The sequence below is a fragment of the Anomaloglossus baeobatrachus genome, chromosome 5 (assembly GCF_048569485.1).
Source record: "Anomaloglossus baeobatrachus isolate aAnoBae1 chromosome 5, aAnoBae1.hap1, whole genome shotgun sequence".
Taxonomy (NCBI): Eukaryota; Metazoa; Chordata; class Amphibia; order Anura; family Aromobatidae; genus Anomaloglossus; species Anomaloglossus baeobatrachus.
This window is the reverse complement of record NC_134357.1, coordinates 78706606-78778694: the sequence shown is the minus strand read 5'-3', so window position 1 is coordinate 78778694 and position 72089 is coordinate 78706606. Positions and strand designations below refer to the sequence as shown.

General features: G+C 45.6%; 2 protein-coding genes across 2 annotated transcripts; both read left to right on the top strand.

Moving 5' to 3' along the window:
• Window positions 1-42426: 42426 nt before the first annotated feature.
• LOC142313324 (calcium homeostasis modulator protein 3-like) lies at window positions 42427-50600 on the top strand. Its single transcript, XM_075352324.1, has 3 exons — window positions 42427-42704; window positions 45874-46129; window positions 50250-50600. Exons 1-3 carry the CDS (start codon window positions 42427-42429, stop codon window positions 50598-50600), a joined length of 885 nt encoding a protein of 294 aa, XP_075208439.1.
• Window positions 50601-60310: 9710 nt separating this feature from the next.
• Window positions 60311-66879, top strand: LOC142313323 (calcium homeostasis modulator protein 3-like). The gene is made up of 3 exons (XM_075352323.1): window positions 60311-60597; window positions 65357-65612; window positions 66442-66879. The coding sequence occupies exons 1-3, from the start codon at window positions 60311-60313 to the stop codon at window positions 66877-66879; spliced, it is 981 nt and encodes a 326-aa protein (XP_075208438.1).
• The last annotated feature ends 5210 nt before the right edge of the window (window positions 66880-72089 follow it).

Here is a 72089-nt window from a genome sequence, read left to right as displayed (position 1 = left end):
AAGTGGGTGGAGCCTAGCGGGGCCATGTGGCACTGAGGACGTCAATGCCGGGGACTGCATGGCTGGAGCAGGGGAGTGTGAGTGTATGTGTGTGTGTGTACATGCCGAGTGCAGGAGGGGGCGGAGCCCAGCGGGGAAGTGTCGGCTCCCTGCACACGTAACCAGGGTAAATATCGGGTTATCAAGCAAAGCGCTTTGCTTGGATACCCGATATTTATCTTGGTTACCAGCTTACCGCAGGCTGCCAGCGATGGCTCCCTGCACACTGTAGCTGTAAAAAGCCCTGCTTTTGGTGATCGAACCGTTCTCGAACGTAACTCGAACTGTCGAGCTTTTAGCAAAAAGCTTGAGTTCGAGTTCGATCTCGAGCACCCCAAAAATCACTCGAACATGAAATTGGCGAACCTCGAACCTCGAACATCGCTCAACTCTACTCATGACCTTGACATGTTGTTCCCCTGGGTTTGAACAAGGCAGGTTTCAATTAAACGACTGAAAGCAAAGATTGGGAGTGTTGAGAAATTTATGCACAAAGGAAATTAGGAAATATTCTAACTTTGTATTATAATAGGTTTTATTTAATGAATTTGTCATATTCCATTATCTAGATTCAAAATAAATCAATATAAACCAGTAAACTTATTATTTGAAAAAAAATCCCCCAAAATTGTGGATTTGGTATCATGATACAGTGGCATACAGTATGTTCCTTTAGGTTCCCATGATGATAAATGCATACAGTGTGTTGCATGTTTTTTCACCAGGTCTAAACTCCTAAGCTCAGTGTTCCCAGCAGCTGCCCTCTTGTATTGGTATAAGTGTAGAACTGGTTCTGAGAATGCAACAGCGCAGTAAAGGCGACTCAGTGATGACTCTCAGCAGGTATTTATTTTTACAGAAGCAAAGAGTTTGCTATGATAAGAGTACTCTCTTATCACGGCTAACTCTTTGCTTCTGTAAAAATAAATACCTGTTGAGAGTCATCACTGAGTCGCTTTTATTGCGCTGTTGCATAAACAGAAACAGCATAAACAACAAGAGACAGATCAATACATAGTCAATAATATACAAAGTGTAAATGCAATATTTTATATACAGTTATTAAAGACTCTAAATAATTAAAGATTCCAACTGGTCACTACCCTCTTGTAAATGGATAAGTCCAATTCTAATTAGTAACTTTCCTTAATTAGTACTGTACACTGTGTGCAGAATTATTAGGCAAATGAGTATTTTGATCACATGATACTTTTTATACACGTTGTCCTACTCCAAACTGTATAGGCTTGAGAGACAAATACCAATTAAGTAAATCAGGTGATGTGCATCTCTGTAATGAGGAGGGGTGTGGTGTAATGACATCAACACCCTATATAAGGTGTGCTTAATTATTAGGCAATTTCCTTTCCTTTGGCAAAATGGGTCAGAAGAAAGATTTGATGGACTCTGAAAAGTGCAAAATTGTGAGATGTCTTGCAGAGGGATGCAGCAGTCTTGAAATTGCCAAACATTTGAAGCGTGATCACCGAACAATCAAGCGTTTCATGGCAAATGAAAGCTACCTGGAGACCCCAGTCCGGGTCGAGTAGTACTCTTGTCCCTATTTGCAGGTGCCGCGGCTCTGCAATGGGGCCCAGTGCTGTCCAGGCCCCGGATCCTATCTGGCACTGTGCTTTCGACCCCTGTGTGGCCAGGGAAGCTTGAAACCTCCCCATCCTGGCACATTCTGGAAAACCACCTTGGAGAATGATTTTAACTAGGGTCCTGCACCCTGCGTGTGGCGCCGGTTCCGAGGGAGCAATGAAGCTCTCCCCTCGGCAACCGCATGAACTCCTGCTGGAGAACTGCTAACTGTTGTGTTGGCTCCTAACTCCCCCTAAGTGGCTGCTCCTGCCACGGGTCCCTGTCACTAGTGGGTAGCTGCCCCCCATGTTTGGAGACTGCCTTAGTACCCTACCCTAGCCCGGTCCCCATTGGGGAGGGCAACCTAGTTGTGTATTTGAGTGTGTAAGTGGTGAAACCAGTACCGAACTCCTCCGGATCTAGGTTAAGCACTACACCTTAAATGAGGTGCAGTACTCTATTGCGACTGAAGCTACAGGGGCGCCACACCTGCATGGTGCAACCAGCAGATAGCAACAATGGCTTGCAGATACTGTAGGATCTTGCATGCTTGTATCTTATATCTGCCATTGTCTTACACAGGCTCAGTTCCCTTTTAAATAGGACTGTTAACTAGATTAAAAGAGCATCGAAAGCAATATGCTAATGACCCTTGGCTCAGGCTCTGCTGCAAGTGAGAGCTGAGTGTCATGCAACTGCGATCCAATCTTGCGATTGGATCACAGTTACGTAGAAGAAGCAGAGAGCACTTTCTCCCTCTTCTCTGTTGCCTGTCTCTGCGTACATCGCCCTGCACTAAGATGACATGCGAGTGCAGTGCGATATTTCATACGCTCCCATAGACTTGTATGGGTTTGTGTGATACGAGACCAAACGCAGCATGCTGCGATTCTTTTCCCATGCCTATATGACATGAGAAAAGAATCGTAGATGGACACTGCCCCATAGAAGCCTTTCTTCCAGGCTGTATTGCAGTCCCTCCTTCTAAATTTTGGAAGCCCTTGCTTAATAATGGGAAAAAAAATTGTATTCTGAGGCCCTCCACAGCGTGTCCTCAAGGATGTGTTGGAGTCCCTCCTTCAATTTTTTTACAGCCCTTGGATACACTTCCCTATTCTAGGAGTCTTACTTCTTAAGAATGGAAAACAAATGTATTCTGAGGACCTCCTCTATGTGTCTTCCAGGGTGTCTCTGTCTCTTCTGATTTTTGGCAGCCCTTGCACTTAGTGCATAGGCATTAGCGGTCTAGGAGTCCCACTACCTAACAATTTTAACAGAATGTGTATGAGGCCCTCCTTTATATGTAATATAGTGTGTATTGGAATCCCTCTTCGTTCTAATTTTTGGCATCTCTTACATTGTCCACATAGACTTTGTGAGGTTAAGAGTGCCTCCATCATAAATTATATAAGATGTGTCTGACCATGTCACACAAATCACATGCAGGGATAAGGTAGTAAAATGTTAACATTACATTTATCAGTGACTAGTGGCAGGTATAGTTTTGTTTCCCCCTCTACTAATGTGGCGCACCTGAGGCTCTGGTCACCAAAGGGTACTGCAACTGAGTTAAGGAGCAGTATCTATCTGGGGTAAGTGACTGGTGGTTTGCCGGTGCTCACACCAGACTTGTTTCACATGCAGTTAGGTGCCTTCCCCACAGGGGGGTGGACTGGGAGAGTTTTATTTATTCCCTTGTACAAAAACCCCTTTTAAGTGACCCCCAGGGTCACGGAACCGGGCAACGGCCACCCAGTGAACATTCCCCTTAATATACAGTTGGGGCCGAGTACCCCAAAGCCCTGGAGTTCATCAGCTTTTTGGTGTCACGAACAGGATTGGACTAGACCCGGTAACACTTGGTGACGTGCGCCTTATGGACTGTGTTTTGTGATTGAACTTGAGACTGCCCGCCATTTTGTGGGAAAATTAGCTGCGCCACACAGAGATTGGTGGTGAAAAGGGCGCAAAGTAAGATCCCGCCCCCTGGGAGTCACCAAGCAATGTGAAAACGAGACTACTGCAGGGAACCCAGAACCCTGCTGTAGAATGTTTCCGAAAGCAGAAGGAGAATGTCTGCCCCAGGGGATCGCGCAGACAAACCAGGCTTCCCCAGGCTATGGACCACGGATATGCTGGATGCGGAGGTCTAGCGGCTGTGCTGGGCACTGAGAGTGCAGCAGCTTCAGCAGATTGAGGAGTGGAGAGCGGGATGATGGAGATGGTAGCGGCTATGCGGGTTCATAAGAACCAGGCGCCACTTGCAGAACTGCGGAGGGAGGATGTGATGCCAGAATCCTCCCTGATCTCACCGAACCATCTGCAAGCTTCCTTCCTTCACCAGGCCGCCCCACAACCTGACCAGTCCATGACAGACCAGGCCGCGAAGGACCAGGCCGCATCACCGCCAGACCCAGCCAGAGCAGACCAGGCCGCAGCCCTCCAGCACTTCCAGTTGACAAGAAAAATTAAAATCATGTATGCTGCATAAGGGTTTTTGTTTTGCAGGTTGCAATTGGACTTGAATACCAGAATATTGAAATGTTGATATTGCCTCCCGAAAGGGAAATGTTTCCAGTTGTTGAGCATAAGAAAACTTTTCCGGTATGCACTGAGTTCTTGTATTTGCAGCCCGAGAACGCTGCCATTTGCTGACGGGATATGTGGCACCCCTAAGTCCACAGGATACTGCAACTGAGTAAAGGAGCAGTAGCTATCTGGGGTAAGTGACAGGTGGTTTGCCGGTGCTCACACCAGAAACGTTTTACATGCAGTTAGGAGCCTTCCCCACAGGGGGGGTGGACTGGGGTGGACAGGGAAAGTTAGCCATCTGGTAGTATGGGACTTCCCGGTCACCTTGACAACCACTGTGGGGCGGGTGCCACATGAGTGCTGGTGGGACGACACACAGCTTATCTTTCTGTTGTGGAGCCTGGGGCTTGTGAGCAGGAGCTCGGCCCAGGTTCCTTCTGCTGGTTGCTGGACAGCGAGGACAAACAGAACATTTACACTGACATCAGTAACCACCTGGATCTTGCACGGGATAACCAGAGACTTACCAGCAGTGAACCAGTACGCTCTCGGGCAATCTCCTAACCAGTGAGTAAAACACCTGAACTGGAGCTCTTGCCTCGTTTCCATTATTTACCGGCTACGCTGGCCTGCGCTCCGGCGACTACAGCAACTATCATAATCCCCTGGGGCCTAACTCTACTTGCAGAGAGCCATCACTCCTAAGCTCCGCATGCCGCAAGTGGCGTCACGAAAAACATTTTATTTTATTTATTCCCTTCTACAAAAACTCCTTTTAAGCGACCCCCAGGGTCACGGAATCGGGCAACAGCCACCCAGTGAACTTTCCCCGTAATGTACAGCCATGGACTGAGTACCCCAAAGCCCTGGGGTGCTTCACTATGTCATCTACTTTAGTCAAAGTTGAAGGGGAAATATGGGGAGAGATGGCCCAGCTATTAAGGCTATGTTCACATGTTGCATTTTTGTTGTGTTTATTTTGCAGCATTTTTTATGAGTTTTATGCTGATTAAAAGCTGATTTTTACAGTACCAGCAAAAGTTAGATGTAAAGCAGGGTGCAGGGGTCAGATTACTCACTGCGGTAGTCGTGGTGCTGGATTAGGTGGAATAAGCAGACACTCACACAGATCGTAAACCAAAGTCTCTAGGTACCGCAGTCCCTGCGGGGGGAGCTCGTCCAGGTCCCTTTCCCACCAGTGTCACTTGGTAAGTGCGGAGCCCTGCCTCCGTGCACAAATTGATTGACTGTTGTGGCCCCTCGGCTTGAAGCTTTCGGGGCCCCATTACCCGTATGTATGGCAGCTGTGCTCTTGATGGCTAGCACTTGGGATTTTAGTGGGTTGTGTGCTTTGGAGAACCCTATCCTCTACGTTGTGCTGATACGTTCAATCTCTGAGCGCTTGGGGAAAGTTCATAAAGAGACTATCCTCCACAGGTTAATTATCAGGTTGCGTGAAGCTAGACCCCGATCTAGGGTCCTGTACCCCGCCATGCTCAGTATCGGTAAGGTAATTGGGCTTTCTGGTGCCAGCAGTTCTCCCAAACTGCGTCCGTCACACCCCTGTCCAGTGTTCCTGACACTGGTCCCCGACTCTTGTGGCCCCGGACCACCATCTGCGACCCAACCTGTCACCTCCCTGGGAGCTACAACCCCCTAGCTCCTCACTCTTTGAGGGCTAACTCTGTTCTCTCTTGTCTCCCCTCCAACCAGTCTGCCTGACCCCTAGGTGGGCGGCCGTGCTCCAACTTGACCAACCCACTGGTGTGTCTGTACAGGTCATGGCGTGAGGTGTGGTTGGCATTTGTAGTGCGGATGTTAGTGACACCATTGTTGGGAACCTGGAACCATGGGGGGTAGGCCCTTAGGCCCTGCACCCTGGGTAACAGGATGCAGTTCCCTGTAGCACCCTGATGTATTCAGGGACTCTACATCTCAGTCCGTGAAAGTGGCGTAATATTGTGACAACATTGTTCTCAGCACCAACCAGGTGTCAGAGATTCGTCTAGGCATCTTCACCTTCACCAAGAGGTTCCCATTCCCTTTGAGTGCTGTTTCCATCCATTTCAGCAATTTTCCGGAAAACTGCTCAAGGTTCACATTGATTTCCATTATACTGATTACTGGAATCAAGCCTGTCCAAGCACCTGACCTGCTCGATTCGAGTATCGTACTCTTGAGCAGTTTAGATTTTCAATCATTTTTATTGTATTTTAAATTTGAACAAATAAAACAGAATTCATTTCATTAATAAATTTTTTTGACTACATTATGAATAAGTATACTTACATTAACCATTTAGTATATATAGGGGGTAAGGAAGGCGGGGTTAGGGAGGATAAATTAGGGAAGAACAACTTTATTGGGGCAAACCTGGGAAAGATCAAGGAAAAAAGGTGGGAAGGGTAAGTAGTAAAAGGGAGAATTAACCTTAAGTAACGAAGGAGGGGAAAAAATAAATTATAAGAGTAAAGAAAAGAAGGAAAGGAGAAAAGATAGAAAAAGAGAGAAAGGGTTGGGTAGTGAGGAACAGAGGTTTTTGTATCTTTGGAGTAGAGTCTCTTTGAGAAAATCTATAAATTTATAAGACTGTCAGAGAGTAGTAGAAGTCAACCTATATATTTGGGATTCAATAGTCATCCAGTATCTATTAAATTGTCTAACCATACTCCCCATCTTTTATGGTAAGAGCCGAATGAGTTATTAAATATAGCATGTTTCCTTTCAAATTTGTGATGTAGTATCAGCTTGTTGTTAATTTCCATTATATTTGGTATATTGTCACTATTCCAATTTGCTGCAATGGAATTTTTTATTATGAGGAGAATATGTATAATAATTGGAGTATGACAAGGGTTAATGGATTCTAGGTCCAATGAGAGTAGAGCCATTTGAGGTGTTATTTTAATTTTAGAATGAGTAATTTTATTTATCAAATTAGTAGCTTCTGTCCAAATGTTTCGTATTTTTGGGCATTCCCAGAATATGTGTATGAGTGTGCCTTTATTTTTACATCCTCTCCAGCAAAGGGGGGATATTTTATTATTAATTTTATTAAGTCTTGCCGGCGTGTAATACCAGCGAGTCAGTAGCTTATAAAACGATTCGTAAGGAACAAATGTTAGAAGAATATGTCACTTTTAAAGAGAAAATCCATTTCTCCTCAGGAATTTCTATATTTAAATTCTTCTCCCATTTTACCATATAATGTAGCTTTTCAAATTTCAGATCATTATTGAAAAAATTATAAAGTTGTCTGGTGTTCCAAATGTTGTCATTTAGATTACAAAAAAGAGCACTAACTATTTCTGGGATGTGAGAATTGTTCTTTAAAAGTTTTGAGAGGGAATATCTCAAAGTTAACAGAAGTTTAAAGTCTGGGTCAAGTAGTTTATATTTAATTTTTAGGTCCAGAAATGAAACAAAGTCTGAACCATCATGTATATCCTGAATATATTTTATACCTTGTTGGGTCCATTGTTTTGGAATTTCTGTTTTTGATAAATATGCCAAAAATTGTATAGGGAAATGTTTCATTTGAGTATATTTTTGGGGTGTTTTCTTCTTTTTACAAAGGTTTTTCCATACTAATAGTGTGGATGATATAGTTGAGAAAGGAGGTAGAGGTAAATTGGGGTTTTAAATATGAAGTAGGATAAGATGGCCTAGAGAGGACTAATCATTCAAAGATAATTCCAAGTCCATCCACGATACTGAATAATTATTGATGATCCAATTACGACTTTGTTTAATTATATTTGTTTCATAATAGCCAACTAGGTTAGGTAAACTATAGCCACCTCTTTTTTTATGTTTCATTAAAACATTGTTGTTAACTCTAGGTTTCTTTTTATTCCATATAAAATTACTTAGTATACCTTGTAAATTACTTAAGTGTTTGGCCGGGATGGTTAAAGGAATCGCTCTGAAGTAATATAGAATTTTTGGTAGTATTATCATTTTTAGAGATATAATTTTACCAAGCCGTGTAATTTCATTTTTAATAATGTTGGAAGATTTCGTTTTTATTATATCTGTAAGATTTCTCATGTTTGTATCAATGAGAGTTTCCAGACTGTTAGTAATTTGTATACCCAGATATGGAAACGACTCCTTTTCCCATGTAAATTTAGTAAAGGATTGGATAGAATGTATGCTTACTTCATCTAGCAAAAAAGGACATAATTTTAGATTTTTCTATGTTAAGTTTATAGTATGAGGCTGCTGAGAATTGGTCTAAATTTTTTTGGGTTTCTTTAATGGAGATAATTGGATTTGATAATGAGAGAAGGACATCATGCGCATATAGACTAATTTTGTGTTGTTGACCAGAGGTTTGTATACCTCTCACATTGGGATTATTCCTTAAGGCTATGTGCACACGCTGCGTCTTTTTGACGCCGCGTTTTGGTGCGTTTTTGGCCGCTAAAAACGCACAAAAATGCACCCGCAGCAAAAAACCCCGGCAAAAAACGCATGCGTTTTTACCGCGATTTGGTGCGTTTCTGGCTGCGTTTTGCTGCGTTTTTGATCTCTGCGTTTTGCTGCGTTTTTCCAATGCATTGCATGGGGGGGAAACGCAGAAAAACGCAGGAAAGAATTGACATGTCCATTTTTTTTAAGCTCAAAAACGCAGCTTTGCTGGGGAAGAAAAGTCATGCAGTTTTGAGGCCAAAAACGCGCAAAAACGCCGCGAAAAACGCACTGTGTGAACTTACCCTTAAAGTTCTGCTCAATGGCTAAGACAAATAATAATGGGGATAAAGGGCAACCTTGGCGCGTTCCGTTTGGGATTTTAAAGGTGGAGGATAAATGATTATTAGAATAAATTTTTGCTGCGGAGTAAGTATAAAGGGCCATAATGGCTTCAACAGCTTGTGAATCAAAACCAAATTTTAGTAGGGTGAATTTAAGGTAAGTCCAATTGAGGCGATCAAAGGCTTTTTCTGCATCTAGTGCTAATAATATAGATGGTATTTTATGTTTCCTAATATGGGTAATCAAATTTATAATTCTTCTGGTCGCATCAGGTGCCTGTCTGCCTTCTACAAACCCCATTTGGTCATTATTTACAATTTCCGGTAATATGTTTTTTAACCTATTAGCAATCAATTTTGCATATATTTTTATGTCTGAATTAATTAATGAAATAGGTCTGTAATTATAGACAGACTCAGGATCTCCCTTAGGCGGGCTTTGCACACTACGACATCGCAGGCCGATGCTGCGATGCCGAGTGCGATAGTGCCCGCCCCCGTCGCAGCAGCGATATGTGGTGATAGCTGGCGTAGCGAAAGTTATCGCTACGCCAGCTTCACACACACACTCACCTGCCGTGCGACGTCCCTGTGGCCGGCGACCCGCCTCCTTGTTAAGGGGGCGGGTCGTGCGGCGTCACTGCGACGTCACACGGCAGGCGGCCAATCAGAGCGAAGGGGAGGAGATGAGCAGGATGTAAACATCCCGCCCACCTCCTTCCTTCCACATATCCTACGGAAGCCGCAGTGAGGCCGGTAGGAGACGTTCCTCGCTCCTGCGACTTCACACACAGCGATGTGTGCTGCCGCAGGAGCGAGGAACAACATCGGACCATTGCGTCAGCGTAATTATGGATTACGCCGACGCTGTACCGATGATACGATTACGACGCTTTTGCGCTCGTTAATCGTATCATCCAGCCTTTACACACTGCGATGTCGCCTGCGATGCCGGAAGTGCGTCATTTTCAATTTGACCCCACCGACATCGCACCTGCGATGTCGCAGTGTGCAAAGTGCCCCTTAGGCTTTGGTATGACAGAAATTGATGCCTCTAGCATCTCACTGGGAAAATTTCCCATTTTTACAGCTTTATTAAAAACTTTGACCAGGTGGGGAGAGAGAATATGAGAAAAAGATTTGTAGTATTCGTTGGTGAAGCCATCAGGTCCTGGGGATTTTTTTTATTTCAAGCCAGTAATTGTTTTGTGCGTTTCATCAACAGTGAAAGGACCATTTAATTTATCTAAGTGAATTTTTCTCTTGAGCAGTTTAGTGTTCGCTCATCACTGCTGATTTTGAATGATCCGTGAATTGGGTCAAAAGCAAACATGTCTCTGTGATTTACTTTGTGGATACATGGTCCTTGAACATGGAACATTCTATCCATGAAAAACACATAGATAAACAAACATCTAAATGAGGTCTGCGTACATTTTATAAGGGGAACGCAGTTATGCCAAAAATGTGAGATGTCAACTTATATTTTTTATTTTTCTGTTTATAAACCTTGGTGCACATAAATCTGCACAGGAGCTACAGCAAAGCTTTTAACACCTTCACGACCTATGATGTATATTTAACTCATGGGTTGTCTTCCTGCCTTTGATGCAGGCTCAAATGCTGAGCCTGCATTTTTCCCTGCACATGTTGGCTGATCTGATCATCCGTTATGTGCCTCTAACAACCAACAACCACAGGTGCATTGGTCATCCGCCTCCGGCTGTTAACTAGTTGCGTCTCTGTCACAAACCACCGGGGGGGTCACTCAGAAATCCCCCGCGCTGGCTACCAGTACGTCACAATCGGGGGGTAACAAGTGGGGGTCACCCCTCCTTTATACCTCCCGACCGACAGACAGAGCACGTGACGCGCTCTCTAGCGCCCCTCTTATAGTCAGGCCAATTATGGAATTGCCCGACCATAAGCAAGGAGGCCGCTATACTACTTATGCCGATTATTGAAGGGTCCCCGGTGAGAGTAAGGTATATATTCCCCCGACCTCCGCGGGCGGAATATATAAAATCTCCCCGAATCTCACTGGCCTCCCCACAATAATCCTTGGCACAATTCGCTGCCACCAACCGATTTACGGTAACTATTAGCCGAACACACAGACGTGGGATTCAAGATCGAGATAACAGAACAGCCCAAGATTAATTATATAATTTAATCAGCCTAAAGCACACTAGAAACTACAATATATACAATAGGGAATCTACAGAATATACATATGTCAGAGTACAGTTACAATCAAAGCATGGGTTACAAACAGGCATACACAGTTCCAGCAGTTACCTTGTTGCGTCTGGCCACAGGGGGGCGCTGTAGGCCAGGTTTCTAGGATCCTTCCCACAGATGTTTCCTACACGTGCCCCCAGCGAAAAGAACACTGGAAAATGGCCGAAGTAGGGTTATCAACCTGGGCAAATCCAGGTCCCCTCCTACCTTAGTGACCTCAGAGGGAGCACTGCTCCACCCCTGGCTGGAGTTATGGACAAAATCCACAACATGGAATATGGCCATAACTTTGCCTGGGAGCGTCGTAGGCGGACGCCAATGCTCTCATTGTGACAGTTATGAATTTAGCTACAGAACGAGGGGACTCATGACCTGTCTGCCAGTTCCCCATTGGCTGATATCACGCCTGGGGCATTTCCCAATGTCCTGCTCCCATAAAAAGGGTGTGCCGGCATCGTCCGCATGCGGAGACACCATTTTTATGGTTGCCATATTTATCGGAAATATGGCTTGCGAGATATGAACCATTTTTTACTGGAGTCGTTCTGTCTGCTAGTTCCATAGCCTTGCTAATGAGATACAACTCTTGTTACAGGGTGACGGCAGGGAGTCATCCTGTGTCCATTGTTCCCACACCACCTCATCTCCATATCACAGGAGATGGCCATGGGATTTGTTGCTAAACCAGTTGTGTGAAGGAAAGGGGGGGTGACACCAGGAGAGGGCTTCCTGACATACTTGAATATCATGATTTATCGTCATATCTCCGGATTTACCTCACACCTCCCCCCTTTTGAGGGCGCTAGGGGGCAGCACACTCCGGTGTTCCCCCGTGCGCCCGTCCGCGACCTCTCCTTGTCGGGACAGCCCGTCTGCGTTACCGTGGTCACGGCCCCTTTTGTGGCGAATGGTGAAGTTGTATTGCTGGAGCGCAAGGCTCCATCGCAACAATCGCCCATTCGTCCCAGAGACGGTGTGCAACCAGCTGAGGGGATTGTGGTCCGTCTCCACGATGAAGTGGCGCCCGTATAGATAGGGTTGCAGACGCTGCAGGGCCCACACTATGGCCAGGCACTCCTTCTCCATTGTGGAATAGGCAACTTCCCTTGGTAACAGCTTCCTGCTCAGGTACAAGACTGGGTGCTCTTGGCTCGCAGAGTCCACCTGGCTGAGCACCGCACCGAGGCCGAAGTCACTGGCGTCGGTCTGTACTACAAACGGCCGCGTGAAGTCGGCTGCCTGTAGCACGGGCGGGCTGGACAGGGCGTCCTTTAGGGCCCGGAAGGCTGTCTCGCAGTCCATTGTCCAATCGACTGCAGAGGGCAGCTTCTTCTTGGTGAGGTCCGTCAAGGGCTTTGCCAGGCTACTATAGCATGGAACAAACCTCCTATAGTACCCAGCGGTCCCCAAGAATGACATCACCTGCTTCTTGGTCCTGGGGGTGGGCCAGGATGCGATGGCTTTCACTTTCTCAGGCTCGGGCTTCAGTGTTCTCCCACCTACCCGGTGACCGAGGTACTGGACCTCGCTCATGGCCAGCTGACACTTTCCCGGCTTGATGGTCAAACCTGCCCGGTGGATCCGCCTGAGCACCTGTGCTAGATGCTCTAGGTGGTCCTCCCAGGTGGGACTGAAGACGGCAATGTCATCCAGGTACGCGGCCGCGTACCCTTCAAGTCCCTTGAGCAGGGTGTTGACCATCCGCTGGAAAGTGGCAGGGGCATTCCTCATCCCGAATGGCATCACCGTGGACTCGTACAGTCCAAATGGGGTAATAAAGGCAGAGCGTTCCCTGGCCTTGCGAGTCAGGGGGATCTGCCAATATCCCCGGCTCAGATCCATGATGGTCAGGTACTGAGCCCCGGCCAACTGATCGAGCAGGTCATCGATGCGTGGCATTGGGTACGCATCGGCGACCGTGACAGCATTGAGCCCCCTGTAGTCCACGCAGAACCGAGTGGTTCGGTCCTTCTTAGGGACGAGGACTACAGGCGAGGCCCAAGCGCTGTTGGATGCCTGGATCACCCCCAGCTTCAGCATCTCGTCAATCTCCTGGCGCATGTGTTGCTGCACCTCCAGGGAGACCCGATATGCTGAACGCCGGATCGGGGGATGATCCCCAGTGTCCACGTGATGGACAGCCAAGTCAGTCCTTCCGGGCTGGTTGGTAAACAACCCCCGGAAGGGGTGTAGGGTGGCCCACAGCTGGGACCGTTGGTCCTCCAAGAGCTGGTGGCCAACCTCCACATCCTCAATGGATCCGCCTGCCCTAACCTGGGCTAGCATATCCAAGAGGGTTTCCGCTTCTCCCTCCTCGGGCAGGTTGCACACGGGGAGCGCACATGCCTCCCGCTCATGATGTGCCTTCATCATGTTCACATGGAAGGGCTTCCGCCTTCCACGGGCAGGGTCCAGGGTGACCAGGTACGTTACAGGGTTGAGCTGCTGGTACACGAGGTATGGGCCTTCCCAGGCTGCCTGAAGCTTGTCCTGTGGTACGGGGACCAGTACCCACACCTTTTGACCCACTTGGTAGGTCCTCTCACAAGCGTTCTGGTCGTACCAACGCTTCTGATCGGCCTGGGCTTGAGCCATATTGTCGTGTACCAGTTGCGTCAAGGCCTGCATTTTGTCCCGGAAGCGCATGACATACTCGATAACCGACACTCCAGGGGTGGCCAAATCCCCTTCCCAAGCCTCTTTCACCAGAGCCAGGGGGCCCCGCACACGTCGCCCGTACAGGAGCTCAAACGGTGAGAATCCTGTTGAGGCCTGTGGAACCTCCCGGTAAGCAAATAACAGGTGTGGGAGATACCGCTCCCAGTCACGCCCATGGGAGTCGACCAACATCTTAAGCATCTGCTTTAAGGTGCCATTGAACCGCTCGCACAGGCCATTAGTCTGTGGATGGTACGGGCTGGCCACCAGATGTCGCACCTGGACTTGCTTACAGAGGGCCTCCATCAGCTGGGACATGAATTGGGTCCCCCGGTCAGTGAGCATTTCCTGGGGAAAACCCACTCGGGAGAAAATCTCCAGCAATGCGGTGGCCACCTTGTCAGCCCGAATGGACGACAAGGCCACTGCTTCTGGGTACCGGGTGGCATAGTCCACTACCGTCAGTAGGAAGCGTTTCCCGGAGCTGCTGGGGATGGCCAGCGGGCCGACCAGATCCACAGCCACCCTCCTGAAAGGCTCATCGATGATTGGCAGAGATACTAGTGGGGCTTTGGGGCGTGGCCCCGCCTTCCCCACTCTCTGACAGGTTTCACACGAACGGCAGTAGGCAGCCACATCGGCCCCCATTTTTGGCCAGTAGAAATGCTGGTTTAACCTGGCCTTGGTCTTAGCGATCCCTAGGTGTCCGGCCATCGGAATCTCATGTGCGATCCGCAACAACTCCGTCCGGAACGGATAGGGTACCACCAACTGTCGGTCCCTGGGCCACGCCTCCGGTGAACCCTGCTGGACCGTGGCCCGGTACAGCCGTCCTTGGTCCCAGACCACTCGCTCCGGGTCCGAGTCCGAGGGAGGCTGTGCCGCCTGCTCCTTAAGAGCTTTCAGGCTGTCGTCAGCTTCTAACGCTGCCTGAAACCCCTGACTAGATGTGGCCAGAATCGACGAGACTGTCACATCTTCGGTCAGTACCCCGGGACCTGTGTCCTGGCCTCCACCTGACTCGGCTGCCACTGGGTCAGAAGGGGAAGAGCTATCGGACCTCTGGGAGGCCCCTTGGCTTCCAGCACTCCCACTGCGGGTGACAGCGGCCACAGCCGCTGCGACCGTGGGTCGTGCCTGCTCCTCCTCCGTTCCTGACCAAGTTGCCGGTTCAGGCAGACCTACCTGGCTTCCTGACACCCCGGTTGTGGGGGAACCCTGCACCGAGATCTTACCTGGGAGCACTTCCGCTCCGGGACCGGCCCCAATCTCACCTGCCTGTTCCCCTCCTGCAGCAACAGAACCCCGCTGTGAAATCTCTGGGGACCCCACATTTGCTGTGGTAGCCCCCACCCCACACACTGGTCCTCCCCCTGCAGCACCCTGCTCTCTGCTTATCCCTGCAGAGGGCAACAGATCCCAGCTCACTGGCTGGTTACTTGTAGAGGCATTGTCACACCTTTCTCTGACCCCCTCCCCTGTCACAGCTGCAGCTGTGTGTGTGTCTATGGTGTCTGTGCAAGCAGAAATATCAGAGTTCACTCCCTCCTCCCTTACATCATTCATAGATAACACATTAACATTGTCCGGAGGCACGTCAGTACTGGCTGAAGGTTCAGCCCTTGGTTGGGGCCCAAACTGGGAGGTTATCTGCCCCAAATCTGTCCCAAGTAGCACGTTTGCGGGGATCCGATCAGTTACCCCCACCTCCCTCACCCCTCGCCCTGCGCCCCAGTCCACATAAATGTCAGCAACAGGCAGCGCCGGGTCAATGCCTCCAATCCCGGAGACAGCGAGGGTTTTTCCAGGGATCAAGTCTTGGGGGGACACCATCTCAGGCCGCACCAGAGTCACCTCCGAGGCGCTATCTCGCAGTCCTATGGTCACAGACCGGCCGACGGTGACAGGTTGGAAGCTGTCCAGGGACCTACCACCACCCCCACCCACACAATACACCTTGGGCGGCCCTTGGGACGGGGACGGAGCCGGGGCCTTGGGACGCTGAGGGCACATGGCCTTGAAGTGTCCAGGTAGGTTGCACTGGTGGCACCGTCTTGGTTCCGCCACGGGCCTGGAGAGGGGAGTTGAGGGGGACACCCCCTGCAGTCTAGGGGCAGGTGGGGCAGTCGCAGAATTCATCTTACCCCCTCTCCAGGTGCTGCTGGTGGCCGCTCTCCTGGCCTCAGGGGCCCGGTTGTTGGTGTAGTCATCGGCAAGGGCAGCTGTAGCCGTGGACCCCTTTGGCTTCTGGTCTCGGATGAACTGGCGGAGATCCTCAGGGCAGTTCCACAAGAGTTGCTCCGTGATGAACAAGTCCAGGATCTCCGGTCCGGTGGAAAGCTGCAGGCCTTGGGTCCAGTGGTCGGCAGCTCGGGCAAGTGCCCGCCGGTGGTCAGCCCAGGAGTCCTTTGGTCCCTTCTGTAGGCTCCGGAACTTCTTGCGGTAGGACTCTGGAGTGAGGTTGTACTGTTGGATCAGGGCCCGCTTGATGGTATCGTAGCCCTGATCTGCCTCAGCAGGCAAGTCCCCAAGGATATCCAGGGCCTTACCCCTTAAACGGGGGGTCAGGTATTTGGCCCACTGGTCCTTGTCCAGATGGTGCTGCAAGCAAGTCCGTTCAAAAGCAGTCAAGAAAGAGTCCAAGTCTCCATCCTTCTCCAGCACTGGGAAGTCCTCAACACGGACCTTTGGAAGTTTGGTGTCTCGAAGGTCACATGTGGCTGATGAGGGCCGGAGCTGAGCTAGCTGCAGCTGGTAGTCACGGTCTGCCTGTCGCTCTCGCTCTTCACGCGCTGCCTGCCGCTCTCGCTCCGCAGCCTCACGCTCTGCTTGCCGCTCTGCCCTGCGCTCTGCCAGGAGTCCCTTGTAGCCCTCCTGGTCTCCAGCCTGGAGAAGGGCCATAGCCATTTGAAGAAGGCTATCCGAGCCTCCCAGGCTCGGTGGAATGGCACGTGGTGATCTGCGGCCCGCTGCGGAGCCTGGTGATTCACTGTCCATTGCAGAGCGGAGGGCTGGCATCTGGCTCGTTGAGGACCCTTGGGTGAGCTGCTCCTCATCTTGTCCATAATTGCCAGCTTGTGCGCTGTCCTCTGCAGAACGGTTTTCTGGCGTCGAGCTCCTGGAGGGCTCGTGGACAACCTCCTCATTACTGTCCACAGCACCGTCCTCCCTCTCTTCGGCTCCTGCTTTAGTATTGGCCAGTTGCCTAGCTCTGCTCCTGGTGCCATCAGCCATTCTTGCAGACTTTTGGTCACTGACACAGAACTGACACCTGATGCCTCCACACACCTTACAGTATCTGCACTCTGACACTCTAGTGTTGAGCTAGTCTGAAGACCCCAGCAGCCACAGCTGCTGCAGGCAGTCTTTAGTGTCTGGGAGTATGGGTCTCACACTCACACACACTATTATCTCGATCCCACCGCTATGCCACCAATATGTCACAAACCACCGGGGGGGTCACTCAGAAATCCCCCGCGCTGGCTACCAGTACGTCACAATCGGGGGGTAACAAGTGGGGGTCACCCCTCCTTTATACCTCCCGACCGACAGACAGAGCACGTGACGCGCTCTCTAGCGCCCCTCTTATAGTCAGGCCAATTATGGAATTGCCCGACCATAAGCAAGGAGGCCGCTATACTACTTATGCCGATTATTGAAGGGTCCCCGGTGAGAGTAAGGTATATATTCCCCCGACCTCCGCGGGCGGAATATATAAAATCTCCCCGAATCTCACTGGCCTCCCCACAATAATCCTTGGCACAATTCGCTGCCACCAACCGATTTACGGTAACTATTAGCCGAACACACAGACGTGGGATTCAAGATCGAGATAACAGAACAGCCCAAGATTAATTATATAATTTAATCAGCCTAAAGCACACTAGAAACTACAATATATACAATAGGGAATCTACAGAATATACATATGTCAGAGTACAGTTACAATCAAAGCATGGGTTACAAACAGGCATACACAGTTCCAGCAGTTACCTTGTTGCGTCTGGCCACAGGGGGGCGCTGTAGGCCAGGTTTCTAGGATCCTTCCCACAGATGTTTCCTACACGTGCCCCCAGCGAAAAGAACACTGGAAAATGGCCGAAGTAGGGTTATCAACCTGGGCAAATCCAGGTCCCCTCCTACCTTAGTGACCTCAGAGGGAGCACTGCTCCACCCCTGGCTGGAGTTATGGACAAAATCCACAACATGGAATATGGCCATAACTTTGCCTGGGAGCGTCGTAGGCGGACGCCAATGCTCTCATTGTGACAGTTATGAATTTAGCTACAGAACGAGGGGACTCATGACCTGTCTGCCAGTTCCCCATTGGCTGATATCACGCCTGGGGCATTTCCCAATGTCCTGCTCCCATAAAAAGGGTGTGCCGGCATCGTCCGCATGCGGAGACACCATTTTTATGGTTGCCATATTTATCGGAAATATGGCTTGCGAGATATGAACCATTTTTTACTGGAGTCGTTCTGTCTGCTAGTTCCATAGCCTTGCTAATGAGATACAACTCTTGTTACAGGGTGACGGCAGGGAGTCATCCTGTGTCCATTGTTCCCACACCACCTCATCTCCATATCACAGGAGATGGCCATGGGATTTGTTGCTAAACCAGTTGTGTGAAGGAAAGGGGGGGTGACACCAGGAGAGGGCTTCCTGACATACTTGAATATCATGATTTATCGTCATATCTCCGGATTTACCTCACAGTCTTACTGTCAATCTCTGACAGCGAGATTTAACACTCGCTGGTGGGGAGTGTGTGAGTCCCCACTCCCATCAATTGCCCCATAATGTATCGTGAGGCACCAAAGGCTTGTCATGACAGCCGGGGGTTAGCTGGTGACCTCTGTGTCTGTCATGACAAATTTTCAGCTAACGTTCATAGGAGATCATCATTTCTGCTTTGCGATCAGATGACCACCGCTTCAAGTTCCCTAAGGGAACTAGTAAAGACAATAAAAAAGTGAGAATTTATTTATTTTTTAAATCACAAAAGCTGAAATCACCCTTTTGCCCCACTGAAAATAAAACAATAAAAGAAAAAAAAGAAAAATACACATATCAAAATATAAAATAAATTAATCTGATTGGTAAATGGCGTAACAAAAAAAAAATAAAAAATGCCAGAAATACATTTTTTGGCAACAGCATCATTCCAATAAAATGCAATAAAAGGTGATCAAAACATCACATCTACCCAAAATGGTATCAATAAAAACCTCAGTTTGGGGAGCAAAAAATAAGCCATTACGTAGCTCCTGATCCGGAAAAACGAGAACGTTACAGGTCTCGGAAAAATGCGGCAATAGCAAAATTCTTAATTTTTTTTTTTTACAAATTTCTGAATTTTTTTCACCACTTCAATTGAAAGAAAACTATACATGTTTGGTGTGACGCCCCTGGATTATCAGGTCGTCACAGGGTATTGCACAATCTACCCTCCCGTGCAGTATCCACCTCCCTCTTGGTTATGGGTCCCTAACCAAATGATGTTGCCTACAACAGCAAATCAAATCCTAGATACACCCTGCACCACACCCACCAGACTTACCAGTGGATGGCTTGAGTGGAATAGAGTCGCCCACCTGTTGGGTCAGGGAGGGAAGTTGAGGAATGTAGTTAGTCGGTTAGAGAGTCGGTTAGTGAGTGGTGGTGAGAGAGTAGCCATTGAGCTGTGAGGAGCTCTGAGGAGGTCGGGAGCGGTGACTCCCATAAGGAAACTGTCTAGGTTGCAGACGGTGGTCTGGGCCTAGAGGAGTCGGACCCCCGGTCGCAGGGGATCGTGGCAAGGGGCTCGGATCTGTCTTTTCCACCCAAAACGGTCCAGAAAATCCCAAGCGTGAGCCCTGAGAGCAAGTTAGTCACAGTGGGGAGCAGGACCCGGCAAGTTTCACACTACTAGGACCACCAGAGAAGTAAACTTAGTGCCAAAACGCAGGTCACGGATCACCAGGCAGCACCATTGGGGACGGGACCCGAACTAGCTTCCCTCAGCGGCAGCGGTGTCCAGAGATTTGGTTTACCCAGTTGTCGGTGTCTGCTTAATGGACTGAGTGAGTACAAGAGTGATCCCTGTATCCCACGGCCTTATCCTCCCACAGAGTCCGGGGCATTCCCCCTACCCGTGGAGGGCCACAACACCTGGCTGCCCCCATCATCACCCCAGGTACTCCCCAATGGCAGCGGCGGTATTCACCCCAGTTACCGCGCACCACGGGTGGCATCACGAACTCTATAACCCCTTGTAAATACCCTCTTCATTTGAGCGGCCGCTTGACCCATAGGTCCAGAGACCCTCAAGCCACTGAGAACCTGGACCCAAGTAGCTCAGCTGCTTCCACGGGGGCAACACATTGGTATCTCCATACTTGTACTGACCTAGAGAATCATATTGCCAGATTTACTATATAATGAACATGATAAATTTAAAAAAAAATAATAATAATTTGTGGAATTGCACTTATTTAGCACTTTCATGGCACTTGAAATTTTTTCCCATTTTCTGATTCACTATATGGTAAAATTAATGGTTTTATTCAAAAGTACAACTCGTCCCACAAAAAATAAGCCCCCCATATGGCTATATTTACTGAAGAATAAAAAACGTTATGGCTCTTGGAAGAAGGGGAGGAAAAAAGGAAAGCACAAAAACGAAAAATTGTCAGATGTTGAAGGGGTTAAACACCAGTAATATGCAAGTAAAAAGACTTAATGTAAGAATTTGATATGAACTATGCAGTTTCCTTTGAAAATGACAGCTTACTGTTCTTGGAAAAATTGTGCTCATAGGTTCAATTGATAAAAATGTTCCAGGGAGAAAGATGGTTGTAACATCACGTGCCCTATATATGATTCAAAGCATTCTCTGCATGCATGCTTCGGTATTAAATTACCTGTACCGGTAACTGGTATGTAAAAGTATTATCTGGGTAGTTTTAAGGGTTCAGGTTCTCCCTGAGGTCATTAACATGAGAAGTTTTCTACCATTGGTGGTCCTAGTTGTTCAGGCGAGGGAACATTATCTGCGCTGTGTGCAAGCTGATCCGGGAGCCCGATGTTGCAGAGCATTGAGGACCACTGAGTTATCATCTTTGTTCATTAACACTGGGAAATGAGATATAATATGAAAATAATAAAGCTGTGGCCATCACTGTGTGGTAGAAGAATACAGATTAGTAAGTTATAAATTAGTGGGTTAAACTGTTTGTCGACATAAATGCCTTTTAGCGAGCAGGGAACTTTGGAAGCATACACCTAAAAAGAATGCGAAGAATGTCAACTGGTAGATTTGTCTCTGCATATTCTGAGTAATGGCCTATTGGTGTCAACTTACCACATATATGTTCACACATATATTATGTTTATTTTATAATTCAGGTCAAAATTCTAGACTTGTATTTTGTGGCTGAAGACTCAAACATAACATCAATCCATGGTTTAGGTTATTAGTTAGTGTTGACATATTGCTATTTCCGTACATGATGTTTTCCAAACTTCATTGCATGCAACACACTAGTGAATAAAAACTGAATTGAATGAAATGCAAGAAAAGTATACCTGACATTTCAGGTCCCTTTGCATCATAAGTAGTGATGGGCGGACCCAGACTGTAAAAGTCTGGGTCCCGCGGTTTCAAAAGTATGTTTTTTCCATCTGAAAGGGTAAATGATCCAGCTTCCAATTTCAATAAAATCCAGCTTTAATGAAAAACTTTAAAACATGCAAATCCATTCAAATCGAGTGTTTAGCATTATATGTATACCATCTCCAGGTCTTGGAAAAAATCCAATGCATATGCCCCACACCAGACGCATTTGGAGCGCATGGCTCTTAAATAGGGATGATCGAATACCTCAAATATTCGGTTTCACGAATATTTTCCGAATAGGTCGCCGCTATGCGAATATTCAATGCGCAATGTAAGTCTATGGGAAGCCCGAATAGTTGTTGTTCTGATTTCCCATAAACTTACATTGCACATCGAATATTTGCGAATAGTCGAATAGCGGCAACCTATTCGGAAAATATTCAGAAAGCCGAATATTTGAGGTATTCGATCATCCCTACTCTTAAACTTTGGTCAGAAAAATTATAATGGTCTCAAAAGGGGGGGCACGGAGAGCAGAAACATATGTGATGGAGGAAAAGGAAAATCCAGATCACCCCAGTAATGTCCACGCTCTTGGTCGTATGGAAGCAAGTGATGTGCGGCATAAGCATTGGATTTTTTCCAAGACCTGGGGATGGTATACATATAATGGTAAACACTCGATGTGAATGGATTTGTATGTTTTAAAGTTTTTCAGTAAAGCTGGATTTTATTGAAATTGGAAACTGGATCATTTACCTTTTCAGTCTCAGTGTCTCAGCGCTGAGCAGCAGCGGGATCACTTGCTTCCATACCGCCGAGAGCATGGACGTTACTGGGATGAGCTGGATTTTATTTTTCTTCCATCACATAATTTTTTACATCTGCAGACTTTTTACCTAATTGTCAGCCATCACTGAGTTAGAGAATGGAAATAGCTATGATGTCTCCCATTGCAGAAAATCCCACTACATGAGGATCTCCTGCTGTCCTATCTCTATGTAGCGAATGTTCAGAAGCAGCAGGATGGAGGACATTATATATTAGTACTGAGCAGTGTAGCTGTGAATCAAGCACTGCTGTAAAAGATATAGAGAATGTTCAGAAGCAGCAGGATGGAGGACATTATATATTAGTATTGAGCAGTGTAGCTGTGAATCAAGCACTGCTGTAAAAGATATAGAGAATGTTCAGAAGCAGCAGGATGGAGGACATTATATATTAGTATTGAGCAGTGTAGCTGTGAATCAAGCACTGCTGTAAGAGATATAGGGAATTTTAAGAAGCAGGATGGAGGACATTATATATTAGTATTGAGCAGTGTAGATGTGAATCAAGCACTGTTGTATAGAAAAAACTTACCGTAAAACAGCAGAAATTTATATGTGCCTCTCTTCAGCTGCTTTGGCCTCCTCCCCCAACCCTTTATTTTAGACTTCTATGGACAGCATATAAAATAATCCCTCAGTGCATTATACAGTGCCTTGAAAAAGTATTCATACCCCATGAAATTTACCACATTTTTTCACATTACACTCACAAACTTAAATGTATTTTATTGTGATTTTATGTGATATACCAACACTAAGTAGCAAGTATATGTTAAGTGTAAAGGAAACGAATCCTGGTTTTCTAAATAGATAAAAAAATATAAATCTGAAAAGTTTAACGTATATTTGTATTCAAGCTCCTGAGTCAATACTTTGTAGGACCACCTTTCGATGCAATTACTGCTGGGGGATGTCTACCGGCTTTACACATCTAGAGGCTTAATTTTTTTCCCCATTCTTCTATGCAAACTAGTTCTAGCTCAGTGAGATTGGATGGAGGAGTCTGTGAACAGAAATGTTCACGATTTGCCACAGATTCTCAATGAGATTTAGGTCTGGACTGTGACTGGGCCATTGACACACATAATTCTATTTTGATCTAAACCTTCCATTGTAGGTCTGGCAGTATGTTTACGGTCGTTGTCCTGCTGGAAAGTGAACCTATTGCCGCAGTCACTAATCCTTTGCAGATTCTAATGCCGGCGTCACATGGTATGATCTATCGTGTGATCGCACCCGCCCCCGTCGTTTGTGCGTCACGGGCAATTAGTTGCCCGTGACGCACAAAGTCAGTAACCCCCGTCACACGTACTTACCTCCCGGACGACCTCGCTGTGGGCGGCGAACATACTCTTCCAGAAGGGAGAGGGACGTTCGGCGTCACAGCGACGTCACACAGCAGCCGGCCAATAGAAGCGGAGGGGTGGAGATGAGCGGGACATAACATCCCGCCCACCTCCTTCCTTCCACATTGCCGGCGGGACGCAGGTAAGCTGTGTTCATCATTCCCGGGGTGCCACATGGAGCGATGTGTGCTGCCTCGGGAACGATGAACAACAGGAGCACAGAAGGAGGACCGACATTTTGAAAATGAACGATGTGTCAACGAGCAACGATAAGGTGAGTATTTTTGCTCGTTCACAGTCGTTCGGAGGTGTCACACGCTACGATATAAACAATATGATAAAGAGTTGCACACCAGTCACAATGTATATGGGAATGATGAAAAGCAAAACTCCTATGGGAATACTAGATTGAAAAATACAATGAACTATCTGAAAAAAAGTGAAAAACATGAAAATGATATGTGCATAACTGCTATGAATAATAGGAATGAGAGATGTTTAGCCATTGTATTGATCAATGCAAAGGAGCCCCAAAACCAAACGCCAAGGTAACCTCTATATTTGGGGTCCCTAACTTATGTGTAACCTCACCTGCAATTAAAAAACTTGCTCTGTATGGGAAGCAAAGGACCAAGCTATATATGTGAAATAAGACACATGGCTATGGGTGGGGCAGGGTTCTCAGACAGAAAATGCATACTAATTAAAAGATGTGTACGTCTCGAACACCAATGGTGTGAACAAGGTGCAAGACTCAAAAATATACAACTAAACAATAGGATAAAGAGTTGCACACCAGTCACAATGTATAGGGGAATAACATTATTCCCCTATACATTGTGACTGGTGTGCAACTCTTTATCCTATTGTTTAGTTGTATATTTTTGAGTCTTGCACCTTGTTCCCACCATTGGTGTTCCACACGCTACGATGTGTCTAACGATGCCGGATGTGCGTCACTAACGACGTGACCCCGACGACATATTGCACGATATATCGTACCGTGTGACGCCGGCATAACAGTTTTGCTCTAGGATTACCCTGTATTTAGCTCCATCCATCTTCCTATCAATTCTGCCCAGCTTCCCTGACTCTGGTGAAGAATAACCTCCCAAGAGCAAGATGGTACCACCACCATGTATGACGGTGAGGATATTGTTTTCAGGGTGATGTGCCATGTTAGTTTTCCACCACACATAGTGTTTTGCATTTAGCCCAAAAAGGTCTACTTTTTATTCCACATGCTAGCTGTGTCCCCTTCATGGATTTTTGCAAAATGCAAATGGGACTTCTTATGGCTTGCTTCAAAAAAGTCTTTCTTCTTACCACTCTTCCATAAAGTTCAGATTTGTGGAATACATGTCTAATATGTGTCCTGTGAATAAAATCTCCGACCTGAGCTGTGGATTGCTGCAGCTCCTCCAGAGGGACCATGAGCTTCTTTGCCGCTTGTTGAATAGTGTTCTTTTTGCTTGTGGTGACAGTTTAGGTGGATGGCCAGGTCTTTGTAGGTTTGCAGTTGTGCCATACTTCTATTTTTAGATGATGAATTGAACAGTGCTATGTGAGATCTTCAAGGCTTGGGCTATTGTTTATAACCTAACCCTGCTATACTCTTCTCCATAACTTTATCCCTGACCTGTCTGGTGGGTTATGCTGATTGATCAATGACCTGATTATCTCAATTAAACCACTGAGGCCGTCATAGAACAGCTGCAATTATGCTAGTGTAAATGACACACATGTGGATTCAATGTAATAATTAGATGGTTCCTGGTCACTCTGGATTTTATTAAGGGGTATCAGGCAACAGGGGACTGAATACAAATGCACATCACAATTTTAAGATTTGCAATTTTAAATTATTTATAATACTGTGTTATCATTTCCTTTATATTTTACAAATACTTGCTACTTTGTGATCACATAAAATCCCAATAAAATACATTTAAATTTGTCAGTGTAATGTGAAGAAATATTGAAAAGTTCATGGGGTATGAATACTTCTTCAAGGCACTGCATATTAGTCCTGAGCAAAGTAGCTGTGAATCCAGCACTGAAGTGGGATTATAGAAAAAATGTACTGGAAAACAACAGCAATGTATTTATTTCTCTCTGCAGCTGCTTTGTTCCCCACTCTGACCTTTATTATAGACTTCTTATAGCAGTATATAACATGATCCCTCACTGAACTGATAAGCTATAATTTCTCTCAAGATGATTTTAGCCTTGAAGAGAGTAAGTGATCAGTTTGGGAGACAGAATGCATGAAGAACAGTGGATTAAAAGAGGAGAAAGATTCATATTTTTCCTAAAAGATATATTACAAATTTGCGTTTATTCACTTGTATTAATGTTTTATGCAAAGTTTCTTGAGAGTATACTGACCATTTAAGTATATAAATGTGTACACCATAATAATTACTTTATAGTTAAAAAAAAAATAAGAAGGAAACCTTAAAGGGAACTTGTTAGGTCCCTTATGCCATCAAAGCCAGCAGCATTCACATTCGCAAGTCAAAATTCCCTTCCTAACCAGCCTTGTATAACATAATTCTCTAAAATCAATGTGTAAAAAAGCTTTTATTACCTCCGTTTTTCGTATGCAAATTAGGGCCTTGACTAGTCGAAGGGGCATGTTTCCCTAGACTAGTAGGCCCTCTTTCCATGTTATCATTCCCCTTTGGGTGTGATAACATTATTTCCAAGAGGCGTTATCACCACAGCTCCTGATAATCTTGTGCATTGTGCACTCAGTCTCTACCTGAAGCTCACAGCGGGGGGTCATGCCATATGCCGACTCGCTGTCATTTCGGATGTAGTAGAGCAGGGATCATTGTTGGACCTCGTGTAATTTACATTGGACCTGGGTGTTTTGGGAGGTAATAAATTGGCGAAAGAGGGTGTTTTTCGTATTTTATTTCAAATAAAGGATTTTTCAGTGTTTGTGTTTTTCTTTTCACTTACAGATTAGTAATGGGGGTCTCATAGATGCCTTACATTACTAATCAAGGGCTTAATGGCAGCTGTGAGCTGTTATTAACCCCTTATTAAACCATTTGCCACCGCACCAGGGCAATCAGGAAGAACCGAGGAAAGATCCTGGATTGTCGCATCTACTCCCAGTGGGAGCAAATTCTAATACAAGGCTAAGCCAACGAAGAAATTAAAATATTATGGTTCCTAGAATGCAACAACGAAAAAAATGGTTTGTCTCAAAAGCCCATATTGGGCTTGAGCTTAAAGGGTTAAGTGAGTTTGGACCTGATATCTTTACTGACAAAAAAGCCTGATCCTAAATTAATCAACAAAGCCAATGCAACGATCCTCCCACAGAGACCTCATCTGAAGTTCACTTTTTATTCTGCCTTAATTAATATCGTTCTCAGTAATTGGGCTCAGGAGTGCGGTGCCCGGAGAACAGCCCCACTCGCAGCGCCTTGATCTCCTCTCCTGACAGTCCATGCAGCTGCAGTCATATGACCTGTAAGCATGAGGTAATACTAAAAATTCACCAGAGGTTATCACTGTGCCACTACCATTCATAAATCAAGTTTGCCTTCCCACGGGAAAGAGCTTTTTTTCCCAGTTATAAATTATCTCTTACTACAAAGATTAATCCATGACGTGTGTTTTGAAAGCCGGCAATCTTGCACGTTACAGACCGTAAAACTGCTGCAAACATTGTTCTGTGTGCCAAGGCAGGAGCCAGAACAAGAAGGGATCATTCAGATTTCACAAAAACAGGTTTCTTGAAGAATGAGAAATCATACTGACAGACAGAGATGAATATTACCCTGGTATTTCTCGTTGGGGAAGTCGTAGAATACGCGTACGACATTCTGATAAATTGTGCATGAGAATAGTCAGACTGGTGTAAACAGCAAGGTGAGCAAAGGGCTTCATACATATACAGTATATATGGTTTGTCTTTAAAAATTCAAAGAAAGCAGTTTATCAGTACCCAGAACTAGAGAGGAGCGGACCCGTTGTAATTCGGTTCGGCAGGTTCAGCCGGACTTTAGATAAAGATCGGTTTGGGACCCGGACTTGAGCTGAACCCCAATGGAAGTCACTGATCGGGTCTCTGCCATATGTAGCCATAAACAGATCACTTCTGGGGCAGGGCGGGCAGGGTTTTTTACAAATTTTTGTACGCACTATATCCGATAACACTCATCTACTCCCAGTGTGAGCAGATCAAACATTACAAGTGGCTCGAACTGAGCTGAGCACCGGACATACCCGAGCCCCGCGATGCTCGCATGAGTGTTTTGCATACGTAAAGCATTTGAACTTCAAACCCAAACTTAGTTTTTTCTTTGTAAAGTCTATGTTTGGTACGAACACCATATACCAAACCTCAGGTTCGCTCATCTCTACCCAGAGCCTGTGCCTGAGGTCAACTGCCCCACAGCTACTGGGCACAAAGAGCGGCACAGACTCACTGGACCATACAAACGTGAAAAACGTTTATGCTACAATCTAATCATCCACGTTTTCCAGACAGCGTGATCTATCTTATAAAATCAAAATAAACTATGTTCCCCACTTATGAGCTACTTTTACGCTCCCTCTATCTTGATCAAGCAAAGATGGACCTCCAGTTCACTGAAGTATCGGTTACAGCTCCTATTCAAGTCTATGGATATGAGAAAAGGAAAGCGGTGGAGCAGGGAGAAGCACAGACACACAGAGAAAGATTGTAGCTTTCTAGTAAATATTAGACTAATCTCAGTGCTGGATTCTGAGCTCAGTGCTGCTGAATCAGCCTCTACTCTGCTGCTGTTATATCTTTGTGCTACATAGAGAAATATTGTCAAATGTCTGTGTGTGTGCTGTGTATGGGAGACATCATAAAGCCATTCTCCACCCACTAGCTCAGAGTGGGCTAGTTCCACAATTACCTAATACTTGCCCTACCGTTAGTAACTAAGCAAAACTCTATCTTAGGCCTCTGCCACACTCACGTGAAATTCACGCACGTGCCGAGAGACACGTATTTTCCCTGCGTGTTGCGTGCAGGTAAGTACGTGTCTCTGGTACGTGCGGGACACGTGTGTTCTACGTGTGCTATCCGCGATAGCACACGTAGAATCAGTAATTATTATACTCACCTGGTCCTTCCTGATGTCCGCGCTGCTGTCCGTGGTGCTGATCCTCGGTCTCCATCCCTGCCGTCTCCCCGCTGCTGCTGCTGCCAGGCAGTGAAGTGAATATTCAATGAGAATAATGAGCGGCGGTCGGCAGCAAGAGGCAGCAGCGGCAGAGACAGGAGGGCTGGAGAAGGTGAGTTAATGTTTCTTTTTTTTTTCAATGACATGTCTGTTTTCTCCGGCGCGTGTCACACGGGACCGCATCCACACTACACCCGTGTGGTGCGGGTGCGGGCCGTGTGACACCCGTGCTGCCGGTGAATAAACGGACATGTCAGCGCTTTCAAAAACGCACACACGTACAAACGCACACGGACACACGTTCCGTGTGGTTTTACGTGTGTGTGTCTGCTACAATAGGGTAGCATTGGTTAAAGTGTCTCCGTGCCGCCGGTACGTGTAAAAAATGACAAACACGTGCCGGAGGCACGGATGTGTGGCGCAGGCCTTATGTAGCTTTCTATATGTTGTCTGGCCACTAGGTGGCGATGCCGAACATTCTAATACCTTATATATACATTTCTATACCTTACACTCTACATTATACTGTACATTACACAATTCACACCAGTTCGGTTAGTGTCTTCAAGGAGGCAGGCAACTTCAGTCCACACCTTTACAATACCACACTCCAAAGACATGTTGATAGGGAATCTAGATTGTGAGCCCCAATGGGGACAGTGATGATGATGTCTGTAAAGTTCTATTTTGCTATATAAGTGAACAGTGACTGTAGTCTGGTGCCCTCTACTGGAAATAGTACAGGTCGTTATATGGTTGTAAACCTAATATCATGATGCAAATTTGGTCACTTAAAAGCTATGTGGGCATGATTGGCTGCCACAGTCGTGTGACAGGATGTCACTATCTGTCAGACAGGCAATATGGAATGTAGCGGGTCACAGCACCGGAAACTGCATTCTCAGATGGTACAAAAAATGGCACAAAGGGAACATAAAAGAGAAACAACTCCATTTAAAGGCAAATTTGCACTCAATCATAATCTATATTTTATTTATATTAATTTCCTTGAGCAATGATGATACAATGCAAAGCTTTGAATACATTGTTAGGAATCCATAGTGCCTGGAACAATACATATTGTGTGATTCTGATCATGGACTTCCAATGTATCTGCTGATACATAGAAAGGATTAAATAAAGGGCAAACCACTAGAGGGCAGTCTATATGCATTTACTACAGTTTAGGTGAGGCCCATGTGATCTCTAGTTCTCTTTTACTTTTAGAATAAAGGTTGTTTCTACATGAAGTGTTATAATTCATTAATTCAAAGATCAGAATAACAGATCTGATATTTGCAATAGATCCAGATGGACATTGTTGTCTTAGGAACATTTACTTATGATGGTTAAAGGCAGTCATGAAAGCCCTTGTGTTGCCCAGTGAGTTTTCCATCTCTCTACCAGAGCTTTATTTAAAGGGGTTGTCCAGGACAATTTTCTGTTTTTACTATGGGTCTAAGAACTTACAGACTGGTAGTTTCTAACTACCTACCTGTTCTGGCCGGCGACCATTTCTTGCAGCTCAAAGCAGCCGGTGACCGCTTTAGCCGGTAATTCTGCAATTTCTGCTGCTGTCATTGACAGAGCACCTAATTCCCGTTCGCACTGCCTGATTGATGGGGCATCACTGCTGATGTCCTGCTGACTGACAGCCATCTGTCTAACTGCAGGGAGCTGGCTGTCAATCAGCATGATGCTCACAGTCATGCCCCCTTGATAGAGCAGCTACTTCTCTTCCGCCCTTCGCGACTGATGGGGCATCACTGCTGATGTCATACTGACTGACAGCTATCTGTCTAACTGCAGTGAGCTGGCTGTCAATCAGCATGATGTTCACAGTCATGCCCCCTTGATAGAGCAGAGGCATGATAGAGGATGAGCTGCTCTGTTGACATGAAGCAGCAGAATCACCAGTAGGAACGATCCGTGACGACTCTGATCCGGAGGCGAATAGAGCAGGCAGGTACAGTAGTTAGCAAGTACCTGCTCCCTCGAGAGAGCCCACGCGAAACGTGCGTAGGGCTTGCTGGTGCCAGTAATCCATTTGGTCTATATGGGTGAGTGTATTTGCTGACTTTATAATTATGCTTTATATTTATGGGAATCCTGTTATGTCTGCTTGATTAATAATGTCTATACATATGATCTGCTGAAGCTAATTTACTCTCCTCATGCACTTTAATACTTGGCACTTTAGCTAATAGTATGAGTCCTGCACCATGCACTTTTTACCGTATTGTCTGTATCTGTTTGTCTTGATCTATGTTTAATAAAATGTATACTATTTTTCTAAAAAAAGTTCTTTGGTGATTCTCATGTCTCCATCTTTCACAGCCTAACTGGTGTCTATACTGATCCTGGCCCCCGGGTGTGTGTGTCCACCTGGGTAATGCTTAGAGGGTTTCAGATGCTGTTTTTGATAAATTTTACTATTTAGCATATGATTAGTTATGCAGATTCTTGTCATGTCACCACATTGTTACTGTTTTTCTCTTAGTGTTTGAAAAATCTTTTTTCTTCCTGTATACTACAAATTACAACCTGTTTTCACATTCTCTAATAGCTCAGTGTGTTATTAGGTTGATTCCCAAGTGAAACGCTCTGGTTCGAATTGATGAGCAGTTATGAAAAAGATTTCCTAAGAAAAGAGAAACAGCATCATCCAGCTCATCGTTAGCGGTCTCTCAGCCAAGAAAATTGCAAAACTGCATCATGTGAGCGCCATGATAGTTGGAAGAATATGAAATGTAGTCCATCCATCTATTCAAAAGCCAAGAGATGGACGTCCAGGCAAAATATCGGAGTCAACAAGTCGGCTCATCACAAGGTCTATCTGTTCTGGCATGACAAACACTGCAGTGGAGGCGGCTCATATGGTTCGTAATAGTGAGATCACAGACTTCCATGGAAGCACTGTGCGATATAGGTTACACAAGCCAAGACCGGTGGCCTGGAAAAAGGTGAAGAAGCGTCGACTTCAATATCATCATAAGAAGCATCGGCTTGAGTTTGCAAAAAAGTACAAAAATTGAACAGTAGAAGATTAGAAACAGGTGGTTTAGAGCGATAAGATGAAAGTCAATAGACTAGACAAGGAAAAAGGGGCTAACAAATCAAGAAATTGAAGAAACTGTCAAGTTCAGTGGAGAAAGCCTGATGATATGGGGCTCTTTCATAGCAAAAGGCATTGGATATACAACCTTGATTGATGCTGGTCTCAATGCTGAGCTATATGTGAGCATCCTACAAGAAAAGTTACCTCATACACTCGAGTACTATTGGAATGAAAAGGACAACATTGTGTTCAAGCAGCGCAACGTCGAGATTGGCGAAGAAATGGTTCAATGACAATAAAGTAGAGAGGCTGTATTGGCCCGCACAGTCCCAGACTTCAACTGAATCGAAAACTTGTGGGTAGAGTAGAAGAAAAAGCTCTATACATCCCAAAGTGAGTCGACCAGCATGCACGAACATTGGGAACGTGTAGAACAGATCTGGGATCACAATTTGATTGAGGCATACTTGGATCTGATCGACACAAAACAATCACTGATCTCGGGGAGACCAGCCAGAGAAAACACTGCCGACAGCCAACGAGGGTGCTCAATACAGTGAAATCCTAGGTGCATTTCCCCCTGGGAAATATGTAAATCAAAAAAGTCTGTGGAGCGTCTGTTAGGAGTCTCAACACAGAAACTAGCCAGATATCCCTCCGGAAAGGACCTAGTCAAGGAGTGGCTCTTTTTAGGAGACCACCATAACCACCATATTAAGTGGCCCTTTTAGTCAATATCCAACTCTTTGACAAGTTTAAAGATATGACAAGGGAAATACCAAGGCCAGGTGTCAGAGAGTTGGATATTGACTAAAAGGGCCACTTAATATGGTGGTTATGGTGGTCTCCTAAAAAGAGCCACTCCTTGACTAGGTCCTTCCTGGAGGGATATCTGGCTAGTTTCTGTGTTGAGACTCCTAACAGAGGCTCCACAGACTTTTTTGTTTTGGATCTGATCGAGAGAATGCCAAGAAAAATTCAGGAAGGGTTAAAAGCCAAAGGTGGATTTACAAAATACTAAAAAAATAATAAAAATGAAAATTTAGATTTGAAAGAGCAAAACAGTAACAATGTAGTGACAAGACAATAATCTGCATAACTAATCATATGCTAAATAGTTGCAAGTCAAATTTATGCATGAGATAGCCAAGATGATTGTCTATAAAATGAAAGTAGTTTCACGTTCCAAGCTATATTGTATTCTAACATATGAAGCCTGAAAGTCAAAAGTTGAAAACATTGTTACCCTTTTGCTTCTCACTGTATTTATGCACTTTATTAACTATATAATTAAGTTTCATTGAGTACAACTATAATCATGGCACCTGCACTATGCTTGAGCAAGACCCATTGTAAGAGCCAAAACATCACCACTCTTTTGGGAAAACTTTGTACAGGACTTGGTGGATAGGCACAGAATCAAAATCTCTATTCTAGTTCATTCCAAAGTATTAGATGGGCTAAGATCAGGGTTGTGTGCAGACAGTCTGGTTCTTCCACTCAAAACTCTCCTAACCACGTCTTTATGGACTTTGCTGTGTGCACTGGGCACAGTCCTGAGGAAAAGAAAAGGGCCTTCCCCAAATTGTTCCCACAAAGTTGGAAACTAAAATTGTCCAAACTGTCTTGGTATGCTGAAGAATTCCCTCCACTGTAACTCAGGAGTCTTTGCCGACCCTGGAAAACCTCCTGATAGCATGTTCCCATATCCACCAAACTTTACAGTTGGCACAATATAATCATGTAGCTAACATCTTCCTGGCAGTCACTAGATCCAGACTCATCCATCACATGCGAAACAGAGAAATGTGATCTGTCACTCCACAAAACACATTTCATCTGCAGCAGAGTCCATTGATGGCTGCTTTACACCACTCCTTCTAGCGTTCGTCATTGTGTTTGGTGGTATAAGGCTGCATGCAGCTGCTTGGTAACAGAAACCATGAAGTGGGGCACAGTTTTTTGATTATGTTAATGCCAGTGGAGGTTTGGACTCAGTTATGGAGTCCTCAGAGCGGTGGTAACTTTTCTTCCCTCTGCTCCTCAGCACTCGGTGACTCTGTAACTTTACGTGGTCTTCACTATGTGGCTGATTTGCTACGGTTCCTTCCGCTTTTCAATATTATCACTCACAGGTGATGGTGGATATTTAAGGAAGGAGGAAACGTCAGGAGTGGGCTTGTTACATTGGGGACTCCTAGGCCCGTGCTGGTATCAGTTAGTTCTGTAAAATTAGCTATTTTTTCCCAAATGTTAGTAAAGGTAAATGTCCCAGTGAGGGGCTAGATTTTATGCACACGTGGCAATATCAAGTACAATAGCAAGTCTGCCAAGCAGAAAGGTAATGCCCAATAGTCCAAAATTAATCAATATAAATAGCAGGGACTAAAACATAACTTTTAATCTAGTAATTCAATAAAATTAGTAATATTAAAGTGCTTGTGCATAGATAGTGCAACGAACAAAAAGCCACATGGTAACAAAAAGGTTTGATCTCACCCAAGCTTCATCCATGGACTGGACTTATACACTGGTCCTTAGAGACAGGGTCAACGGTCGGAAGAGTAGGGTAGACAAGTATGATGAGAAACCCCTGTCATGCCCCGTGAATAAGCTTCCGCCCTGACAAGGACAGCACCCAAATAAGATGTCTGCCCCGCAACCAAAAAGGTGTAAATCCTCCCAAGGATTTACACCTTTTTGGTTGCGGGGCAACCAAACTTTATTGAATTACCAATTTTTATTGAATTACTAGATTAAAAGTTATGTTTTAGTCCCTGCTATTTATACACGTGGCAATATCCCAACAGATCTATCTGTATAGCTTGTATATAAATATACATATGGAGGCCACATTAGAAATACTTTAAGAATTACAGAGCGCTCATTGTCATCTTCAAGTATCCGACTACCTACATAGTTTGGTAAAGAGCAATACCAGTAGGTAAAAAAAATTTCTTTTGGCTTATACTTTAAAACCAGTTATTCCAGTCACAGTAAAAGGTGTGCCCTCAGATATCATGTATGTCTTTTTTTTCTGCGTAAATTCAGACAAACCTTTTAGAGGGGAATTTGCGAAATTTGTTTTCCCAAACACAGATCCACACTTTCTAAGGATTAAAAGAAAATCTCCAAGTTTTTATTGATTTCCTAAAACTAAGGTAGGTTTATCTTTTATTCTTTATATTTTATGTGACCTAAAACACCTGAAAAATTGATGTGGGATAACTATACTATTATGTGATCCTTCAGACCTATCCTCCTAGGGCATTTATTACTGTTTTTACACTTACAGCAAATTAACCTATATTTATCACTTTAAGCAAATGTCAGCAATGACTGTCATAAATATAATGGCTTCATTGCTAATTAGTTAATTTTATATTAAAGGTCAGGTGACTTTGTTGTATTAGTCTGTGCACCATATTGCATCCACGGAAATGGATCATCATAACATATGGTCATCTGATATGCCATTCATGTACAGATCTGCTTTCAACCCTTTCCTGACAGGACAGTTTTCGGCTTCGCACTCTCATTTCCCAAATCCACCCCCCCCCCTCATTTTAGGAGCCATAATTTTATTTTTACACCGACTCAGAAATGTGAGGGTTTATTTTTTGCTGGACCAGTTGTAATTTTGAATGACACCTTTCACTTTTACATATACTGAAAAATGGGGAAAAAATTAGTGTGGGGAAAATTTTTAAAAATGTTTGAATTCCACAATTTTTTGGGGGGGGTTTTGGTGTTTTTGGCATTCACTTTATAGTTAAAGGGAACCTCTCACCAGGTTTTTCCCTTATAAGCTGCGGCCACCACGAGAGAGATCTTATATAGAGCATTTCATAATACTGTATATAAGAGCTCAGACCGCTCTGTATAATGTAAAAAACATCTTTAATATACTTACCTAGGGTGGGTTCGATGGGTGTCGCTGCTCTCGGTTTCGCACCTCCTCCATCTTGTGCGATCTCCGTCCTCCTTCCCAGTCCCGTGTGCATGACGTGTCCTGCATCATTCCACAGAGGCCTCCATTGCGCTCCTGCGCATGCTCACTTTGATCTGCCCAGCTGAAGGTGAATGAAAGTACTTTAGTGCGCATGCGCGGACAGTCTTTCACCTTTTCTCATGTCTGCGCATTACAGTACTCTGCAGTGCCCTCAGCAGGGTAGATCAAAGTGCGCATGCGCATGAGCACAATGGCGGCCTTTGTCTGAATGATGCAGGACGCGTCATGCACACAGGACTGGGAAGGAGGACGGCAATCGCACAAGATGGAAAAGGTGCCAGACCGAGAGCTGCGACACCCATCCGACTGGACCACCTCCTAGGTGAGGATTATAAAGTTGTTTTTTATGTTCTAGAGAGCGGCCTGAGCACTTACAGTATATACAATATTCTGGAATACTGTATATAAGGGCTCACTCGTGGTGGCCGCAGTTCATAAGGGAAAAACCTGGTGACAGATTCCCTGTAAAATACCTGACAATATGATACCATGTGAAACATGGGAAAAATAAAAATCAAAACATGTCAATATATTCAGTATCATGTATGAGCACCATAGGCAGAAATCCCCACACTTACATACCTTGGCTGCTATCAATGAGGTTTTTACCTGTTCCCGACCACCAACGGTAAATAAACATCAGCGCTTCCTGGGCTTTGTGCAGCACCAATGTTTCTTTACGATCGACAGTTAGGTTGGGATCAGACCTACTGAGTCCTGCAAGTGCGGTAATTTTGGTGCAGAATGCTATTTCTGATTGATGACATCATCGATACCTAATTATCTCAGGCCCCGATGATGTAATTCCTGTCATATGTTCTATGGACTCCTTCTCTCTCCCCTGTGGCATCTCCGCGTTATGATCACGATACAGCTGAGGGTTGTCATGGCAGCTGGAGGTCAAATGATGACCTCCAGGTCTACCAGGTATGGTACAGCCAGAAGTAGGGTCTAAAGGCCGCTTTAGACACAATGATATCGCTAGCGATCTTGTTAGCGATGTGACACGCCCAGATCGTTGCTACGGTCATAGGTTGTTTTGTAGCGGTCACACGTACACATCTCACAAACAACGTTACATCATTCAGCGATATATTGTTTGATCAAGGCGGTCGTGTGGACACCGTCACACAGCATTCCGCCCAACGATTCTGGCAACATCAGAGGCGTATAATTGTCCATAGCATACACCTTGGCGTGACACCAATCAGAGCGGAGGAGGCGTGCAGCATTGCTCGTAATGACACGCCCGCGTTGCTGATGATGGACACACTAACCATGTTGTTCGTCGTTGGCAGGTTGTTAAACATAGCAATATGTCTGCTGCGTTCGAAACGACGAACAATATTTTGAAAATGAACAATGTGTCAACGATCAACAGTTTTTGCTATTTTTACGATCGCTCGGAGTCGCTCGTAGGTGTCCCACGCAACGACGTCGCTAATGACGATGGAAGTGTGTCACGAAAACCGTGACCCCGACAACATATCATCAGATAAATCGTAGCATGTAACGGGGCCTTAACAGGCGATCTGTCCGTGTCGCACTGACAGATGTAATATATTGCAATGGCAATGCATTACACCAGCGATCATAGTAATAAAAGTTAAAGTCCCATACAGGGACTAAGTAAAACCTTTAAAAAAATTATAAAAATATTTTTAAAGAAATTCCAAAATAAAGAACAAAAAAAATATATAATACAAATAAATACATATATTTATGTAAAAACTAAAATAAATTGTGATGCGCGAGCACTAAAATGCTCAACTCAAGTATTGATTATAATGAAAGTCAATTGAGAACTCGAACAATTTTCCTGAAGACCCTAACAGGAGGCCCGAGGAGGAAGAAAAATTTCTGAAATAGATGGAAACCATGGAAAACACACGTCTGGATGCATTGCTGCTGGGAACAATATTGTCAGAGTATTACACTGTGCGCAAATTTTGGGGCGGCTGCAGGCTGTTATTTTTAGGCTGAAAGGGCCAAATATCTATGGGCCTTACCAGCCTAATAATATCAGTCCGCAGCTGTCTGCTTTACCTTTGCTGGATATGAAAAATAGGAGGTACCTCACAGTTTTTTTTTATTCATTTATTATTTACTATCCATCCTCCACAAGTTAGCCCTACACTGAATGCAGATAACGGCGGCTTTACTAGAGAACGGACAATATGTAACCCTAATGCATGCTTTACACGCTTCAATAAATCTTTCAATCCGTCGTCGGGGTCAAGTTGTAAGTGACGCACATCCGGGATCGTTCGTGATGTATTTGCGTGTGACACCTACGTGCGATCAAGATTGAACGAAAATACGGTGATCGCATACACGTCGTTTATTCCTCATACATTGGACGTTTTGTTGCACGAACCTAGTCAATTGAAACGTGTGACATCCCTCATACGATTTTGATGTCTGAGGCTATGTGCGCAGGTGTGCGCTCTGCACCGCAGCTTAAAAAAGGTCCGCTTCAGAGAGCAGCTGAAAAGCTGTGTTCTGAAGCGCCTCACAATGTCTGTCATGCACTAATCTCTGTCAGTCTGTCACTATCTCTGTCCCTCTCTCTCTGTCCATGTCAGTCTATCCCTCTTACCCACTCTCTCATACTCACCGATCCCCGATCACCGGCGCGGCTCTGCACGGCGTTCACACTGCTCCGGCGGCTTTTACTGTTTTGAAAAAGCCGGCCGCCCATTAAACAATCTCGTATTCCCTGCTTACCCCGCCCACCGGCGCCTATGATTGGTTACAGTGAGACACGCCCCCCACGCTGAGTGACAGGTGTCACACTGCACCCAATCACAGCAGCCGGTGGGCGTGTTTATACTGTGTAGTGAAATAAATAATTAAATAATTAAAAAAAACGGCGTGCGGTTCCCCCCTAATTTTAAAACCAGCCAGATAAAGCCATACGACTGAAGGCTGGTATTCTCAGGATGGGGAGCTCCACGTTATGGGGAGCCCCACAGCCTAACTATATCAGCCAACAGCCGCCCAGAATTGCCGCATACATTATATGCGACAGTTCTGGGACTGTACCCGGCTCTTCCCGATTTGCCCTGGTGCGTTGGCAAATCAGGGTAATAAGGAGTTATTGGCAGCCCATAGCTGCCAATAAGTCCTAGATTAATCATGTTAAGCATCTATGAGACACCTTCCATGATTAATCTGTAAATTACAGTAAATAAACACACACACCCGAAAAAATAATTTATTAGAAATAAAAAACACAAACATATACCGTGGTTAACCACTTTAATCAGCCCCAAAAAGCCCTCCATGTCCGGCGTAATCCAGGATGCTCCAGCGTCGCATCCAGCGCTGCTGCATGGAGGTGACCGGAGCTGCAGAAGACACCGCCGCTCCTGTCACCTACACACAGCAACTGAAGACAGCCGCGCGATCAGCTGAGCTGTCACTGAGGTTACCCGCTGTCACTGGATGCAGCGGTGGATGCAGCGGTGGCCGCGGGTAACCTCAGTGACAGCTCAGCTGATCGCGCTACTCACCTCAGTTGCTGCGTGGAGGTGACTGGAGCAGCGGTGAGTAGCGCGATCAGCTGAGCTGTCACTGAGGTTACCCGCGGCCACCGCTGCATCCACCGCTGCATCCAGTGACAGCGGGTAACCTCAGTGACAGCTCAGCTGATCGCGCGGCTGTCTTCAGTTGCTGTGTGGAGGTGACCGGAGCGGCTGTGTTTGCTGCAGCTATGGTCACCTCCATGCAGCAGCGCTGGAAGCGACGCTGGAGCATACTGGATTACGCCGGACATGGAGGGCTTTTTGGGGCTGATTAAAGTGGTTAACCAGGGTATATGTTTGTGTTTTTTATTCCTAATAAATGATTTTTTCGGGTGTGTGTGTTTATTTACTGTAATTTACACATTAATCATGGAAGGTATCTCGTGGAGATGCCTGACATGATTAATCTAGGACTTATTGGCCACTATGGGCTGCCAATAACTCCTTATTACCCCGATTGCCCCACCAGGGCAAATCGGGAAGAGCCGGGTACAGTCCCAGAACTGTCGCATATAATGTATGCGGCAATTCTGGGCGGCTGTTGGCTGATATTGTTAGGCTGGGGGGCTCCCCATAACGTGGAGCTCCCCATCCTGAGAATACCAGCCTTCAGCCGTATGGCTTTATCTGGCTGGTTTTAAAATTGGGGGGGACCGCATGCCGTTTTTTTTAATTATTTAATTATTTATTTCACTACACAGTATAGACACGCCCACCGGCTGCTGTGATTGGGTGCAGTGTGACACAGCTGTCACTCAGCGTGGGGGGCGTGTCTCACTGTAACCAATCATAGGCGCCGGTGGGCGGGGAAAGCAGGGAATACGAGATTGTTTAATGGGCGGCCGGCTTTTTCAAAACAGTAAAAGCCGCCGGAGCAGTGAGAAAGCCGTGCAGCGCCGGGGATCGGTGAGTATGAGAGAGGGCTGCTCAATTCAGTTACTCAGGAGTTTAGCGGTCACCGGTGAATCCTTCACAGGTGACCGCTAATCAGGGCGCGACACAGACAGAGCCGCAGCATGACAATGAAGTCGGGTGAGGTTCACCCGAGTTCATTCTGATTGTGCGGCTCTGTCTGTGTCTGCTGTCAACTACCATTCACCGCTGCTACATGGCTGTCTGTGGCTGCTGTCAGCGGCCATGTAGCAGAGCTGAATGGCAGATGACATAGTAAAAACGTGTCCCTACACATTACACACGCTTGTCAAGTCAATAAATAAAAAAAAAAAAAGGTGCCCAATGCATACGTCACAGAACACATGATCTAAAGGATCGCACACAAAATTGATCAATATAACATAGACTACTAACGCACGTGTGACAGCAAATGAACGACCTACGTGCAATCTCATAAGATCGCATATGCGACCTGGGCGTGTCACATCGCATACGAGATCGCACACCTAATTGTAAGGTATAAAGCAGGCTTAAAAAGGACTTTTGTTTTGATGGTGCAGCAGTGGTATACACTGACTGCAATTGCAATTAAACACTGCCAAAATGTCTGCTGTAATCTAAGATTTCCCTCCTAGATCACCTCTCCCTGAACTGCATCTAGAGTAGAGTATGCCAATGAGGAGAGGAGAGTATAAGACCCAATGACTCGATGCGGCCAGCCAATCACAGTAATGCCAGTAGCCAACATGGCTATAAGTCCATTCAGCGAGTCAGACCATTCCTCAGACAACCATTAATAACTAGTGATGGGCAGATCCGTACTGTAAAAGTCCGGATCCGCTCAGAGCACCGACCTCGGATCTAGAGTTGCCATGGAACTCAGGGTAACGATCCGGTTCAGGCCACCCGGGTAATTAAAAAAAAAAAGAAAAGAAGAGTAAAGCAAGCACTTCATACTTACCGGCCTCATTGCAGCTGTACACTGCTTCTAGGGCCACTAACTCTACTTCTGGGGCTGCTTATTATCTTTATGCATATGCACTGCTTCCCCCCGCCTACCCGCAGTCCACGCGATCACAAAGGCTGGGGGTGCTGTCTGACTGCTTCCTGCTTGATTGGTGTAAAAATAAATACAAAATAATAAATACAAAAATTGGCATAGGGTCCCCCTTATATTATGATACCCAGCCAAGATAAAGCATACGGCTACAGGTTGCGGCCCCCAGCCATGTGCGTTATCTTGGCTGTGCATCAAAATAAGAACAAACGCATGATAAAGCCGACAGCTTGGAACTGGTATTTTTGGCTGGAGAGGCCCATAGCTATTGGGCCCCTGATCCTAAAGATAGCAGCTCGCAGCCGCCCATGATTATCTCATTCATTAGATGCGACAATCCCAGAACTTTACCTGGCTCATCTGATTGCCCTGGTGGGGTGGCAATTGGGGTAATAAGGGGTTAATGACAGCTCACAGCTGCCACTAAGCCCTAGATTAGTAATGGGAGGAGTCTATAAGACCCCTCTCATTACTAATCTCTAAGTGAAAATAAATAAACACAAACATAAAAATAACACTTTATTTGAAATAAAATGCAAAAATACACCCTCTTTCACCCATTTATTAACCCCAAAAACACCCAAGTCAGACATAATCCCATACGATTCCAGTACCATCTGAATTGACAGAGCAGGAGCACAGAACATGACCACATGCTGTGAGCTTCAGGCAGAGACTGAGGCACAGGTTATTTGCAGTCACAGCTGGAGTTTCCCATGGTCGTCCACCTGTTATCACAGTTAACCTCACCTCAGGTGGCCTCACTGAACTTAGTGACCTCACCTAGTTTTCTTTGTTATTCAAATATTAGGACACACAGGTTTGTGGACCTCTTGACTCTTCCCTGAAATAGGATATTGAGAGAAGAAGGAATATTAACTTGTTGACTTTGTTTTTATAGCAGATAAGCATCTGCTTGTGGAATCTAATCCACTTACCCCATTGAAAACATTCCATACTTGGACCCCCTGACCAAGCATGTAAATAGAGGGTCAGGAAAAATAGCAATCGCTCTACAGTTATCTAAAATGCATGAGATGAGCACAGCACCCTGACAAAGTGCAAAAATGTATTAAAAATACATTATTTTTATGTTTGTACATTAGAAATCAACATGGAAAGAGTTGTGAAATACTTCCAGTCGGGAGCAGAAGCCAAGTTGAACATAGTTTGCGGGGCAGTCATCCTAACCAGCGTGGTAGTTTTCAAGGCCTATGAATTCAAGTGCCCGTGTGTACCAGGCTTCAACAAACCTTATTCTCTGATGGTCTTGTTGGCTCCACCATTGATCTTCTTCTTTGTTGGGATTCTTGTCAGTCAGTATTGTGGATCATTGACAATAGAATATTCCAGACCTGAGGGAAGTAGAGCGAAAAACAAGAAAGTGTTAAGGTAAGTCTGAAAAATGAAAGCAATTTTCAGTTTACCGCTGTCACATTATACTGTGCATTCCTTGAAACTGAACATGGCCTTGCATATGTTCCAATCTCAACTACGTTTCATTGACCATTGGGGGAATCCCTCACCCCCAGATTCTTCACAGATTCTCATCAATGGGTAAACGACCAACCAGGAATGGGTCAATTCTTGCTGACGGCCTAATGGCCACCTCATGGTCTTCGTCAGCGGCATTTCTGTTGAAATTATTGAAGGCAATATTCTAGTAAATTGTCAGAAGATATCAGGTCTTATATAACATAAGTCTTCATCTCTATGACAGCAAATATGAGAAATGGTGAGATTTGTGTTTTGTAACAGTTCCATGATTATTCCATAGTGGAGCTGACAGACATAATGTGTTGGTCCAATCATCCTGATGTCTTATAAAGGTTTTATATGCCCATCACGTACTTATTTTCTTACAAGATAGTAGAACCCACTTAGATCACATCTTATAGGAAGACCATTCTGAGTCCCACTGAGTATACAGCTTTCTTAAAGATCAAGGCTGCTCATGTGAATGCATTTGCCTGATGAGTAATTATAATGAATCATTACATTTTTTTTTGCAGAACATTAAATATGTGTCCATTATATCTCACATCAGGACCGTATGCAAAGACCATTGTGTTTCAGGGTTTTCATGCTCTTCTTTCATCCATTGAACAGCTGTGTACATACAGTGCTTCAGAGTGAATGCATCTTCAAACTAATGAATGGTGTTATTCCACTTATATAGTGCCTATCTTCATCATAAGAAATAGCAATCAGTAACCGGGGAACTTTTCCTTGAGTCGCTTGTATGTGTATCTAAGGGCTGAATGGACTCTCTGTCTATTGCTTTCTCCTATTTTATGAAGATTATTCTACCTGTAATGCAAGCCACTACTTACGGGTAGTAGACAGAAGAGTAGTCAGGAAATCCGGGGTCTGGTAACAGCAGGACACATATGGACACAGGGATAATTCAGGCGTAGTCAGGTCACAATCTGGGATCAGTATTCCAGGAAGACATGTAATAACTTCAGGGAGAAAACTGAAACATAGTCAGATGACGCTCCGGGGTCAAAAGCCAAGAAGTCCCAACAGGAACAAGAAGCAGCAAAGAGAAGTCAAGCAACAGCCCGAGGTCAGGAAACAAAGATTAGAACAAAGCAAAGACACAGGTTAACAGCACAACTACCAAACTAGAGTGTACGACTGGCAAGGTTGTGGGGGAGCATGCTCAGTAAAGAAACAGGGCAATTATCAGAAAGACCCGAGCACACACCTCCCAGAACCAGAATGGAATCCTGCACAGTCAATCAACCTGCCAGCTCAGCAAGTCCAGAAAACACAGCAGAGCATCTTCAGTGCAAGATACTCTGCACAGAGGAATCGTGACAGTACCAGTTAGTACTGATGCCATTATCGATGACAGAAAATATTGATGAAATCCAAAAAATACTACTCTTTAAATTCCTCTAAGAAGTTCGACACTGCCTAAAAAAGGTTCATATTTTAGACTGTTTGCCCCTTTGAAATGAATGGCCCCATCAGAGGTACATCTGAATCTCATTTACCAAATTAGTTATAAACTAGGACAGAGATGTGCGGTGTATAACCTAATTTATGCTGTTGTGGACAAAGGAGTAAATCTTAATAACATTCCTGAAAGAACACTAAACACAGAAAATGCACAAAACTATATAATATCCCAGGACTTCCTTATTCTCCTCCTCATATTAGAAATAAAAGTAAGTATAAAAATAAATTTTCTTCTGTGTCCCAAGAGCTCGGCCATGTCGTCCCAATTCCTCCTCACTGTCCTGTGTGTGGTTGTAAGAAAATTGGCTGCAGCAGAAACCTCCCCCCTCTGCTCTGGCCTGCCCCTTTGTATAAGGGGCAGGGCTTCAGCGAACCACCAGCTCAAGATAAATTTGATCAGCAGCAGATTAACCTCTGCATTCTCTGAGTTACGAGTTAATACATTTTTTGTTAATTTGATCATTCATTTCTAGGTTTATTACTTCTTTAAAGTGTAACAGTCATTTTAATTTTTATTCCATAAATCAATAGTGTACATGAAAATAAGCAACTATGTCATATATCTTATAAGACAAATTTACTTCTTTCTCTGCCAGAATTGATCAGTGATTATCAAAATTCTCAATTCTGAATTAACATCTTTATTCAGTGAAGACTTTCCCATTACTGAGATAGGAGGGAGGAGCTAGAGGCATACTCAGGAACTAGAGGCAGAGGGAGATGATAGAGGCAGAGGGAGGAGCTGTAGACAGTGGAAAGATTTAGAGGCAGAGGGAGGAGCTATAGGCAGAGGAAGGAGCTATAGGTAGAGGGAGGGGCTATAGGCAGAGGGAGGAACTAGAGGCAGGAGGAGGAGCTAGAGGCAGAGGCAGGAGCTGGAGGTAGAGGGAGGAGCTAGAGGCAGAGGGAGGAGCTATAGACAGAAGGAGAAACTAGAGGCAGAGGGGGGAGCTAGAGGCAGAGTGAGGAACTAGAGGAAGGAGGAGCTAGAGTCAGAAGGACGGACTAGAGGCAGAGGGAAGGAGCTTGAGGCAGAGGGAGAAGCTAGAGGCAGAGGGAGGAGCTATAGGCAGAAAGAAAAACTAGAGGCAGAGGGAGAAGCTAGGAAGAGGGGCTAGAGGCAGAGTGAGGGGCTAGAGGCGGAGGAAGGAGCTAGAGGCAGAGGGAGGAGCTAGAGGCAGAGTGAGGAACTAGAGGCAGAAGGAGGAGCTAGAGTTAGAAGGAGGGGCTAGAGGCAGAGGGAAGGAGCTTGAGGCAGAGGGAGAAGCTAGAGGCAGAGGGAGGAGCTATAGGCAGAAAGAAAAACTAGAGGCAGAGGGAGAAGCTTAAAGGAGGGGCTAGAGGCAGAGGGAGGGGCTAGAGGCGGAGGAAGGAGCTAGAGGCAGAGTGAGAAGCTAGAGGCATAGGGAAGATCTAGAGACAAAGGGAGGAGCTAGAGGCAGAGGGAGGAGCTAAAGCCTATTGTCCTGACATCCAAGTGGCAGAGAAGTGCTTGGCTTACCTAATAGTATGGATATCCTACAAAATGCCATTCAATCACCACCCCAGATTCCAACCGTCCAACATAGCACTGACGGGTATTCTCTTGTTTCAGGCAGATGTTCATTACGATGATGATTAGAGCTCTGGCACCACCTATCGTGTGGATCCTTATCTGCTTTTTAGATGGAAAGCTATTAGTCTGTGGATTCAGTGAGACGCTGGACCCTGACCAGTTTGGAGGTTTTGATGACTTTCCTGGGTATGAAACAACAGTCCTACTGGCTAAAGTGCCTTGCAAGAACTTTGACTTGCTCTGTCAGTCCTCAACCAGGAAGGCGATCTCCAGGTTTCTTAAATTTTTATCACAGGTAAAAATTCAGAAACATACTGGTATATATGCAACAGTAAAAAAATGAAATTATTGATGACTAATGTGCAGAAAAAGCAATTGTGTATATTGCCCACAGATAAATTAGGGTAAGGGCGGCGTCACACACTACGATATATCGGGCGATATGTCGTCGGGGTCACAGATTCCGTGACGCACATCCGGCATCGTTAGAGATATCGTAGCGTGTGACAGCTACGAATGATTGTGAACAAGCAAAAATACTCATCTTATCATTGCTCGTTGACACGTCGTTCATTTTCATAAACTCGTTCCTCCTTCTGTCGTTCCGGTTGTTCGTCGTTCCCGAGGCAGCATGCATTGCTCCGTGTGACACCCCGGGAACGACGAACACAGCTTAACAGTGTCCTGCCGGCAATGCGGAAGGGAGGAGGTGGGCGGGATGTTACATCCCGCTGATCTCCGCCCCTCCGCTTCTATTGGGTGGCCACTGTGTGACATCGCTGTGACGCCAAACGTCCCTCCCCCTTCAGGAAGAGGATGTTCGCCGCCCACAGCGAGGTTGTTCGGGAGGTAAGTACGTGTGACGGAAGTAAACGACTTTGTGCGCCATGGGCAACAAATTGCCCGTGAAGCACAAACGACGGGGGCGGGTGCGATCGCTCCTGCGATCGCACGATAAATCGTTGCGTGTAACGCCACCCTAACAAGCCAGGCAAGAGTGATAGCAATGTATGTAGTAGACAATTTAAAATATAACTTTTAATATCACCATTAAAAAAATTAAAACACACACAACACATATAAGTGGATTACAACCTCGAACATATCTTATGTGCAGATGCGGCAGCGGTCAACTTGATGCTAGTAAACATTGCTCGGCCGTTGTGTGTGTAATGGTATAATGCCTCAAGCATATGGAAAAATATTGGAATATACAATGAAAAATGCTACTTGCTAATTTGAACATGTGAATAATAAATTGCATACCTGCCATGAATATTAGGAAAAAGGAGATATTTAGCAATCGCATTGATCAATGTAACTGAGCCCCAAGACCTCGTCAAGGTATATCTCTATATTGGGGTCCCTAGCTCTGTGACCCTAACTGTGTGTCATCTCATTGCAATTAAAAACTGCTGTGGGTGGAGAGGGGTAACTAAGGACTATCTTATATAGGAGATGGAAAAAACATGGCCGAAAGGGGCGGAGCTGTGTTCACATTCAGAAAAAAACTACATATAACTGAATAGGATAACTGAAGTGAGCACTAATATATATATATTATGAGTGCAAGCCAAAAAATACATACTATACAAGGATAAGGCTGCACATCAAACATAGATAATGGTATAATGCCTCAAGCATATGGAAAAATATTGGAATATACAATGAAAAATGCTACTTGCTAATTTGAACATGTGAATAATGAATTGCATACCTGCCATGAATATTAGGAAAAAGGAGATATTTAGCAATCGCATTGATCAATGTAACTGAGCCCCAAGACCTCATCAAGGTATATCTCTATATTGGGGTCCCTAGATCTGTGACCCTAACTGTGTGTCATCTCATTGCAATTAAAAACTGCTGTGGGTGGAGAGGGGTAACTAAGGACTATCTTATATAGGAGATGGAAAAAACATGGCCGAAAGGGGCGGAGCTGTGTTCACATTCAGAAAAAAACTACACATAACTGAATAGGATAACTGAAGTGAGCACTAATATATATATATATATATATATATATATTATGAGTGCAAGCCAAAAAATACATACTATACAAGGATAAGGCTGCACATCAAACATAGATAATGGTATAATGCCTCAAGCATATGGAAAAATATTGGAATATACAATGAAAAATGCTACTTGCTAATTTGAACATGTGAATAATGAATTCATTATTCACATGTTCAAATTAGCAAGTAGCATTTTTCATTGTATATTCCAATATTTTTCCATATGCTTGAGGCATTATACCATTATCTATGTTTGATGTGCAGCCTTATCCTTGTATAGTATGTATTTTTTGGCTTGCACTCATAATATATATATATTAGTGCTCACTTCAGTTATCCTATTCAGCTGTGTGTGTAATGTCGCAGCTCAACGTCATTCACTGCATTATAGCTGAGCTGTAATACCAGATAACACACTGGAGAGGTGCGGATCTCTATCTGGGAGAAAGCAGCCATGTTTTTCTAAGGCGGAGTTCACATGTCCTGTAATCATCCGTTTGACCAAATCCTACAGAGATCTGTATGGAAACTGCCGGATTCATTGGAGTCTATGGAGAAGGGATCCGTTAAAGGATTGCTATTTATCTTCCATTTGTAACGGATCCGGTAAGAAAGTAACGGATCCATTACAAGTGCAAGTACAATGGATGACTAAATAGCAATCTGTTAATGGATCCGTCCTCCATAGACTCTTATGTTTAAGAACAGATCCGACAGAACTTAGTTATTTAACAACGGACAAAAAAGCCGTGTTTGCAGAACTTTTTTGCCAATGGATCTTGCAGGATCCGATCTAACGGATGATTACAGGACATGTGATCTCAGCCTAATCTCGCACAACTAGATTCCTAACAAAATGCAATAACATTATCCAATGGTAAAACCCCTATAATTAAGTATACCCAATTCTCTCTGATTAAGGCTTATCTGAGAATCCAACATCAAAGTTGGAAACTAAGTGGTAGCATTAGATTTAAAGGGGTTTTCAGGTATTTATAATAAATAAGCTAAGAGCAGAAACTGTTTTTAAAAATTATATAATGAATATTTTCATTCAATTCAATCCCTCATCGCTGCAGCTCTGGAGCTTGAGTGGTCCCCGCCAGTCCTAAAGTGATAATTTCACATGCATTATACAGAAAACGTCTGCAGGCAATCACATCTCATACATACTAATGACTATGAGACCAGTGATTTGCTGCAGCATCACGAGAATGATGGACAAGGTGCCTTTAATGTAGGAAAGCTGAAAAACCAGCAAAGGAGCAGGATTAGCAAGTGCATATGTGAATATAGCCTATAAACAGAATCTGACAGCTAATACATCCTGCCCGATCCACAGGCAGCATGTATCAGACACTGGTTGATTTCTGAAAGGTGGCCGGGGACCAAGCCACATGGGTGACTAGTCAGACATTGTGTGTCCCCAATGGCTTATCCTGCCCACTGCCAATGACTGACAGGTTCCTCCCTATACACACACGCAGGGATAGAATGTGGTGAGAAGTCGCTGGTAGCTTTTAAAGTATGTTTTGCTGCAGCATTTCGGAGTCATATATTCATGGTTGCAATCATGTAGCCACTGTCTGATACAGTTCCTTGAAAAAGTATTCATACCTCGTGAACTTTTCTGCATTTTTGCATTTTACACCCGCAAATTTAAATGTATTTTATTGGGACTTTATGTGATATACCAGCACAAAGTAGCAAGTATTTGTGAAATGTAAAATAGATAATACATGGCTTTCTAAATATAGTGAAAATCTAAATCTGAAAATTGTTGCATGCACTTATAGTCTTCTCACTGTAGTCTGATTAAAATCCTTAGTGACCAATTGCCTCCACATGTAACATGATTTGTAAATTGAGTCCTCATGTGTGCAATTTATCCTCAGTATAACTACAGCTATTCTGTGAAGGCCTCAGAGGTTTGTTTGAGAACATTAGGGATCAAATTCCATGAAGAAAACCAAGGAACACACCAGACAGGTCAGGGATAAAGTTGTGGAGAAGAGTAAAGCAGGGTTGTGTTATAAAAAAAAAATAGCCCAAGCTCTAAATATCTCACGGAGCACTGTTCAGTCCATCATCCAAAAATGTTTATATGTGTAACGTGAAAAAAGGGGAAAAGTTCACAAGGTATGAATACTTTTTCAAGGGAGTGTATCAAACACTGACTAAATGATTTCAGCTATGTGTTTAACTCTGAAACACTGCAGCATATCAGGGAAAAGCGTACTTCAAATGCCACCAACGACTTCTCACCATATTCTCCCCTGTGAATACTTTTTTAAAGCACTCTACATGCTGCCCATGGATCTGGCAGAATATATCATATGTCTGGTTCCTTTTAACTCCTTCACCTTTTTTATATTGCTATCTCTTCTGTCTTTACAGGGTATTGGCTGTATAACAGTTCTTACACTTATCGTACTTGGTGCTGTCGCTCGGTTTGTGTTGCCACTTTTGGCCACACATGAAACGCTACAAGTCCGCTACTGGAACAAGTACTCCGACATGGAGGAGAAATGTTTTGAGGTGATGTGTATTGAGCATAATCATAAGCTTGCTGAGAGATGTGTGAAGAAGTACTTTGAAGAAACAAAGAAGGAAAGAGAAAAAGAAGAAGCCCGTTATGATAAAAGAAAATTCAGTGATGCTCAAGTGGACACACTGGTGTTTGTGGAACAGTGGTACAAATATCGTCCACCAATACTTGGTGGTGATCTGCCAGATCATATCAGTTAAATAAAGATTTGCACTGCCAAGAAACTGAGAGATACAGAGTATTATTGTACCTTGAGCCCAATCACATAGTGGCGTGTATTTACTATGTACAGTAATTGCCGAAAGTGTTGGCACCCTTGAAATTGTTCCAGAAAATGAAGTATTTCTCCAAGAAAATTATTGCAACTACACATTATATGTTATACATTTTTATTTCCTTTCTGTGTATTGGAACAACAGAAAGAAAGATAAATTAGATATTATTTAACTCAAAACTCCAAAAATGGTCCAGACAAAATTGTTGGCACCCTCAACTTATTACCTGGTTGCACACCCTTTGGACTAAATAACTGCAGTCAATCGCTTCCTATAACCATCAGTGAGCTTCTTACACTTTTCAAATGGAATTTTGGACTCTTCCTTTGCAAATGTCTCCAGGTCTCTCATATTTGAAGGCGTCTTCTCCCAACAACAATTTTAAGATCTCTACACAGGTGTTCAATCGGATTTAGATCCGGACTCACTCCTGGTCACTTCAAAACTCTCCAGCGCTTTGTCTCCATCCATTTCTGGGGCTTCTTGAAGTATTTTTAGGGTCCTTACCCTGCTGGAAGACCCATGATCTAGGACACAAACCCAGATTTCTGACACTTGGCACATTGCACATTTGCATTGCAAAATCTAACATTTTTTGTCTCTGTCAGCAGTGGGATCCTACTGGGTTTCCTGCCATAGCGTTTCATTCAAATGTCAATGGATAGTTCATGCTGACACTGATGCACCCTGAGATTACAGGATAGTAACAATCTTTCGATTTTGATTGTGCCTGCTTATCCATCATCCGGACTATTCTGCATTGCAACCTTTCATCAAATTTTTCTCTGATGTCGTCCTCCAGGGTAATTAGCTACTGTGCCATAGGTTGAAAACTTTTTGATTATATTACACACTGTGGACAAAGGAACATCAAGATCTCTGGAAATGGACTTGTAGCCTTGAAATTGTTGATACTTTTTAACAATTTTGGTTTTCAAGTCCTCGGACAGTTCTCTTCTTCTCTTTCTGTTCTCCATACTTATGCCGGCGTCACACGGTACGATATATCGGGCGATATGTCGTCGGGGTCACGTCGTTAGTGACGCACATCCAGCATCATCAGACATATCGTGCCGTGTGACACCTCGGAACGACTGTGAACGAGCAAAAATACTCACCTTATCATTGCTCGTTGACACGTCGTTCATTTTCAAAAAGTCGGTCCTCCTTCTGTGCTCCAGTTGTTCATCGTTCCCGTGGCAGCACACGTTGCTCCGTGTGACACCCCGGGAACGATGAACACAGCTTAGCTGCGTCCCGACCGGCAATGCGGAAGGAAGGAGGTGGGCGGGATGTTACGTTCCGCTTATCTCCGCCCCTCCGCTTCTATTGGCCGGCTGCCGTGTGACGTCGCTGTGACGCCGAACATCCCTCCCCCTTCAGGAAGAGAATATTCGCCACCCACAGCGACGTCGTCCGGGAGATAAGTACGTGTGACGGGGGTTCACAACTTTGTGCGCCACGGGCAACTAATTGCCCGTGACACACAAACGTCGCACACACAGACACACGATGCTGTTAGGGCCAGGTGGACGGGCAGACCCAGGAGGTGGATCCACTGGGCTGAACCCTCACCGAGGGCAAGGTGCCCGGTAGCCGGAGCACTAGCAGGACAGTCCGTTCATAGGAGTGGAGTGAAGAAGTCCCTGGGACCACGGGGTCTCTGATGGTAGTCCGGGTGACGGAGCTCAGGTTTGGAGGCCGAGATGTCGTCAGGCAGAGTCCGGAACCAATGGAGCGAGAAGGCGGGTCACCACAGGGATCGGAGATGGCAGGAACTGACGGGATGGCAGGCCGTCACCGTTCGGGGTTCGGGTATCGTCAGGACCGGTTGGCGAGGCAGGAGCGGCTCTACGAGAGAGATAGGTGAGTATATCACAGACACAAGGAGACCTGACTCCTAGCTTAGAAAACACGAAGAACAGGCCCCGCCCAGTTGGAAAGGATCCCCCTATATACCCAGTACCTGATCCTTCAATATCCTGTTGGAGGACACTGGCCCTTTAAGAAAGGGTCAATGACCGCGCGCCCTAATACGCATGCGCGAGGCCCGGGTGCCAGAAGCCAGGGCAGGGAGCGGTGAACAGGAGGCAGGAGAGCCGGCCTGGAGCAGAGCTGCCGACGGGCGCCGGGAGCGGGGACCGGGCTGCCTGGGGACCGCAGGTGATGGGGCCTGGAGGCTGTGGAGCGGGGGACGCCTGACAGAGGAGCCGGGGAGCGAGGCAGGGAAGCCGGGGAGTGTGGCAGGTGAGCCGGGGAGCGAGGCAGGGGAGCCGGAGAGCATGGCAGGGGAGCCGGGAAGCAAGGCAGGGGACCCGGGGAGCGTGACAGTACCCCCCCCCACGCCCCCCTCCCCGCAACCGGGACAGGAAGGCACGTATCAGAGGAGTACCCACATTCTCCCGGGGCTCCCAGGACCTATCCTCAGGACCATACCCTGCCCAGTTCACCAGGAAGAACTGTCGGCCCCGCACGGTTTTCATGGCCACGATATCCCTTACCGCATAGATGTCATCATCAGCAATAGGAGGAGGAGCAGAACTGGCAGCAGCGGAGAAGGGACCAAGGACAACTGGCTTGAGCAGGGAGACGTGGAAGGAGTTGGGTATTCTCATCGTGGCCGGGAGCTGCAGCTTGTAGGAGACCTCATTTATTTTGCTGAGGACTTTAAACGGCCCGATGTAGCGAGGACCCAGCTTGTATGATGGTAGCTTCAATCGGACGTACTTGGAAGCAAGCCAGACCAAATCTCCTGGAGAGAAACACGGAGGATCCAGACGCCTTTTGTCTGCGTGTCTCTTCATCCGCAGGGAAGCACGTCCAAGGGACGTCTTGACAGAGTCCCAAATTGTTGCAAAGTCACGGACTACAGCATCAGCAGCAGGGACATCCGAGGAAGAGGATACAGATAATGGGACGGAAGGCTGAAGTCCATAAATGACATGGAAGGGAGAGCTGGAGGAGGACTCACTGACGTGGTGGTTATGGGAGAATTCAGCCCAAGGAAGAAGCGTGGACCAGTCGTCGTGATGGGCGTTAACGTAGTGACGTAAGAAGGAGGTCAAGATCTGATTGACTCGTTCCACTTGGCCATTCGACTGAGGACGGTAGGCTGAAGAAAAGTCCAGAGCCACTCCCAGATGTTTGCAGAGGACCCTCCAGAAGCGGGAGGTAAACTGAGTTCCTCTGTCGGACACAATGTGAGATGGAAAGCCATGCAACCGGAAGATGTGCTGTATGTAAGCGTCAGCGAGTTCCTGGGCAGAGGGCAGTCCAGCCATAGGGACGAAATGAGCCATTTTGGAGAACCGATCCACCACGACCCATATGACTGTGTGTCCGGAGGACAGGGGCAAGTCCGTAATAAAGTCCATTGCAATGTGTTGCCATGGAATGGAGGGTATAGGCAGAGGCAGAAGACGACCATATGGCAGGTGTTTGGGCGTCTTGTTCCTGGCACAAGAGGAGCAGGCTGAGACAAAAGAAGCGACGTCCGTGCGAAGGGATGGCCACCAGTAGTGACGTACAATTGTACTGCATGTTTTCTTCTGACCAGCATGGCCGGCTATTTTCGAGGCATGGCCCCAGTGCAACACTTTTTGCCTGTCAGTCTCAGAGACATAGGTCTTCCCGGTCGGTATCTGGGCCAGGGTGACAGGAGCCACCGGAATGATTTTACTAGGGCAGATGATGGGCTGGGATGTCTCCTCCTCCTGCTCCATGGGCATGAATGACCTGGACAAAGCATCTGCTCGTACATTCTTGTCCGCGGGTCGAAAATGGAGCTGAAAATCGAACCTGGCAAAGAACAAGGACCACCTGGCCTGCCGTGGGTTCAGTCGCTGAGCGGACCGCAGGTATTCCAGGTTCTTGTGGTCCGTGTAAATGATCACGGGGTACACTGCTCCCTCCAGAAGGTAGCGCCATTCCTCCAGAGCCAGTTTGACTGCCAATAGCTCTCGGTCACCAATGGTGTAGTTGCGTTCAGGCGCTGAGAAGCTCTTGGAGAAGAAACCGCAAGTAACCATCTTCCCGGAGGAGGACTTCTGCATGAGCACTGCTCCGGCTCCCGAGGAGGAGGCATCCACCTCCAAGGTAAACTGTCGGTTTAACTCAGGACGGTGGAGCACAGGGGAAGAAGCAAATGCCTGTTTCAGGGAGCCAAACGCGGCGTCGGCCGCAGGTGACCAGTCCTTTGGATTAGCCCCCTTCTTGGTCAAGGCGGAGAGAGGTGCAGTCAGAGCAGAGAAGTGAGGGATGAACTGACGGTAATAGTTTGCGAATCCCAGAAAGTGTTGGATTGCCTTCAGTCCGGAAGGAGGGGGCCAGTTGAGAATGGAAGAGACCTTCTCCGGGTCCATCTGCAGACCGGTATCGGAGATTACGTAACCCAAGAAGGGAAGAGAAGACTGCTCGAAGACACACTTCTCGTACTTGGCGTATAGACGATTCTCTCTCAGTCTTTGTAGTACCAGCTGCACGTTCTCTCTGTGGGTCTGGAGGTCCGGAGAGAAGACCAGGATATCGTCAAGATACACCACCACACAGACGTAGAGAAGGTCCCGAAACACGTCGTTCACCAATTCCTGAAAGACTGCTGGTGCGTTACACAGGCCGAAGGGCATCACACAGTATTCATAGTGCCCATCGCGAGTATTGAATGCGGTCTTCCATTCATCCCCAGAGCGGATGCGGACCAGGTTGTAGGCACCCCGAAGATCCAACTTGGTAAACACACAAGCTCCTCTAAGCCGATCAAACAATTCGGGGATGAGCGGCAGGGGGTATTTATTTTTCACGGTGATTTGGTTCAATCCCCGGTAGTCAATGCATGGGCGTAGATCGCCCTCTTTCTTCTTAACGAAGAAGAAGCCTGCTCCCGCAGGAGAGGAGGACCTCCGAATGAATCCCCTTGCCAGGTTCTCCGTGATGTAGGCAGACATGGCCCTTGTTTCAGCAGGAGACAGCGGATATATCCGTCCTTGAGGTGGTGTAGTTCCCAGGAGTAGGTCGATGGCACAGTCATAAGGACGATGTGGCGGAAGTACCTCTGATTCCTTTTTATCAAAGACGTCCGCGAAGGACCAATAGGCCGAGGGCAGTCCCGGTAGGGACTCCGGAACCGGAGGTCGTCGGATGGGCTGTATAGTCTTCAGACAATTCTCGTGGCAAGAGGAGCCCCATCGGGTGATTTCACCAGTACCCCAGCTGACTGACGGTTCGTGTGTCCGTAACCAGGGGAGTCCCAGCAGGATTTGATGGGACATGTGTGGGAGGACGTAGAGAGCGATGTTCTCGGTGTGCAGGGCACCGATACGTAGTTCCACCGGCTTGGTGATCCACGAGATGGTGTCAGAGAGGGGTCTCCCATCTACCGAGGCAATCACGAGGGGTTTGTCGAGTGGAGTAACAGGCACCTGGTACTTGTCCACCGTGGCCTGCTGGATGAAATTGCCTGCTGCCCCGGAATCGAGGTACGCCTCGGCCGTGAACCGCGTCTCTCCCGTTGTCACTTGAACAGTAACCATGTAACCGGGTCTGAGAGAGTCCCAGCACCTAGGGTGGCCTCTCCTACCAACCCTAGGCTTTGGAGTTTCCCGGCCTCTCTGCACAGGAGCGTAGAAGGTGTGTGCCCTCTCCGCAGAAGAAGCAGAGGCCCTTGGCGAGCTGTTCTGCTCGGCGTTGTTCGGACTGCCGCAAACGGTCAATCTGCATGGGCTCGTGGACAGAGACACCAGACGACGCTGACTGAAGTACGGCGGGCTTCTGCGGAGGAGAGGAATGCCGTATCGGACGTCTCTCACGGGACACCTCTTTGGATCGTTCCTGGAATCTGAGATCCATGCGGGTGGCTAGTGCGATCAGGGCATCCAGGGTGGAAGGAACATCGCGGCCTGCCAGCTCGTCCTTAATACGGCTGGAGAGTCGTTCCCAGAAGGCGGCGGTGAGGGCTTCATTGTTCCATCCCAATTCTGAGGCCAAAGTGCGGAAGCGGATGGCATACTGCCCTACCGTCATAGTCCCCTGACGTAGCCTGAGGAGTGATGAGGCGGATGCAGCGGCACGTCCAGGTTCGTCGAAGGTGTTTCTAAATGCCTGCAGGAAGTCCTGGATGTTGGTAGTCACAGGGCGGTTAGAGCCTCATTGTTCCACCCGAGTTCCGGTTAGAGCCTCATTGTTCCACCCGAGTTCCGAAGCCAAGGTGCGAAAACGGATGGCATATTGACCCACCGTCAGAGTCCCCTGACGTAACCGGAGGAGAGATGAGGCAGACGCGGAGGTGCGTCCGGGCTCATCAAAGGTGCCACGAAATGCCTGCAGGAACTCCTGGATGTTAGTGGTCACAGGGTCCTCCTTCTCCCACAAGGGGTTCATCCAGGCCAGTGCCTCACCCTCTAGATGGGACATCACAAACGCCACCTTGGCTTGGTCGGAGGCAAACAAGTGCGGAAGCAGCTTGAAATGAAGGGAGCACTGGTTTAGGAATCCTCTGCAGGTCTTGGGATCTCCGGCATATCGGGGTGGAGAGGCCAAGCGGAGTTTAGAAACTTCCAAGGTAGCCGCCACAGGAACCGTGGCCGTGGACTGTGCAGTAGCAACCTGAGATGCCAGGGACGTGGCAGATGCTTGCAGCGTGTTCAGGCGGGTATCCACAGAGGACATGAAGGACAGCATGCGGATCTGGGTCTCGCGCTGTCGTACGAGTTCCTGCTGCAGGGTGCCCAGCTGAGCCGCTAGTGCTTCAGCGGGATCCATGGCCTGTTCTTACTGTTAGGGCCAGGTGGACGGGCAGACCCAGGAGGTGGATCCACTGGGCTGAACACCTCACCGAGGGCAAGGTGCCCGGTAGCCGGAGCACTAGCAGGACAGTCCGTTCAGAGGAGTGGAGTGAAGAAGTCCCTGGGACCACGGGGTCTCTGATGGTAGTCCGGGTGACGGAGCTCAGGTTCGGAGGCCGAGATGTCGTCAGGCAGAGTCCGGAACCAATGGAGCGAGAAGGCGGGTCACCACAGGGATCGGAGATGGCAGGAACTGACGGGATGGCAGGCCGTCACTGTTCGGGGTTCGGGTATCGTCAGGACCGGTTGGCGAGGCAGGAGCGGCTCTACGAGAGAGATAGGTGAGTATATCACAGACACAAGGAGACCTGACTCCTAGCTTAGAAAACACGAAGAACAGGCCCCGCCCAGTTGGAAAGGATCCCCCTATATACCCAGTACCTGATCCTTCAATATCCTGTTGGAGGACACTGGCCCTTTAAGAAAGGGTCAATGACCGCGCGCGCGCCCTAATACGCATGCACGAGGCCCGGGTGCCAGAAGCCAGGGCAGGGAGCGGTGAACAGGAGGCAGGAGAGCCGGTCTGGAGCAGAGCTGCCGACGGGCGCCGGGAGCGGGGACCGGGCCGCCTGGGGACCGCAGGTGATGGGGCCTGGAGGCTGTGGAGCGGGGGACGCCTGACAGAGGAGCCGGGGAGCGAGGCAGGGAAGTCGGGGAGCGTGGCAGGTGAGCCGGGGAGCGAGGCAGGGGACCCGGGGAGCGTGACAGATGCAAAGATTGAGTCAACTTCAACCACTTTATCTGGTTTCAGATGTGATTTTCATATTGCCCGCACCTGTTGCTTGTCAGAGGTGAGTTTGAATGAGCATCACATGCTTGATACAAAGTTGTTTATCCATAATTTTGGATAGGTGCCAACAATTTTGTCCAGCCCATTTTAGGGGTTTTGTGAGAAATTATGTCCAATTTGTCTTTTTTATCTCAGTTTTTTTGTGTGATGTTCCAATACACAAAAAGGAAATAAAGATGTGTCTAACAAAATGTGTAATTACAATCATTTTCTGGAAGAAATGTTTCATGTTGTGAAATAATTTCAAGGGTGCCAACACTTTCAGCCATGATTTTATGTTAAAGTTCTAGTTCCAGTGTAAAATGAGCTTTATATGGAACTTGTCAGCACATATCACATATAGAGCTAGTGGTTTGGCAGTATAGGCGTTTGCCTCCCGATAAATATGATTGTTTTTTGTAGAAATCCAATGTGCCAGTCAGGAAAAATGTAACATATAAGCCATATGCAAATTTGATTGTAAGTGCAATGAGGGTGTGCAGACTGCTTCTTACAAGTGCAGTTACACACCCCCAGGGCACTTCCACACTGAATTGCATATGGCTTTGACAATAGATTTCTCATTACTGGTGTGGCGCCCCTGAGCTGGTCAGGCACCACTGAGTACTGCACCCATGCTGGGCGCAGTACAATAGAGGTAATCCAGAAGGCTTACCGAGGTGTGACTACACAGGCGCATAGTAATCAGGTCTCACACATTGACCTTTGAAGGGACTCCTGAGAGATTCCAGGAGGGGGCGTGGCCTCCAGGTCCCCTCAAGGGGTGTCGTAGAGAGCCTGGTTGCTAGGTTGCATAGGCAAGAACAGGAGAGGAGGAGATAGATTCACCTTTCTTCTGCCAAACCTGCTTGAGGGGGCACTTCAAACCCCCAAGACAACACCACAGAGTCCGCAGCCACGTAGCAAAGAGAGGGCCCATAGTTCACAGGAGGCAAGCAGCCGGAGTGACCTGGTCCAGGCAACGAGCAAACGGGCCTAAACGAGGGGAGAACAAGCAGCAGCAACTTCCCTGGGTGACCCCCGTAGGGACTTCAAGTCGGGGTCACCACAAAAACATAAAGGGCTAAGAAAGGCGAGTTGGTAGTCACCCTCATCAGCCAGCCAGAAGGATTCCTGGTTCCAGCCTGGTTCATCCCAGCTACGCCCGGGTTACTCACTCTGCCACCTAATGTGAGTAAAACCCCTGAAAGACATTCTACTTGTGCGTGTGAGTCATTCTGCGACTTGTGGTGCCACACACTTACACAGGGCCCTGGGGCTTGCCTCACTCTCGGGAGGCCACTACAACTGACTGCACCCACCATCAGCCCCAGGCACCCCTTAACCTGCAGTGGCAGTCACCCTGACCGCAATACCGAGAGTGGCATCACAAAAATCCTAAGAGAAGATTCCCTACCTGAGACCAGACTGTTCCTCCACGTGGAGTCCCTGAAGGTAATGCACCGACACAACACCTGTGGGGCTGCACCTCGTATCTCTACAAAAAAGGTATAATTTAAATTGAGGGATAAGAACCTATACAGTCATACCATTACCTCCGTATGTAAAAATATGCTGTTAGTTGGTAAGAAAAGATCAGTGATAATATATTTCTCTACTATTTGTGCCATTTTATCCTAATATTCTTTTACGGTGTGTATATAATATAAAATTGGATAATTAAATAAAAGTTAAAAATAAAATGTTTCAGTATATCCTCTTATTCATAATTGTGCCCCATTGTTTTTTTATGGATTATGTTTTCCCGTGTGCCTGATGTTTAAAAGCCACGATTCCCTTTCAATAGACCCGTCAATGATGTATTCAGGAAAACAAACATTTGACTAGCTCATTTACCTACACAAGGCTGAAACAACCTCGTCCGTCCACATCACAGGCTACAAGAACATTCATATAAGCTTCAAACTCCGGGAGGAAACCTCCGCAAAATCTAAGCAATAAGTGTCTCTACAGGAGCAGAGCCTCAATTTTACTTCACATTGGAATAGAGAAGAAATCAGATCACCATGGATCGCTTCAAGATGATATTTCAGTACTTCCAGTCAAACTCGGAGTCAGTAATGAATGGGATTTGCGCGCTTTTAGCTATGGCCAGTGTTAAAATCTATTATTTGCTAGATTTTAATTGCCCGTGTCTTCCCAGATACAACATGATATATAGCATGGGAATTATGATTGTGCCTCCAGTTGCCCTTTTTCTCTGTGGTCTTATAGTGAACAGACAATCAACGATTATGATGGAAGAGTGGATGAGACCCACTGGCGGGAGAAAGAAAGATCTGGCAATTGTGAAGTAAGTGTTCACGACAAATTCGTATTTTTTCCATATTTCAATTGAATTCTACTAAAAAGGTAAAGGAAACTTAAGATGTAGTAATTAGGGATGATCGAATACCTCAAATATTCGGCTTCGCGAATATTTGCCGACTAGGTCGCCACTATTTGACTACTCGCGAATATTCGATGCACAATGTAAGTCTATGAGAAGACCCGAATAACAACAATTCAGAACTATTCGGGCTTCCCATAGACTTACATTGCGCATCGAATATTCGCATAGCGGCAACCTATTCGTTGGATATTCGCGAAGCCGAATATTTGAGGTATTCAATCATCCCTAGTAGTAATATAAAAGAAATGTCTACTAATAAATAGTCTGGAGTATAGACATAAGACTAAGGCGGGCTTTACACGTTGCGACATCGCTACCGATATATCGTCGGGGTCACGTCGTTAGTGACGCACATCCGGCGCCGGTAGCGACATTGCAACGTGTAAATCCTAGGTGCAACGATAAATGAGCGCAGAAGCGTACAATATTGCTGATATGCGTAACGTCGTTCATTTCCATAATGTCGGTTCAGCCGCAGGTACAATGTTGTTTGTCGTTCCTGCAGCACCGCACATCGCTGTGTGTAAACCCGCAGGAACGACAAACATCTCCTTACCTGCATCCACTGGCAATGTGGAAGGAAGAAGGTGGGCGGGATGTTATGTCCCCCTCATCTCCGCCCCTCCGCTTCTATTGGCCAGCCGCTTAGTGAAGTTGCAGTGACGACAAGGTATGTGCGTGTGAAGCTGCCGTAGCGATAATGTTCGCTACGGCAGCGATCACCAGATATTGCATGTGCGACGGGGGCGGGTGCTATCGCACTTGACATTGCTAGCCGATGCTAGCGATGTCGCAACGTGTAAAGTACCCCTAAGTGATTGTTATGTATCAATGGTAAATCAGATTTATCTCAGTGGGGCAAATTATGGCCAAAAGAGCCAAACAATGGAAAACCTCCTTATTTCTACTTTCTGAGAATGTGCTCACTATAATGTTGAGTTTGTGCAATATTTATATTTACAATAATTACTATAGATCTAGAGGTAGCCAGCATCTATATGGTTAAAGGTTTATTCCACCAAACATTAACCCCTTCAACCCCGGGCAATTTTCCTTTTTTTCATTGCTGCTGAGTAAAAAAACGGATTGCACACTGACAGCACACGGATGAAAAATGAGAAAAAAAATCATACTACTCTCTGGCATGAGAATCGGACCGATTTTTCAATCGCTAATGTGACGCCGGCCTTTAAAGGGAATCTGTCAGCAGGTTTTTTTTTTACCTCATCTGACAGTAGCATAATGTAGGCAAGGATATTCTGAATTCAACAGTGTATAATTATATATATATTTTTTTTCATATATATATATATATACAACGAACTACAATAATTAAATTTTAGAAATATCTTTAGTCAGGCAGCATGAAAATATTACAAAAAAACTTTTTTGAAAAAATGTGCACAGCAAGACAATGACATATAGAGGAACAACTCTAAACAGAAAATGGTTTAATTGCTACGATGCAACAATGGCCAACATCTAATAGTCAGAGGAGTCTATCAAGATGTGAACTGTAAAAGGTACTATGACAAAAAATGTCAAAAACATAAATAGAATAAATATCCTGATAGACACTACTATTCAAACATAAGTTACCACATCAAAATTACAAAGATGAATATACAAATAAAATATATCTTTGTACCGTGTTAGCCAGTAGAGATAAAAAAATTGTTTAAAAGAACAGAGAGTCCTCAGTGGTTGATACCTTTTAATGGCTAACTGAAAAGATGGTAATAATTGCAAGCTTTCGAGACTACTCAGGTCTCTTCATCAGGCATGGTATAACACAAAATCTGAAGAGTCACGTATTTATACACAACAGGACTTAGAATAGTGCAGTAAAAAAAAAAAAAAAAAAAGAAAAAAAAAAAAAAAGAACAAGTTATATGAAACAGAACTATCTCTATGGCAGGGGGACAAGCTGTTCTAGCCATAAATACTGCTGCAGTTCAGTGTGAAAGTTTTATTGTCCTTTGATAAGGGTCTGGTCCAGGGCTGTGACATGCTCGGATGGTCAGAGGAGCACATCTTTTAACTGATGTAAAAAGACATGAATCCATGAGACACATTCATTCCTTCTCTGAATGTGTCAAAGGTCATCATAAGTTTGTACTCCCATAGTCTCCTGTCTCTCTGGGACTTGAAAGCCAGTAGAGATAAAAAAATTGTTTAAAAGAACAGAGAGTCCTCAGTGGTTGATACCTTTTAATGGCTAACTGAAAAGATGGTAATAATTGCAAGCCAGTAGAGATAAAAAAGATGCCCGGTTAAAATCTATTTTTCCAGACCCCCCACTTCTGTGTTTTAGACAGCCCCCAAATCTAAGAAGCATCATTGTCAGAAGCTCCCTGTCCTCTCCAACACCAACAGGAACATTTCCCTGCAACCAGAAAAAATGCAAGACCTGTCCATTAATATTGACAACGGACAAGATAAAGATTCCCAGATCACATCAGGACTACAAGATCCCAGGTACGTTCAGCTGCACCACAACCAATGTGGTGTACTTAATTATATGTACCAAATGTCCAACTGGGGGTCTGTATGTAGGGGAGACAGGACAACAGCTCAGGACAAGGATGAATTCTCACCGCCACACAATTAGAGAAAAAAGGATGGATCTACCTGTGGCCAAACATTTTTGTAACCCAGACCACAGCATCATGGACATGAAATTGCTGGTATTGAAAGGAAACTTCAAGTCCCAGAGAGACAGGAGACTATGGGAGTACAAACTTATGATGACCTTTGACACATTCAGAGAAGGAATGAATGTGTCTCATGGATTCATGTCTTTTTACATCAGTTAAAAGATGTGCTCCTCTGACCATCCGAGCATGTCACAGCCCTGGACCAGACCCTTATCAAAGGACAATAAAACTTTCACACTGAACTGCAGCAGTATTTATGGCTAGAACAGCTTGTCCCCCTGCCATAGAGATAGTTCTGTTTCATATAACTTGTTCTTTTTTTTTTTTTTTTTTTTTTTTTTTTTTTTTTTTACTGCACTATTCTAAGTCCTGTTGTGTATAAATACGTGACTCTTCAGATTTTGTGTTATACCATGCCTGATGAAGAGACCTGAGTAGTCTCGAAAGCTTGCAATTATTACCATCTTTTCAGTTAGCCATTAAAAGGTATCAACCACTGAGGACTCTCTGTTCTTTTAAACAATTTTTTTAAAGATGAATATATTAAGTAATAAACAGTTGATCTATACCAAGAGAACACCCTGCATAGCAAGTGAATAATGTATGGAAACGAAGCAGCATGACAATATTAATGTTAATGGGTATAGTAACACAATAGCCTATAGTACAAGAGGTGTGTACAATATAATGAAGAGTGTCAGGAGGTACACCTAATAGATACAAGTAAGTCATGCCATAGTAAAAATGGAAAAATATGGGCGAAACTATAAGATAGGAGTCCTAACACACCACACCATATTAGGCCTCTGCCACACTCACGTGAAATTCACGCATGTGCCGAGAGACACGTATTTCCCCTGCGTGTTGCGTGCAGGTAAGTACGTGTCTCTAGAACGTGCGGGACACGTGTGTTCTACGTGTGCTATCCGCGATAGCACACGTAGAACCGGTAATTAACATACTCACCTGGTCCTTCCTGATGTCCGCGCTGCTGTCCGTGGTGCTGATCCTCAGTCTCCAGCCCTCCCGTCTCCCCGCTGCTGCTGCTGCCAGGCAGTGAAGTGAATATTCAATGAGAATAATGAGCGGCGGTCAGCAGCAAGAGGCAGCAGCGGCAGAGACAGGAGGGCTGGAGAAGGTGAGTAAATGTTGTTTTTTTTTTTTCACTGACACGTGTGTTTTCGCTGGCGCGTGTCACACGGGACCGCATCCACACTACACCCGTGTGGTACGGGTGCGGGCCGTGTGACACCCGTGCTGCGTGAGAAAACACTGACATGTCAGCGCTTTGAAAAACGCACACACGTACAAACGCACACGGACACACGTTCCGTGTGGTTTTACGTGTGTGTGCCTGCTACAATAGGGTAGCATTGGTTAACGTGTCTCCATGCCGCTGGTACGTGTAAAAAATGACAAACATGTGCCGGCAGCACGGATGTGTGTCACAGGCCTTAAATGAACCAGCCAAATAAAGATGTTTACTGGGTGCAGCCGTTCTCAAAGAATTGAATTTAAGCATGTAGCAGACCTGGGAGAGCTGTCCCCACCCACAATCACAGAAGGGGGCGTATTGGACTTCTCTGCACATGCCTTTGTAGTTCTGCAATGTTTATCACAGGGTAATAAAGCCATTAGCTTAAGTAATCAATAGCACACACACAGATAAGAGAGGCATAGTTGATTTTTGTTTTTAAACCCTTACAGCATGCTGTCCTCAGCTTACATAGCAAAAACCTGCTGACAAATTCCCCTTAAAGAAAAAAAAATCTAAAGTTACATAATACAGAAAATGGTGTCATTCAAAAGATATCATCCCACACAAAAATAAGTATTATTTCACTAAAAAAAAAAAAAGTTAGTGCTTGGAATGTGATGATGAAAAAAACAAATACATAGCTATCTGCTCTGTGCATTACGAGGCAGGTAAAGGTAAAGGTCACAAGTTTTGTTGTTGTTTATTATATGTAGAACATCTGCAATGATCTACATTGTACTTTCAGATACATGTGCACTTCCGTCTTCACACGAGCTATGGTTGCCCCTGTCGTCTGGATTCTTACCTCACTCTTGGATGGAAAGTGTTTTGTCTGCGCTTTTAGTGGCTCCGTGGACCCTGACAAATTCCCAGGCTTTGCAAATAACACTTCACCTGAATGGCAAATCCTGCTCTACAAGGTTCCTTGTAAGGATGACGTCTTGATCCGGAACAACACTTCAAGAAAAGCTGTTTCAAGATACTTGAAATGTTGGTCACAGGTGAACGAATACAGTAAACTCGCATAGTAAAAATGCCACATAATGATCAGTGATGTAACTAGCTAATCATGAATTAATTTTTATATACAATTTATTACATGGTACCATCAACAAATGGGCAGAACGCTGGGACTGGATGTAGAGAAATAACACTAATAGTGGGAGATGTCCAGGAATAAAACATCATAATGAACTCTCCTTAGGATAGGCCGTCAAAGTTCAACTAGCAGGGAAGGTGAGGATGATGATGATGCATGGCTCCACCCACAGCTCATTACCTGATTACCCATCTTTGTCTCATCATAGCTAGGTCCACCCTCTCATACACTATAACTGTAGGACAGGGAGACCTAGGCTCCAGTGCCCCTCTGAAATATGTGACATGAATCAGATACAACCTCCTGACCTTACATAGAGTCTCAAACTTTTCACATTGGGTGCTGAAGTCTTGATGTCGATGTGCTTCACAGGCCCTAATGGTCTAAGGGATCTGGTTGCAAATGTGACTCTTATAAATATGTGGGTGGGGGTACCATGGGACACCTACTCCTTTAAAAAATACAAGTACCATTTCTTTATTCTGGGACAAAAACTCATCTGTGTGGGGCTGTGCTTGGTAGTGTTCCTCTGGAAACCCAGGAGAGCACATGTAAAATGGACTTAAATAAAGGTACATATACCATAATGAATTGAGTGCAATAGCGCAAAACACAGAAAACTAGACAAATAACAGGCACAAAGACAATGAGAACTTGGGGGGGTCTTAGTTCTTGTACTCATACATCCTCCAACATGTTTCATAGAGTAATTCATTGTCTCTTCTGTCCAGGCTTTAGGATGGAGTATCCTGTTGTTCCTTATTATCTTGGCGTTCCTTGCCCGAACCCTTAAACCGTGCTTTGATCAAACATCTTTTCTACAAACTCGCTACTGGAGTAACTACATTGACATTGAGCAGAAGATCTTCGATGAGACTTGCTGTGAACACGCAAGAGATTTTGCCCGTAAATGCATTCTCCACTTCTTCCTAAGCATGCACAATGAGATGAAGGTCGCCCGCATGATGAAGAAGAAAGAGGAGGAGAAGGAAGAGGTGGACCACCTTCATGGAATTACAGACCATGAGCAAGTGAACAAACTCTTAAAGTCATGGTACCAGAGTAAGCCCCCGCTGTCTATAAATCTCCCAACTCATCGACAACATGTGAAGGGAAAAAGCAACGGCTGCTGCTGGGATGACAACAACAGCAAACAAACAGATGTGTAAAGTGATTTTTTTAATGCTGATTTAGAAACATACAATCTCTGTACCCAGCGTTCCTTCCTTCTATGTCAACCCTAATAACCCTTTTCTTTTTCCGACCAATAGAGATAGCTGAATGCAGTTTTCAGGTGTGTACATCACTTCCAATGATACAGTAATGGTCAAGTTGCTCCATTTACACAGGGTAGTTGGGGAACCTTCATCACTTTGATTCCTGAGGGCTTCAACTATCAGACCCCCTGGATCAGAAACGTACCATATATGACCTGCATTCCGAGGCATGTTTTATCTTTTAAGTGGTGCCATCGGCATAACAAGTATAACTTATCATTTCTGTTTTATTTTCTATGTTTTTTCTCCAATTATAACCAGTGTATGTTCTTCCTTAGACAGTATTTCGTTACTAGTCATTATTCAATGTTCAGCTATGTATGGCCTTTGTGTGTACAGTCAAATAAACTCACGCCTAATGACACTGCAGATCATGATGACTTCACACAAGCTCCCTAATTAACTGTTTATGTAAAAGCCTACATAAAAGGGGTTGTCCACTACTAGGACAAGCCCATCTGATTCCACATGTTTCCCCCAGGTGAAATAATAAAGCCTATACTCACCTCCATGGCTGGCATGGTTCCTGAAGTGCTGAGGCTCTCAATGCCGTACGTTGTGGCGTCAAGCGGGCCCCACATCCAATCAGCATTGGCTTCTGTCTCTCCACCTTCAGACAATGAGTTAATCAACAAAAAGTGAGCTCTGTGGCTGCTGCTCACTTTCTGTTGATTGCTCCTGTGTCCGAAGGCAGGGAGAAGGAAGCCAGCGCTGATTTGACATGGGGTTCGCTTGACGTCACGTCATGTGAGCACCGTACCACTGGAACCGCGGCTGTCACAGAGGTGAGTATAGGCTTTTTTATTTTAATGGGGGGATACGTGAATCAGAAGGGGTTGTCCTAGGACTGTGTAACGAGGCGAGCAGCTCTGACTGTTTTGTGATTAAAATGGACATGGAGACTGACATTACACAGGATGGTGCTGCCACCTTGTGGACAAGTGCTGAAACTGCTCGAGAGGTGGACGCTGTAAAATCTGATCCCCTCCCTCAGGCACTTGTTGTACAGGAAGTAAAAGTGCAGTAAAAGGACACTGAGCTACTGGAGCTGAACCTGAGCAGACCTGCCTCAGACTGCCCTCATCGCTGAAGTGTGAAGGATTGCCAGAACTGCTGCAGACGGGATACTGGACTCAAGGGACCTCCGGACCGTCCCCTTCCTCCGTACCAAGAGACTGTAAGCTAGTCCTCTGTTGAGAGGGCTGAAGATCTTCCCATTTCTCTCCCTTGGAGTCGCCGCCGTTTACCCGGAGTCCAGGCCTGCTACGTGGGAGCCCTCCCTCCTTGTGTTTTGGGCTGGTAATATAACCTATAGGGCAAGTCAGGGACAGAATTCTTGTTTATCATTGCTGGGTTTTTTTGTGTTCTGCGCTGCGCGTCTGAAGTTAAAGACCCGGATAGCAAACCCTGGCTATGTGTGCTGCTAAGCCAGAGGTGTGTGTCATTGAGATGTTTACCAGTAAAGAAATGTACCCTTAAATAAAATCCGAGCGTGGGGATTTTGTTGGCGCAGATTATGGGAACTCAGCCGAGGTCACTTCAACTGGACAACCACTTTAACAATTTCTGTAAACGACAACTAGGGAAGTAAGCACAGACCAGTCATGATCCTTGCAGTTAGTAATATCCTGCTATATTTAGGATAAACTCTTTTATGTGCGCCTCATTGAGGTCAAAGATTTATTTAGATGCACCAATAATGTAGGTAGTGGTTTGTTAGTGCTCCAATGATCTCTCTACCATTTCACAGCCTTTTGCATCAAAGCAAATGTCTTGCCCTGTAATATTAAATCAAAGTGCTATATAATACTATAAAATATATTGCCTTTATTCCCTAAGTGTATATACCATAGGGAGAAATAGGTGGGAGGAAACAGATTGCCAAAACTTAAAGGGAATCTGTCACACCCTTTGACCATTTTAAACTATTACTATGGGCATAAAGGTAATAGGATGGTGAAGATAGTCTTACCTGTATGCCTCATAGTAGATGCCTTGTTCCACAAATATTACTTTAGATCGTTATATGCAAATTAACCTACCCTGTAAGAAATCACCGCCTTCCTGCTTCATTATCCTTCCTGTCACCTCCTCTCAGTACCACAATCACAGCTGGCAAATCCCGCATGTGTGCTTTATAGTGTTCTTCAGCCTGTGTTCATCCATGCCCCATTGAATCTACTGCGCATGCGCTGATGAGTCAGCTCCACTTCTGTTATCAGTGCGCTGTTCTAAGCTGTCCTCTCGACATCTTGACTGCAAATCACCAAGGTGTGTGTGTGTGTGTGTGTATGTGTGTGTATGTGTGTGTGTGTGTGTGTGTGTGTGTGTACCCGCCTGGCCACAGGGAGGAAGTCAGGAGGATAACTCAGAACAGCGCACCGATAACGGAAGTGGAGCTGACTCACCAGCTTATGCGCAGTAGATTTACTGGATTTACTGGAGGGGTGAATAAACGCACGCTGAAGAACACTCTACTGCACACGCGTGGGATTTGCCAGCTGTGACTGTAATACTGAGAGGTGACAGGAAGGATAATGCAGCACGGAGGATTTCTTACAGGGAAGCAACCGCCCAGTAGCCGAAGCACAACGCCCAGTAGGCTAATTTACATATAGCGATCTAAAGTAATATTTGTGGAACAAAGCATCTACTATGAGGCATACAGGTAAAACTACTTTCCACATCATATTACCTGTATGCCCATAGTAATAGCTTAAAACAAACACTTTCAACACAATTTGTGCCATCATTCCCAATTCGAAAATGTAGAGCTCTGATGCCTGTACTGAAAAGTTTTAAATACTGTATGTCTTGCTCCAGTAAACAAACACTATAGCAGGAACCAACTCACTCTCGTTCCCATTCTAAAAATAACTAAATTAATACAAATATTAAAACTTAAAATATTTGCCATTTCCATGTTCGTTAAAAGTCCATTTTCCACATGCAAAACTATTTAACACATATGGTGAAAGTAAAAAAAAAAAAAAAAATTGGGTCATGCCATCACTCCCTGGCAAAGTTATGGATATGAAAATTGGTAACATAAAGCAAACATTTTTTTAAAGCATTAAAACAGTAGAAACTATGTATGTTTGGTATCAATTTAATCATAATGACCTACAGAATCGTGTTACCAATTCATTTGTTCTTAACAATCAAAAACAAAGCCCAAAAAGAGATGACAAAATTGCAATTTTTTTCCCCATTTTATCCCACTTGAAATTGTTTTCCCCATTTTTTCAGTACATTGCAAGGTAAAGTAAATAGTGATATTCAAAACTACAACTCCCCCACAAAGTACACTCCCCATATGCCTAGTCCTACAGTTAAAAAAGTTAGGGTTCTCAAAAATGCCTGCGTAAAAAATGCCTTAATGCAAATGTGTTGGTGTACTGATCTACACGTATTGCTTAAAGTGACATTTTTTCTGATTATAGTAGACCTTTAAACTTGTATTGGCAATATATGTAATTATTGTCTTCAGCTATAGTCAGCACATAAAGGGCGCTTTACACGCAGCGACATCACTAGCGATGTCGCTTGTGAAAGCACCGGCCCCCGTATTTTGTGCGTCATGGGCAAATCGCTGCCCGTGGGGCACAATATCGCTAGTACCCGTCACACGTACTTACCTGCCTAGCGACGTTGCTGTCGCCGGCGTACAGCCTCTTTTCTAAAGGGGGCGGTTTGTGTGGGGTGACAGCGACGTCACACAGCAGGCGTCCAATAGAAGCGGAGGGGAGGAGACCAGCCACATGAAAGTCACGCCCACCTCGCTGCCGGAGGATGCAGGTACGGTGTTGTTCGTCGTTCCTGGGGTGTCACATGTAGCGATGTGTGCTGCCTCAGGAACAACAAACAACCTGCGTCCAAAAGCAGCAACGACCCATCTGAGACAGTCCCAGAGACTGTGTATTTAATCTGGGACACAGCTGACCACTTGCCACCATTCATATTGGAGTTTTGACATGACACAAGTCAGGTATGTATAATAGTTTTAACTTCAGTAGGTTAGGGACTGTCTCAGATGGGTACACCGTGACGAGGTGAGACAGCTTTTTACCTTTTTGCAAAAATTTATACACTAAGTACCCTGTTATTAAGCACTTGCAATTTATTTATTTATAGTCAGGGTATTTTTCATGCAATTTTTCTTTGTTTTTTTTTTTTGAGTTGTATTGTGTGTTGTACCTTCCGGTTTTTGGAAACCGGAAACCACGTTGTCAGCTGTGCCTCTGATGGAGCCATAGACTTTAGGGAAGCAAACTGTATGTAGCTGTACTATAACCCTTATTCAATTATCACTGGAGATGAGGAAACCCACAGATGTTTGCCAGAAGATGCAGATTTTTTTTGTAGGAATTAGGTGTATAAATTGCAGCACTATATCTGCATCTCTTGGCAAAAAAAACACATTTTTCTGCCAGGAAATGAAGGTCTGATTGAACTCAGTTCACCTGAGGTGAGGTCACGGAGTTCAATGAGGTCACCTGATGTCAGTTTACCAGCGGTCACAGGTGGGGTACCGTGAGACCCTCAACCTGTGACAGCAGTTAAATTCAGTGATGTCACTGCTCACAGCTGTGACTCAGTCAGTCTCTGCCTGAAGCCGCAGCATGTGGTCATGTTCTGTAATGTGCCCGCGTGCTGCGACTTCGGTGTCTAGCAGAGCCGAGATCGTCATGGGACCTTGTGTGGATTACATTGGACCTGGCTGTTTCGGGTTAATAAATCAGAGAAAGAGAGTGGGTTTTTTTTGTATTTTATTTCAAATAAAGGATTTTTTCAGTATGTGTGTTTATCTCTTTTCACTTACAGGATTAGTAATGGGGGTGCTGTCGCAGATGCCTCCCATTACTAATATAGGTCTTAGTGGCAGCTGTTTTCTGCCATTAACGACTTATATTACCCCAATTACCACTGCAGCAGGGCAATTGGGATGAGCCGGCTAAAGTGCTGGAATTGTCACATCTAGTGGATGTGACAATTCTGGGCAGCTGCAGGCTGCTATTTTTAGGCTGGGGGGCCCAATAACCATGGGTTATCCCCAGCCTGAGAATACCAGCCCCTAGCTGTCGGCTTTATCACAAATGGCT

What these genes read in the sequence shown, in the direction of transcription:
- LOC142313323 (XM_075352323.1), top strand. Translation starts at nt 60,311, where the DNA reads ATGGATCGCTTCAAGATGATATTTCAGTACTTCCAGTCAAACTCGGAG. An exon ending in AAAGATCTGGCAATTGTGAA is followed by an intron (nt 60,598 to 65,356) that starts GTAAGTGTTCAC and finishes TTGTACTTTCAG; the next exon opens with ATACATGTGCACTTCCGTCT. An exon ending in ACTTGAAATGTTGGTCACAG is followed by an intron (nt 65,613 to 66,441) that starts GTGAACGAATAC and finishes TCTTCTGTCCAG; the next exon opens with GCTTTAGGATGGAGTATCCT.
- LOC142313324 (XM_075352324.1), top strand. Translation starts at nt 42,427, where the DNA reads ATGGAAAGAGTTGTGAAATACTTCCAGTCGGGAGCAGAAGCCAAGTTG. An exon ending in AAAAACAAGAAAGTGTTAAG is followed by an intron (nt 42,705 to 45,873) that starts GTAAGTCTGAAA and finishes CTCTTGTTTCAG; the next exon opens with GCAGATGTTCATTACGATGA. An exon ending in TTCTTAAATTTTTATCACAG is followed by an intron (nt 46,130 to 50,249) that starts GTAAAAATTCAG and finishes CTGTCTTTACAG; the next exon opens with GGTATTGGCTGTATAACAGT.